This window comes from Lolium rigidum, chromosome 7 (genome assembly GCF_022539505.1).
Source record: "Lolium rigidum isolate FL_2022 chromosome 7, APGP_CSIRO_Lrig_0.1, whole genome shotgun sequence".
Lineage (NCBI taxonomy): Eukaryota > Viridiplantae > Streptophyta > Magnoliopsida > Poales > Poaceae > Lolium > Lolium rigidum.
The window spans coordinates 294,461,661-294,524,069 of record NC_061514.1 but is presented as its reverse complement, the minus strand read 5'-3'; the positions used below and the strand labels follow the sequence as shown (position 1 = coordinate 294,524,069).

At 43.7% G+C, this 62,409-nt stretch overlaps 2 protein-coding genes and 3 long non-coding RNA genes across 6 annotated transcripts; 3 read left to right on the top strand and 2 right to left on the bottom strand.

Annotated features, from left to right (window-relative positions):
* Window positions 1-1,830: 1,830 nt before the first annotated feature.
* Window positions 1,831-11,024, bottom strand: LOC124669673. Its single transcript, XM_047206242.1, has 24 exons — window positions 11,013-11,024; window positions 10,447-10,624; window positions 9,840-10,011; window positions 8,955-9,076; window positions 8,756-8,847; window positions 7,778-7,820; window positions 7,485-7,542; window positions 6,452-6,600; window positions 6,258-6,328; window positions 6,009-6,179; window positions 5,840-5,908; window positions 5,347-5,448; window positions 5,176-5,265; window positions 4,919-4,997; window positions 4,742-4,841; window positions 4,574-4,649; window positions 4,251-4,430; window positions 3,679-3,801; window positions 3,521-3,604; window positions 3,219-3,403; window positions 2,978-3,116; window positions 2,818-2,877; window positions 2,627-2,731; window positions 1,831-2,264 (listed from the first exon to the last, which is right to left on the bottom strand). Exons 3-24 carry the CDS (start codon window positions 9,977-9,979, stop codon window positions 2,151-2,153), a joined length of 2,352 nt encoding a protein of 783 aa, XP_047062198.1. The 5' UTR covers window positions 9,980-10,011; window positions 10,447-10,624; window positions 11,013-11,024; the 3' UTR covers window positions 1,831-2,150.
* A 7,876-nt stretch (window positions 11,025-18,900) lies between these two features.
* Window positions 18,901-20,086, top strand: LOC124674907. The gene is made up of 3 exons (XR_006993098.1): window positions 18,901-19,303; window positions 19,838-19,884; window positions 19,998-20,086. It is a non-coding gene; the product is annotated as an uncharacterized LOC124674907 (long non-coding RNA).
* A 6-nt stretch (window positions 20,087-20,092) lies between these two features.
* Window positions 20,093-22,908, top strand: LOC124674905. Of its 2 annotated transcripts, XR_006993096.1 has the most exons (5): window positions 20,093-20,160; window positions 20,638-20,724; window positions 21,650-21,752; window positions 22,216-22,325; window positions 22,436-22,908. It is a non-coding gene; the product is annotated as an uncharacterized LOC124674905 (long non-coding RNA). The 2 variants fall into 2 exon arrangements; XR_006993095.1 differs by lacking the exon at window positions 20,093-20,160 and having other exon boundaries at window positions 20,385-20,724.
* Window positions 22,909-23,394: 486 nt separating this feature from the next.
* LOC124674906 lies at window positions 23,395-25,834 on the top strand. The gene is made up of 3 exons (XR_006993097.1): window positions 23,395-23,442; window positions 23,557-23,718; window positions 24,196-25,834. It is a non-coding gene; the product is annotated as an uncharacterized LOC124674906 (long non-coding RNA).
* Window positions 25,835-50,413: 24,579 nt separating this feature from the next.
* Window positions 50,414-51,973, bottom strand: LOC124673012 (REF/SRPP-like protein At3g05500; the record flags this gene model as incomplete). Its single annotated transcript, XM_047209151.1, has 2 exons — window positions 50,414-50,962; window positions 51,674-51,973. Coding segments are annotated over 2 exons (849 nt in total), but the record flags the coding sequence as incomplete, so codon positions are not given.
* Between the last annotated feature and the right edge of the window lie 10,436 nt (window positions 51,974-62,409).

Below are 62,409 nucleotides of genomic sequence, written 5' to 3'. Positions count from 1 at the left end.
GTTATCGTAACTGCACGAGGGTCCTAGTGTGTAGCTACGCATAACAGATGGCACATGGTTTAAGATTAATTTTGATGCCACGGGGGAAAGGTTCACCACTTAGGCCAGCAAAGGAGGTTTAACAAACATGATCCATTAACCTAGCTTTTTTTTTCGAGAAACACAGTACAAACATAGACGCTCACATACACGCGTATATGCACACTCTATCCTATGAGCACCTCGGAAGACTGAGTCAGCGGATTGGATATTTAAATTGACAAAGTCACCACAGGCGCCTCGCTGTCGACGCGAGCGTGTCCTCCCACTGAATGAATATTCCGCCTTTATGAGACACACATATGTCAAACCTAGGGTTTGAACTCTTTATTTTGCAAAACGTCATGCTCACAAATATGTATATACACTCATCCTATAAACACACGTATATACACCTTACCCTTATAAGCACCTCTAAGAGACTGATAGACTGGTCCGGCGAGATTGTCTCGCTATCGATGGAAGCGTCACCTCCTACTTAAAAAATAGGCTTTATAAGACACGAAAGCATCAAAATTGAGTATGGTCCCACTTAACTGTAGATATCATCGTCCTCATAACCATCCAACCAGGTTAACTTTATTTACGCGTAGTTCAATGGTAGGATCGTTCTCCACTGTTTCGAAATTCTAAATCATAAAAGAGATGGGAGAACTAGAGCAACATGGCGAGAGGAACCCTCAAGAACGAGTTGTTTGGGTTCTCTGATAGTAGGGCTGTTAGATAATGGTGGATTTTCTACCATGCGAAACACAGTGGATCCTAGAGTTTGTGGTAGAAACTCTTTTTTTCGAAAGTATACCAATAGCATACCTTATCTAGTTATCTTTATACTACCACGTTTAAGGGATAAGACGCACGCGTATTTCAAGACGAACTTTGATCATAAAATTTGAGCACCAAAATCTTAATTATATTATATGTAATTAGTATCGTTGAATTTGTATTGAAAAACACTTTTTAATGATACTAAATTCATACAAACAATCTTTATCTATTTGAAGTAATTCTTTGTCAAACAAAAAATGGAGGTAGTAGAAGAGACCAAGAGACTGATAGCCAAATCACTAGCAATCGGACACAGTAAACACCACACTCACTCCTCCTAACAGCACTAGCCTACTCTCTCGTAGTATCTGTGCTCTCTCCAACTCTCGCCCGATTCCCAAAGCTTAAGCTCCTCAAAGATCTTGCTTACTAGCTGATCAATAAAGCACTGTTGGTTCAAGTTGGCGAAAACACGCGCATTTCGCTGTTTCCACAGCAACCAAGCCACAAGTGAGACCGTACCTCGTTTTATCAGTTTTCAACACTCTTCTCCTCGCTTCTGACCACCAAAGTCAAGGGATGCTGTCAGTCTGAGACAATGGTAACTGTAAACCTGCCGCTCTGAGACATTTAAACCACATTTCTCCCGCATACGAGCATTGCATCAGAATGTGTACATTGTCATCATCCTGAAGACATGTGAAGGGTCAGAAGCATCTTGCGTGCCTGTGCCTCCGATCGTAAGCCCAGAGCCTGTAACGCAAAGCCAACCAGCAAAAGAGTTCATGGTACAAACGCATTTCCCGTAACAGCAGCATGAGAACGTCGCTGACCTGTTCAGGGTGGGCTGCCAATTTGCTTTTGGTCAAGTCGCCATGCAGTAGAAATAAAGTACTAGTAGTTTTGCAGCAGATTCAGATTCAATACTCCTAACAGTGGCAGAAATTAAAAAGTGGGAACTCCCTATCTCCCAACCTATATAACGCGCAAACCAAATGAGAACAAAAAGATGCACACGGGCCCTGGACACGAATATAAAACATCCATGTGTTGATTAAATGAGTTTGCACCGACTCTGACTGCAATCACAAAATTAACCGAACTGTTCTGATGCTGAGGTTAAGGCTACATACAGGTTTGACACTCAAGGTATGGATGGGGGAGAAGGATGGGACCAATCGGCCCTACATTATTTTGTTGGAACTTCCATTTGGCATCAATAAAGATTGAAACTAATAAACTCGACAATTGCCTATCAACCAAAGACGACAAGAGCTATTTGTTGTCTATCTTGGTCGCTTCATGCTAATACTTCTGTTGTATGTACACAGGCTACTCATAACCTACATGAAGTAGCTTAGAGGTGTCTTCTTCCTAGATCCGCCTTCGCCATAGAGATCGTTCCACTGAATAAGCTCATTCATATTTGTTGAATCGGATGATATACTTGCACATACCTACACACGAGGCAAGTTATGTTAGCATCACAAGTTTATGAACTCAGAGATAAAGAAAACATCAAATGATAATGTTTGCCTGAATATATATTCATGTGCCCTAAAAGAAGAAAGTGTGTTTATCTAATGCTAACCCATAACAAATCAATACTGGTATTTCGTTACTCTCATATCTTGAAACTAAGCCCTCAGAAACTGTAGTCAGCAGTTGCTATATACACTTGAAGATGGACCAGTTTCAGAGGCAATATGGCATGAAATCTATTCATTTAATAAAGTCTGGTTTGCATACAGTTTATTTTTCTCCCTTCTTTTCCTTGTTTGGACAGGGTAAGAAATAGATTAAACAGCAGCAATATTACCTGCTCATGCGCATGCTTAAAATCACTCAAATTTAGGGAACGGACATCACTGCTAGAATACTTAGGAGGCAAGGGTTTATTTTCTGCTTCTGCTAAGGATCTCTCCTGCAAGTAGACACAAAATGATAAATCAGTGACTTGACACAGAGCACATACAGAATTAGTACAAGAAATAAAGCATTGAAACTAACCTTCTTCTCTTTTTCAAGGATTTCCCTTATGGGACGATGTGCAGCAGTAACACACAGATTCTAGGGGAAAAATAAAGTTGTCAACAAAAAGAATATGAAAAGGCATCTGTTAAAAGGACATAAAATAGGAAACAAACACCTCAATATAAACATAAAATACCTTCAGATCACTGCCTGAATACCCCTCAGTCAAGTTGGCCAGTGCCTCCAGATCTACATCATCTGCCAACTCTTCTTTGGATAGTATTACGCTAAGAATCTTTTTCCTATTGGTTGCATCTGGTAAATTCACCATCAATCTGAACAATAGTTTCCGACGAGTTATTGACTTGTCGGCATGCCAGTGCCACCATTTGCATTTATTTGTGGAAATATAGACCTTCCAGATGTATAACCCTTACCTCCTTGGGAGCCTCCTAATAACAGCCTCATCAAGATCAAATGGCCTATTTGTCGCAGCAAGTACTAATACACGTTCTTTAGCTTTTGTTCTCAGACCATCCCAGTTCACCATAAATTCATTTTTCATCTTACGCATAGCTTCATGTTCCCCAGGGTTCTCACGTCTACCCAGCATGCCATCAACCTACAAACAGGGACAGGGGGGCATAGCATGAGCTCTCCAAGGTAAGCCAAACTATTGTTATGCTAGCTTGTTGAATCATAATCATATCATCAGCAACGATGGAGAATTTTAACTGACCTCATCCACAAAAATGACACTAGGTGCAATTTTGCTTGCAAGTGAGAACACAGCTTTCACATATTTTTCTCCCTCGCCAAACCACTGTTACAGTTACACGTAAGAAAATATTGTACTACAAAGAGAGCAATCTGGATGAGTATCTGTTATGGGAAAACCTTAGAGGCAATGCTTGACATTGATATGTTGATGAAGTTAGCACCAGCCTCTGTTGCAACAGCTTTAGCAAGCATGGTCTTCCCCGTACCAGGTGGACCAAAAAGTAATATTCCTTTGCATGGCTGGTGCAAAATAAACAATCAGAACAACATTTGAACACAAAGGAAAAAATGACTGAGAAAATAATATGATCCAGCAGTAATATTCCTTTACATTCAGTTTGAAGGTATTCTTGTTGATTTTTCAATTAAATTTGTATTAACTAGAAACTACAAGGAATAACTGCTGCACGCACACGAAGCCAATTATATACAAAAAAACTCACAAACGTATAATACATAAAAGTCAAAATAAAATAATAATGTTAGAAAGCTCAAAATAATTGTGATAATGGACAAAGAACATGTATGGGCAACAGGCACAAGAGAGGGAGAGATCTTACTTCAAAAGGAAAATGGCAAAATAACGAGACATTGTTACAGGTGGAAACAGATGACTCAGAGAAGGAAGATGTAGAGAGTATTTCAACAAATAGTAAGCAAACTTATGAAGCTCTGAGAATGTCTCTTACCTTCATAAGTTGTCCCTTGGAGAACAACTCTGGCCTTTGTAATGGAAGCATCACTAATTCCTTCAAAGTGTCCTTGACATTCTCTAGCGCTCCAATGTCGTCAAAGGTAACACCTATCTCATTTGGAGGGATAACATCACTAAGAAGCCTTTTTTCAAATTCATTCTCCGTGGCAACATCCTAAGAATGACAAAGGATGTATGTAAGTCATATGCACCATTAACATGATAAGGGCCAGAGCCCAAATAATATTTCATTACCAATACTTTACTCCTGGCTTAGTATCAATCTTAAAGGTCAAGCCCAAGCTCAGCCTGACTCACCTTGAGTGATTTCTTTGTGTTCTTTTTCTTATGGTCATTTTGCATGCTTTCCAACAAATCAACCCCATGCTGAAGGCTGAAATATAACAATTGCAGTAAAATAAACATCACAAAACCAAAGAACTTTTTAGCACAACGGTGTGAAGTGTACAAGGTTTTAGAAGAAACCTTTCACTAGAAAGAGCAACAATCGCATCCTTTCCAGGAGTTGGAACAGTACAATTCATAACTTCATGACTCAAAGTGTAACCAACTATTTTATCAACACCTGGAAACAAACATAGTAGACATATGATGCTACATGGAGTTATACAGGAAAGAAACAACATGTAGGATTGTACTCACATTCGTTTGTAAGAGTTCGATCTTTAACACATAGTGTTGTCTCTACATCAGCACATTCCAGACCATGGCGAGTTAGAAACTGCATCCGATTGCAAGAAGATATTAGTGAAATACGAGCCATTAATTAATATATAGTACTCCCTCCGATCCATAATAAGTGTTGGGGGTTTTGTTCAAATTAGCTCAAATTTGAACTAAACCCCCAACACTTATTATGGACCGGAGGGAGTACATTATAGATAACTAAAATCACTTACAGATTGAACTTTTGAAATGTTAGCCTTTGCCTTCAGAATTTCGACATCACGATCTAATAGTTGTTTCCACCGTGATAATTCCAAGTCATCCTGTAGCATGTATTCAGAGTTAAACACATGGAGAGGACACTGCAATATAGATATCATTCTTGATTAAACAAAACGACAAACCTGCGGTGGCTGTATTGTCACTTTACTAGGGAAAACCTTAGTGACATGCTTCGCAGTCTTCACTGCTTCTTTGTTTTTATCATTCACTCGGCCAAAGCCATCCTGCATTGACATACATCAGACTGCAATAACAAAATGTGCAGTGTAATCAAAGCAGTGCATTTAAGACAGAAGCCATAGTTTAATTGATAAAAAGGTCCAGTAAGAAAAATAATACAGGATGCAGTGTAATAAGAAATACAGATATATATCAGAAATATATTTTTCAGTATCATAAGCTGACAATGTGGTGTAGTACTACAGTAAAATATGAATATAAGTGGGCAGAATCAGCCATCTTCTGTGTCTACATCTCATTATCAAGTTTGTTTCTTCCCCTGGTAATTCCTACAAAATCTCCTAATTTACTGTGTAGCAACCAGATGGCCAAGATCTGAATATAAAGGATTATAGTAGTGCAACAAGGTACTTTCAGCAAAATCAGAAAGGGCACCTGGAGCGCAAGGTCAAGTATGGCTGCTTGGCTGTACTGGAACTTAAGGAAAGGAGACCCATTGTTCAGCTGTATATATATAAACAACTTGTTTGTTAGCTAAATGGAAATGAATGTATACTTCATAGTTATGGATTGGGGTATAGATTATTATATTTCTAGTAAGTACCTTGTCTTTCCGAGTGTCTGCCTGGGTCTGAGACCCAATAATAAAAACACCCTCTGGAAAACTTTCAAGCTTACTCTTTAGACCATGATACGAGTAACTGTTCCCACACACTTTTTCAACGTCCTTCAGAAATAGGATAAGAGGACCATGCTCGCGTTCTTCACAAACAAACTGTATCAAAATCCCAGTAAGTAATAGGGACAAAGTAAAAAATACTGAGAAAGTAAGGGGTGGGAAGACCGTACGTACCTCAAATATTACATCAAATGGATGTTTAGCTCTCTCTTCCCATCCTGGACCATCAAGGCACAAATAATCGACTGGAAATACAGATAAACATAAATAAGTGGTCAAGAAAACTAACAATATATGGCAAATATCACAGTTTATGATCTAGCTATAAATTATTAAGTAGATAGAAGCAGCAGGTGGAAGAAACTCGCCTGAACAGAAGAAACCGTGATCAACCTCACAACTGCCCCCAAGATCAATGCCGCCAGCAATCGGTTGGTCGAATCTGACTCCAACTTTTGAGGATGCATTTTCCTCAAAAGAAAGTCGCACTTCACCCTGTGAACCATAATCGGGAGCTCTGCAGATTGCATGATTTATCGCAAATCATTAGTAGATGAACATGAAATATGCAAATGGCAACGTCGAGAGATGTCGTTTGAAAACAAAGGGAAGGAATGCTAACATAAAATACGTAATAGGTAATAATTCAGAAAAGCCATATACTACTGCGACCACTAGTCCAACACACATCATCACAGGTTAGACCAATAAGAAGAAACTCAAACCAGCGTGGTTCTTTTGTTCCATATAAAAGAGTTCGGGATGGTTTTTCATGATTATTTCATCAGCAAGCCCGTTTGGAATCCTGCATCCAAACAGGGCTAAATCACTTGTCTTTAGCAACTTATGTTCATTGTATGTTTCAAAATAGTTTTTGAAGATATGCACGATACAAATAATTTTTCGTCTGTAGACTCTCCTACTAAGAACTGCTTATACCATGAAAGGTACTCGTTTTTTTTTTTGAGAAAAGGCAAAGGACTTTGCGTTTCATTTCATTGAAAAGATAGTTTGGTTTACATCCTCCTAGGAGGCAGATTACAGGTTTGGAGGTTTAAAACATCAGTGCACATCCCAAGTGGGTGGCAGAATTACCCTTAACCCTGGCACCTGCCCGAGCCCAAAGTCTGATTTCTTCCTTGATGTTATGTGTCAGGACTTGTATGGAGGCTGGGCTCCCTCAAAGACGCAAGCGTTTCTGTGCTTCCAGGTCATCCAAGGGATGAGTAGGGTGGCAGAAGCTAGGCCTTTGCGAAGCGGCGTGGGCCTTTGCGAAAGGTACTCAGAGTAATCGATATAATAATAAATTAAAAACATCTAGAACATTCACATGTATCTCACCCTATCAATGGAATGAATGGGTGCAAATTAAAAAATCCAATATTAAGGCATGGGTCACACCTTGGTCCTTCAAGGATCTTTGTTGATTGCGAAGAACCAATGTATCTCACTCTATCACCTGACAAAACATCAGAAACATTTTACTGCTATATAAGGTGGTTCCATTACCATAATGAAATGTTATGAAAACAAATACTGGAGTCCTTTTGCATGTTATAATATACCAAGGAAAAATATAATGCCACCATACACAATTTGACAGTTACAACATCTAGACTTAAACTAAAGACAAAAGCCCAAAAAATAGTGATGGTAAGAATTCAGTGTCCATACAGAAGCTGTGACCATCTTACCTTTTTTGTACACCACTGATTCCTTTGACTTCGATGACTGTCCCTGAAAAGATGAAACATATTCAAGTTCCAAATCATTGAATTTAAGAAATAACAAAGAAAAGTGAGGCAAGATGACCACCCCATCCCCGGCCCGGCCCACTTAGTGTTATCTGGCTGTTGTTTATTCATAGATATACAGTTACATTTAGAAAGTAGTTAATAAAATTTCTGCTTCATGCCTTCATCCCTTTTGCACGCAATTCATATGTAGCCGCTGAAGCAAGAATACACTTACAGCGGTGGAGTAATTTACACCAGAACCAGATAGATCTAAATTACATATCAATGTTCATTAAACATGAGGTGCGCTAAAATCAAAATGAAAGATGAAACTGTGTCATGGGCCATGCCAGGGGCAAAAGGCCTGAGGGACATCATACCAACAACCTGGGACGTGCACTAACCCCCCCCCCCCCTCTCTGTAAAATCAAGATTGTAACCTCTTAGGAGGCGTGTAACAAATTCTATCTTTTCAATGAAATGAAAATTTGTAACATGAGGTGTCAGCGTATAATTAACTAATGTTACACCTTTTGTGTGCTCCACTCTTCCCTTTTGGGCTGAACTCCTACCTCTTTTCAATATATCAAGACAGAATTCTTTTTATTTTTCTCAAGAAAAATAAACAGTAGCAATACTGTGAATTTATTACAATCCTGCGGTATAGCTTATTTAAAAAATACTAACTCAAAGAAAAAAACATTTCAAGCTGTCAGATAATAACAGCGGCATTACATAGATAGTACTAGCATGATTGCAGAGAATGTTGAAGTAGAATAGCGCAGGCATATCTCTCATCTCACAAAAGGAAGACAAATGTGTCATCTCACAATCAGAACAGTATCTCTCTCAGATAGAATTGGTTGTGCTTTCTTTAAGAAAAGCTGAGGTGGCTCTGTTCAATATAAGCATTGTAGCTATGGTTAAGAGGCTTACACCCAACAGCAACGATGAATCTACGACGAGCAGATTAGCATTGAAGTATTTGGTCAGAGCCTTCACCAATGTTTCTTGGTATATCTCAGACCCTACAAAAAGGAAACTGTTTTAGTGAACACTCCAAGCATTTAGCGTTGAACAAAAATACAATATAACTAACAGCAATACCCGTAATTTCGTTGAGTAAAAATGATACCTGCTGGACCAGATAATAATACTCGTTGAGAAATGAAAGATATCTTTTTTGTCCACTGCATGGCATTCTTACAACACAAATTTACATGTGCTGGTGTCAGGAGAGAACTTTTGGTATTCTCACTGCAAGGATGAGAAGTTATTAAAGATAGTTCTTAACCCGAGGACCAATCAATCAACATGCAACAGGCCAATTAACTGGGAAAAAAGCAGGTTGTACTAGAGTTATCAGTACTCACGAGCTAAATGCACGTGTGTTGCTACAGACAAAATACATTGGACTATTAGATATCCAATAATCCGCTACTGATAAAATGATTTTACACTACTCAAAGACCCAGTGATCGTTCATGCGCTTGATATTATATGTTAGTGCTCCTTGCTTCTTAACTAATACTAACTATGGTAAATTTTATGCTAATTTAGGTGGCAAGCAGGACCACCAACTCAGCCATTTGCAGCAGATTTAATGGGTCATATCAGGAGGAGTAGAAGAGATCCACGCACCGCCACCACCAATTGAAACATTTACAGGAGTAAAGATTAGTATATTCGATGATCTTGCACTATAACTGATCATTCTGTCTACCATTATGTCACATCTTATACTACCTGAAAGACCATATGACTTTAAAAATGAGATTTACAGATTTTTTTTGCAATTATTTTCCAAACTTTTTCAACAAGATATGAAGCCAAGGAATAGTATGTATCTTACTGGGACTCTGGGACTCTGGTGCCACTGGGAGTCATGCAGTCAGCAAGGAAAACAAATTTGCATCTCTAAATTAAGCTTCAAACTATTGCATACATCTCCAAATAAATAATGGCAAACGATATAACAAAAGAGCTGCTCTTTTCAAGAAGAGAGTTGTAGTCTATATACCTCAGGTAATATGGGAAACTATCAAATGACTCTGATATATCACTTGCGCTAACAATTGCATTCTTCAGATCTTCTTTTAATAGTTCATGTTGAGCAAATGGTACATTTTCTTCAGAAGAAAACTGGCCCTGCTCCTCCATTGTTTTACATAAACTGCTGACTATCTCTGTATCTAATGAACAAAAAAGAGCCATTCTTTTAGACTCGTTTTTCTCTTGATGCATAAGAAGAAATAAAAGGTACCCAGATTTGAGGAAAACAATAGAAAATCCTCTTATGTTTGCTATTCCGTCCATATCACAAATAGATAACATTTTGGACATTGACGTAGTCTTGAAGATTTACTTTCACCACTAACTTCTACTATAATATATACTGTATAAACCACAGAAAAAATATTACATTATGAGTATATTTTTCGGCACAAATAACATATGATTTACACTTTCCAAATCTAACTATTTGAAACAATATTTATAGTAAAATTTTTCTATTTGTAATATGGAGGGAGTAGCATCTCCTGTTATCTTGAATGCTATAAATGCTATGAACTTAACATATCACAAGTTCGAATTATGGCCTTAGGGAAGAAATGAAGTTGTCTCACCATGAGGAACTAATGGAGGGCGGCCATTTCCAAAACTAAATGGCACTGATAACTTGGTCCTTTTACATGATAACTGATCCAGTGTGCCTCCGATAACTGGATACTGCCCTTGCGGAAACACACACGAAGATGACAAGGCCGATGTGCTTGATTTTTCTTCTGGAAGCTGCTGAAATATCTGCCAACATGTTAAGGAGCTTCCACATCTGAAATGCATACTTATCCAGACAAGGTGTTTAGTTGCATTGCTAACCCCACATTTGCAAAATTTTCACATGGAGTCCCAAGTTAGCTCTCCACTCTTCCATGTGGGCAATGTTAGCATGTCCTATTTTTTCCAGTGTAGTTCACTATATAGTCCTAAATAAATATATAACTAAATACAATGCATTGAGCAATAATTATACTTTGTAGAAAACACACATTCATCTTATACTCTCCAGGCAAAGACCTAACATAGCCAGCCTTAATTAATAAAGCAAAGTAGCAAAACATCCAGACATGCCGCTAGTCACCAATAGGAGCAATACAAAGGTATTAAGAGTTAGTGACAAAAAAAAGGATACGTAAGCATGCCTCCCGAGCGAACTAAAAATAACTTCATCGCCTCCAGTCAAGGTAACCTTAGAAGGCCTGTCTAAGGCCTTCCCATTTACATGGACAGCTTTGGATACAAAGACTTCAAGGGCAGCTCCCCTCTGGTAAACAGGTGAAAATTGATAGTCAAAACCTCAAAACAATTAGTTCACGAAGAACAGAGTATCAGTATAGTAAACAAAAAAAAAAAGAATGCAGCCTTACCCTAACATGCTTCAGTTTGCAAACAAGTGCTCCAGGATATGAGTCGGTCAGTTTCAAATCATGTTTGCCACCGTGGCCAACAGTAAAATGGGTAGAATAAATAGGGATCGACGGATGCTGAACAGCACAAAGAAAATATAATCATGAGCAAAGACAATGATTGAAAATTAGCAGACTACATTACTAATACTACAGAACTAAGTGGAGAATCAGAAAAATGGTAAGGTAGACTCCCTGGTTACGAAAAAAGATGCCAACAATTCAAAAGAAAATTAACTGTGAAATGTTATTATTTAAAGTAAGTGATATACAAAAGCAAGAAAAAACTCATCCAATCTGGTTGTCACTCAGAATGATAGATAAATAGATTAGAGCGCACTCAAATGGTCCAAATCAACTAACATGAAATTTCAGAGTAGCGTCTGTTTCTACTTGAAACCCCAAAAAAGAAGTGTTCAAGATTTTAGAAAATCAGATGATTACACACAACAGTAATCATTGCAACGATTAGCATCATACCATGATGTCTGCCTAGTTACGCTAAAATTTGAGCAGGCAAACAATAGCAAACCTGTAGTTACAAATGCAGACTGGATATACTGAAGATAAACAAATATCAGCATGACGGATTTTAAAATTGCGAAATGCCATTACTACTGCAAGATCGCAGAACCCACATTCACGAACCGTGATGCTTACTGAACTCTGACACAAAGGCACTATACATGTCGTCAACCGGATAATGTACCGAGGCAGCGCGGTAGCTAAACGAGAATAACTGCTCTATGTACTCTGTTTTCTTATTGAGGATTCATGATGTAACAATTCTTTGCTCCACTTGTAAGAAACACTAGTTTCAGCTCGGCGAGCACATGATGGTTCAGACTTGCCATGTAGAAAGTAAGTCTGGACATGATACGAAATGGAACTCACAACGGAGCTCCGCGGTCAATTGTGCAGTTCAATAGGAGGCTACAACAGTTGAATTATCCCGTTGGTTATAATTGCTATACTGCGGTCACCAAATAGAACTGTAGAAATGCTCTGATATCATCACAACGGAGTTGCCCTAAACAAACAAACAACATTACCTGAACAGATTGGGAAATCAGCCTCCCCCAGGCCAAAGTCCGTCCACTGGCTTTGTGCTTCGTCTTCCACTGCGCCATCTCCTCCGCGGTCGCCTCCTCTGGCGAGAGGAGGCGCCTGGGCGTCCTCTTCTTCCTCGCTGTGCCAGCAAAACAGGGCAGTCAGAAAGGGCAACCAATCCAAACCCTAGCCTCCGGTGTCAGAAGTCAGAGCGGCACGCACCTCCGGTGGAATTGGACACCGTGGACGACGCCGGGACGGGCCGCCGGGCCGGGTCCGAGGCGCCATCTACTACAAGGCCCGGTGCCTTGGCCGTCTCGTCGGGGGGCGGTTGCGCCTCCGGCGCCTTCTCGCCCTGGGCCTGCCACTATCACCACCGGAGGAATTAGTCAGATCAATCGGTTGCCCGCGCGGGCGGAAGCGGGATAGGGAGAGACGGGGGACGGGCGGGCGTCGAGACCTTGGCGCGCTTGCTGGGGCGGGTCCGGGGCCGGGAATCGGGCTTCCCCTGCCCCGCAGGGGCAGGGGCAGGCGCGGGGGCGGGCGCGGGGACGGGCGACTTGGCGGCCGCGAGCGGGTCCTCCGCGGCGGGGGGCGGCGGCGTGGAGGCCTCCTCGGAGGAGGAGGAGGCGGGCGGCGGGCGCTTCCTGGCGGAGCTCCGCCGCGTGTCGACCATCGCGGGCGCCCGCGGCGGTCAGGGCGAGGAGGGGCGAATCGTAATTTGGCGACGGTGCGGGGCGTGTGACGAGACGAGACGAGACCACGGGGTGCTTTGGTTTCCGTTTACGGATCGCGAGGTTGGTGGTGGTGGGGAGGGGGGCAGCTTATTTATACGGCGCGGGCGTGTGGGGCCCGCTGGGGGAGCTGGCGGCCGCGTCAACGGGAGATTATTTACCGACGTTTTCACGCAAGGAAGGAAACGGCCGGCTGATCGCCTGGAGCCGAGCCGCAGCCTTTTCACCGCTTCAGCTTCTTTTTTTTTTCTCCCTTGATTGATTCTGGACGCTGCCGACTCGGAGACGAGACGTGTGCGGTGTGCGCCGTCGAGCGGCGGGACGCTGAGGCTGAGCTGTGCTGTGCTGTCGCGGGGTGGGTGCGTGCGGTGGCTGTGGTGTGGGGTAGGTGCGGTGTAGAAACGGGGGCGTTTAGCTTGCGTCGGAATGGGTTTGGGATTAGGAAGTGTTTTGGTGCTTTGCGATCGCGGCGTCTCCTCGTGTGATCTCTGCCTCTGCGGGGAGGAACGGATGGTTTTGGTTGATTCGGGACCAGGGTGCTAGGGAGAAATGCTCTTAGGGCATCTTCAGCGCGTTCGGTTTGGACCGTTTCGCTGCGCCCAACGCAGCTGCCACCTATTTGCCTATTTGGTCTATTTTTTGGAAAATGGATTATTTAACTACACATATTTATAAATAATATAAAATAATATCTAACAAATATAGAATAATATCAAATAAAATGTAGCATGGTGAAGGAACGAAATGTGCCATAGTTTGAACAAATATAAAAATTACAAATTGAGATTGTCAACTCAATTTTTGCGCTCTAGGATCTCCTTCTGCCTCTTCTCGAACCAAGCTCTCTTCGCCTCACTCATGGTGGTCAAGTCGGCGCTCATGATCAGGTTGTCCTCGGCTTGCCGTTTCAGCTCAACTTCCTTCTCCTTCCACTCCACCTCTTAGGCTCTTGCCGTTGCTATGAGCTCAATTTCTTTCTCTTTGAGTTCAATTTTCCTAGCCCTCGTCTTGGCCTTCACCTCTTCAATCTTAAGCTTTCTCTTTTGGACATCGAAGAAGTTCTTCATGTCCTCTTCCTTCTCCCGGCGCCTCCTCTCATCCCTCTTGTCTGTGGACACCTCTTTCTCAGCATACATCTCCTTCAAGGTGCCGAACAATTGCATGGCCGAAGCATCACGCTTCATGTCGGCCATGGTTGGCTTGTGGCCTCGTGGACGACTTGCACGAGAAGCGGAGCTACCGCAAGGCTGGCCACCATCAAGGTCAATGACCGTAGGATCTTTGGCGGTCTTGTTGTTAGTGAAGGTCGCCATGTACCCCTCTTGAAACTTGGGGGTGCCCTCGAGTTCCTTCCAGCAATGAGAGAAGGCAAAGGTCTTTCCTTCAATCGCCGTTTTGAAGAAATCCAAAGCTTGCCACACCAAGAGCAAAGCAAGACAACAATGACAAACATGTGTGCAAATAACGAAAGAACAAGTTGAGGTTAAGAACTATACCAAATCCTTTATGCCGATGCCGTTAACGGGAATCCGCTTCACGTGATCATACGCCGCCCGGAATTTGTTGCATTCCGTTTGAATTGTTCCCCACCTCTTTTGGAGGGACAACTCGTTGTGGTCGCTCTCAAATGGCTCCTGTCCGTACCGGTGATGTTCATGGAAGTATTGATAGATCCGGCGCCAGAATGCGGTCCCCTTCTGCTCAACACCTATCAATGCATCTTGCCCAATGGTCAACCATCCATCGACGAGCATTTTGTCCTCCTGCGGCGTTGGTGGTGATGGGGAGGAGGGTAGCTTATTTATACGGGGCGGGTGTGTGGGGCCCGCTGGGAGAGCTGGCGGCCGCGTCAACGGGAAATTATTTACCGACGTTTTCACGCAAGGAAGGAAATGGCCGGCTGATCGGCAGGAGGAGCCCCGCAGCCTTTTCACCGCTTCAGCTTCCTTTCCGTTTCTTTTTTTTCTCCCTTGATTCTGGACGCTGCCGACTCGTGTGGTGGGGAGGTGGCTGTGGTGTGGGGTAGGTGCGGTGTAGAAATGGGGGCTTTTAGCTTGCGTCGGAATGGGTTTAGGATAAGGAAGTGTTTTGTTGTTTCTTTGGCGGCGTCTCCTCGTGTGATCTCTGCCTCTGCGGAGAGGAACGGATGGTTTTGGTTGATTCGGGACCAGGGTACTAGGGAGAAATGCTCTTATCCCGTGCACGGAAGGTCACATGCATGTTTGTGTCGTCGATTTCATGCTTTAAGATTTGTGCATCAGTGTTTCATCAAGTTTTATTGAGATTTATTGTGTTTCACTCTTGTCACACACAATGAAATGCAACGATACTTAATGAAATCATGCACGGGAGGTACTAGGCATCTCCTGCGGCCACACAAATGATCATGGTTGTCCGCTCGTGTGGACAAGAGGCACCAATACACAGCCGAGCCGTTCAACGCGAATAGACCGATATATTCGCGACAATCTATTTGTCGTAAAGACCACCAAACCAGGAAAGGCAGAAATACATACGTTGCAACTTAAGCGGCAGATGTGTTGGCGATGGCGGCAACATCAGCGTTCGGGTAAAAGTCGTGTTTGAGAACACGTCATCAAACGATATCGTGTTGCCAATAGTCGTGCGTAAGCGCTCCCAAAAAAACATGATTGTCCCTCACCCGTAAAGGTCTACTACGAGAATCATGGTTCTAATGCCTACTGTCCCGCCGGTCGTAGCACGTCGAAGGACGGGATGAGGAAAACGAAGAGGAGGTTGCTCATGTGTCTCGTACTAGCGGCTAGGGTTTGCGTCTGGGTTTATATAATGTTGAGAAGGTCGTACGGCGTAGCCTATGTCCGAGTTGACACAGCCACGATCCAGAAAATCTGAAACAAAACGGCTGCATTAACGGACGTCGTGTCGATGCGAGGCGGGCGGAGGAGGAGGAGGAGTGCGCGAGGGCTCTCTCTCTCTTCTCGCTCAATACAAGAACGTACTAGCACGGTCCCCTTGTAAACCACTCCACATCTTTCTCAACTAGCAATGTGGGACTAAAATTTAGTTTCACCTTTGCCAAATATGAATGGGCTAAAGAGAATTTCAAAATTTGTATAGGACTATGGGCTAAGGCCCAATGCCAAATTCCAACACATCAGTGGCGTTGGTGGTTCTTGATGTAGCAATGTGACATCACAAGTATGATTCCCTTCCATGGAATATGTGGTACTCCTTGTAGTGCAGGGAGCTAGAGATTATCATTGAAGCAATGCTTGTGTGTTTTATTGTAGTCTCGATAATGTGGTTCTTTTCGACCGCCATCAACATCCTTCCTCCGTGTCATGGTCTGTTCATGTGGCTTTATCTATGACATAGCTCAGTTTTGGTTATCTTTTTTTTGTGTTTCGTTGTTGTGCTAGATTTTGTAGCATGTTATGTTGTATCTTGATTCGTCCAATTATTTGACATATGGTCCAAGTCGGCTATTGTCATCTAATAATCAAGACATAGAGGGTGTCGAACTAGTGGTTTGATTCCTATGGGGTTGGAGATACAACCACCATAGGGATGGTGTGCAAGTAATCTATGGTATAGCACTCGGTATTTTCTTATGAACCGGTCCATGACTGCGGCTTTATCTTCAATCGAATGTTCATTTTCACTTCTTTCCTTTAAGAAGTGCACGTTCACTGATTTTTCTCACTTTCAATTCTTCAATATTGCCAGTTTACCACCAGGGCCGGCCCATAAGGTGGGCCAACGGGGCGACCGCCCTGGGCCCTCGCAAGGCAGGGGCCCTGGCCCAGGTAGTATTTCAGCACAAGGATACCTTGTATTAGAGTATTAGGTCCAAGAAAACAAGAGAACAAATTGGAAAAGGAGAACAAGCAGGTCCAAGACCACCACGTGAGGTTACCAAAATGTGGATCGGTATGCTTTAAAAATCTAATCGATCGGATCGTTCTCCGCTTTCTCCTCTATTACTCGCGTGGTCAACTCGTCTCCTTTCTGGCTCCCCCAAATCTCTCCAATCCCAGCAGATAAAGCTCTCTTGATCCTTTCCAATTCTGAAGTGGCCGCATCCTTTAATGGAGACCAATGGTGCTCTTTTGTTCCTCAATCACCTCTCTAGGAGGTTATTGCATCACAAGTACAAGAACTTGCACTCTATGTGCATTTTTATCAAGGTTTAAAATAGCGTGCTAAATGAAATAGCGGCGACTTCCTTCAAATGCTATGAACGCTATATCGTGCTACTTGCATGCTATATTTCAAATAGCGTTTTGAAAAATATATCAAATATAGTCTAAAAATAAAGGATTTCGCTAAAAAGGTTGGATATTTAGTCCAAAAATAACTGAATCATACATACATAACCACACACAACAAATAGATCTCCAATTTTTCAGAAGGCTAACATTAGTATTCCACAAGGCAACAACATAGTATAAATTCTTTATTAAGAATCATCAGCATTAGCGATATTAAGTTCTAATCTAGAATAGGAATCAACATATTGTAGTTCATTACCACCGAAAAGTGAAAGCGACTTAGCTTGAAAAAATAGCACGCTAACGCTATGAAATTTTAGCACGATATATAATGCTATTTTACAAATAGCGCCATAGCGAGCAAAATTACTAAAATTTAGCGTAGACCCTCTAAATATGCTATTGCGTGGTATTAGCGGAGAAATAGCGCGCTATTTTAAACCTTGATTTTTATACAAAATCTTGTAAAGTGTGTTCCACTCATACAACAACTTGTCCTAGACGTGCACAACTCATACAATTCAATGTGGTGGCGACACGTGGCAGTTTCCAGACAGGAGAGGAAGATTTTTATTGCAACGTTGAAAAAATATGATAATTGCGAACAGGTCCTCGCCCCAACTAACGGACGACTGAGTGTTGAAGGATGCAGGTCAAGGAACCTGCATCAACAATTTGGCATCGAGCCATATGCCCATATTCGGGTGCTTTTGTTCCCGTGTGAGTTTTGTAGTTTAAAAACCAACGATATAATGCTATATATTTAATGTGTTGCTTCTGAAATACAATGCATTCTAAACTTTTGTTTGGTTAGTAAGGGTCTTTTTTGTGTCTCGCCCCGGGATCCTGAATCTAAAGGTATGATTGCTGCACCCCCATGGGGCTCTCTGAGGCTATCCACGCCAAGCACGTCGCTTGCTTGGGTTGGGTCGCTCGCCTCGCTAGCTTTCCGTCGATTGGGCCACGCGTCATGCAGCGGTTGGACGTGGAGTCGTGCGAGGAGAGACAAAAAGAGTGCCCAGGCCACAAACCCTATCCCAATCCTCCCCAATCCCGCAGCCACGGCCTCCCCAGCTCCCGCAGCCGCCGCCTCCCCAGCTCCCGTAGCCGCCGCCTCCCTAGCTCCCGCTCTCCCCCACGGGTCTCCTCTCCGGCTGGCGTCATCGGCTGCGTCCTCCCAGCGCGGCCGTCTCTGGACGGGCAGGTGGTGGCCGGCGGGAGCAGCGTCGCCGCCACGCGCCATGCCGTCGCTGGGAGGAGCTGGTCACAGAGAAGAGATTTGGTTTGTCTCATATTTGTTTGCTCTTGTGTTGTATTTCGTCCCAGATTTGAGATTCTATAAGATTTCCTTTTGTTTTCTCTATGATTTGCTTGTTCTTCTGTTCTATTTCGTCCCAGATTTTGAGATCCTATGAGATTTCCTTTTGGTTTGTCCCAGATTTGTTCCTTCTGGTGTTCTATTTCGTTCCAGATTTGTTCTATATTTTTGGTTTTTGATTCTTCCTTTTGATTGCTCTTTAATTTACATCAAATTTGTATTCATCCCAGCCCCTTCATGTGCATCCTCGTGCCTTTTCCAGGGGTCACCTTGGTGGTGCTCAGCAGCAGGAGTAAGAGGACGAAAAAAAAAAAGATGGAGCAGCAAGACTACAAAAGTGGAGTAAGCAGAGATGTGGAGGAGCCAGAAACATTGTGGCTTGGTTCTTTCTTGTGAGGTGGAAGTAGGGACACTTTGTAAGTACATCGTGTGATTGGTGCTCTTCTGTCCTCCCTCTCACTCCCCACATCTCTCAGTTTTACAATTTGTGTAGTGAAGAAAATTAGAAGTTTCTAATTCATATTTACCTCGTGGTCTCTCTTTTTGTTTCTCTAAAATTTCATTACTACAAGATTGCATCAGTATTTTTTCAGCTAGCTAGCTCCATTCTTGACGTGATGCTCCAATATCACACTTCTTGACGTGATGCTCCAATATCAGGGGTAAGTGATTCTTCTCTTTTGCTTCTTCAAATACTCCTTATTTCTTTTAGTTTAGGACAGGGGAGGAATACATGTTGCTGCGACGGTAGTGGTCAAATGATCGAACTGATTTTCAAAAGGAATGCTTCATGTCATATTTAGATTTAGAAATCGATGATATGCATGGCCAAGTTTATTATGAGGAAAACATAGCATTTTCCTAATTCTAATTTATGTGCAATACCTCCTACGCAATCAGAAATCGTGTGCTTGATGTACTATATACTATATATATATGTCCATAATGGAGCTTTGTTAGCTTTTGAGTTGCATGGTTTAATTTTAATCGCACCCAAAAAAATTGAAAGCTTACAGGAGAGAATTTTAACATAGTTCTTACCTCTTTTCATAAGATTGTTTTTTTGTTTCTCCATGCCCCTTTTTCAGGCTTCGGTAGGCTATTTCGTTTAGGTAATTGAATGGTTTAGAAGAAACAATAATATCAAATGGAGTATTTTAATCTTGGTGGACTTTTCTTGTTGCAATTTCTTTCAGGTCTTGGGTCCGCTCAATGAATAGCAATGAAAATCTTCCTCCACTAGGTGATTTGAGCTTACATAGTATCATAATATTTCCAGTGTTAGTACTTTTTATTCTCTCCAGTGTTCCTTTTCTTTCTTGTGTGTTCATGTGTTGTTTGGTTGGTCTGCTGCAGCAAGTGAGAACCGGAGGGGAAGAGGAAGATGCATAGAGGGAGATTGAAAGGAGGAGAATATAGTCCGAGCGAGGAGGAAGAGGAGACCTCGCTGTGGCGCGGAGCATCACCGGCCAATGATTGTGATAAGAGAATCACACCCAGATAATAGCCTCCAACTACAGTAAGCTCATTCCATTCGGCTCCTAAGTTGTCTACTTAGTTTCTTATTTATTCCACAGGTAGCAAATTGGTAGAAAGTTTGGTTCAATGATTTATGTGAGCTGCAAAAATAACATCACTGTTCGTTTCTTATTCGTTGCTTATGCTAAGGGAGATAACCATATAAAGGCAAACTGGGTGTCTATTGGCTGAGTAAAATCCTCGCTTACTTAGGTGTTGCTGCGTTGCCACACATATTTACATCTCACCATACTTTGGCCACTGACTCCAAGAAGCTATTATTCTTGGTGGTGAAATAGTCTTTGATAAATGCAGTGAACAACCTATTTTGTCATTTCAAATACCATTTTGTGTACATTATGCAGTATCGTACTCTGACCTGAAATCGATGGCTTTAGCACTGAATAAGCTTATATTTGCAGTAATCTCTTCATGTGTACAGAAAATATCTTCTATGCTGATTCAAATCTTGTGTAAGACATTCATAGGCGCAGGCCACTGTCCCAGAAAACTAAGGGAGATGCACAACCATAAGAAGAGGAACTCAATCAGGAACAATTATACGGTCTCGTCCCTTCCCGTATTCACATGCATCGGAATAGCGAGTTTATTCTTTGTCTCGGTGGAATGGTTTGTAGTTACTAATTTCTTCCTGCAGTCTATGGAACATTTCAAAGATGGTTACTCGGTTTTTGTGGTTTTACTCACTCGATCTTCCCTGGATGCTAAATCAGGGCTTGCTTATTTTAATTCCTATTTCTTTTGAAAAATATCATAACATCGTTATTTGTAAGAATTTGTAGTCGGCAGTTCTCAATTGCTTGATATCCCAACATACTATTACACAAATACTGAAATTATATTGGTTTCTCAATATAAGCTCTTTGTTTTCTTTAGTTTTACCTTAATATGCTATAAAATACGAATCAAGAATGTAGCTTGTTTCTCGATTAACTGATTAGAGTAACTATTGTAAAAGGGCGGTCGATGCAATTGTCATCGCTCGCTTACACTATATCAGCCGAGTGACTGAGGCCAGATTTGAAAATATAATTATGTACTTAACTAGACAAGTTTAATATTTATATTCTCAGTGTTTTTGGCGAGTGCCTTATTTGGTTCTTCTCAGTTGAACTGATTAACATGAGCTTTGGTTAAGCGAATTTCTGTCATGGCATGCTGAGAGCTGGAGCGATCTGGAGCATAGCGTAATATCATAAGTATCCATGATTCCGCTCTTCCAAAATCGTTTTAGATTCTGTTTCATGGCTTCTTATTGATTTACGTATATTTGTGTGCTTATTTGTGAGAAGGAGCTGCAGGTGACACGTGCATCGTTTTAGATTATGTTTGCCGGTGATCAACGATAGTCACTAATTAATAACTACATTTTTGGCATATTCACCTTTGTAAATAGTTATGCCTGTATTTTATTAATGAATCATATATTTTCGTTTCAAGTTGTTTACTTCGCTGAACATGCACTGCAGATGAAAGATGAAAGGACGATGGATTACTGGTTGGCTGGGATATATTTCTTCTGGATGCACAGGTCACCTTCACTCAAGCCAGAGTATTGGTGACGTTTTCATGGTATTTCTACTTAAAGATTGTTCCGATTGGTTTTAGTTCATGGTATTAGTCTACAAATTTCCCTCACTATCTTATGCAACTTTAGCATTAGAGGAGAGTGCTAAGGGTTGTGAAAAAACCATGCACCCTTCAGATTGCTCACTCGGGCTCAACAACATAAATTATGAGAATATTGTTGATTATAGTTCACAATTTATTCGACTAGGAAGTTGCTAAATGTTCAGTGCTTTAGTGATACCGATGAGAAACGCCGGTGTATTGGTTACATTTTCCTGATAATTGTTCTATCAAGAAGTTTGTAATAGTTTGATCCAGCACATCATCTTTTGTGAAAAAAATATATCATTTATCATCTGCTTTTGCTTATCGGATGTGATATTGCACAAGATAAATATTGGAGATGGTGGATCAAAGTAGTACATAGTACTTTTTTTAACTCTGGAATATGGAATTCTTCTGCCAGATGTATGTTAATATTGTGCACAGGATGTTGTGAACCACTGGTGATTTCCAATATACAACAATTCTAAACCCCAGCTGAATATCTTATTCACTTGATTTATTAGTTTCCAGGTCAGTAAAGGTTCAGTTTCTTTCGCTTCTCTTCTTTCTTAGATTTCATGAATCCGTACTACTTATTGGACTGTTAGTGACTTGACTTGACTAATTTGTTTTCATCTTAGGATGACCGCCCATAGGTCACCTTTGGTATCATAAGGTGTGCACCTTCCCAGATGAATCATAAGGTATGCTCTTTCTTATCACTTATCAGCACCATTTTATGATGTAGTTTCGCTAGGATTGTTGCTTCCTGTTTCCGCCCATAGGTCACATTTGGTATCATAAGGTGTGCACCTTCCCAGATGAATCATAAGGTATGCTCTTTCTTATCACTTATCAGCACCATTTTATGATGTAGTTTCGCTAGGATTGTTGCTTCCTTTTCTGATCTAGAGGGGAAATAAGCTTCAGTGTTGCGCAACATAAAGCTTAGAGCCTTAGTTTTGGACGCTGCAAATTGTAGTAAAGTACTACTTGGCAATCTATTTTGTATAGAAAGGCAATGATGTCATGAGTTCATGAGTATGCAAGGTACATACAAGTGATCATGAAGTGGGGTTTATCAAATGAATTTAACTATGGCTTCTTAAAAAACGGTAGACGACAGGGGAGGAATACATGTTGCTGCGACGGTAGTGGTCAAATGATCGAACTGATTTTCAAAAGGAATGCTTCATGTCATATTTAGATTTAGAAATCGATGATATGCATGGCCAAGTTTATTATGAGGAAAACATAGCATTTTCCTAATTCTAATTTATGTGCAATACCTCCTACGCAATCAGAAATCGTGTGCTTGATGTACTATATACTATATATATATGTCCATAATGGAGCTTTGTTAGCTTTTGAGTTGCATGGTTTAATTTTAACTGCACCCAAAAAAATTGAAAGCTTACAGGAGAGAATTTTAACATAGTTCTTACCTCTTTTCATAAGATTGTTTTTTTTGTTTCTCCATGCCCCTTTTTCAGGCTTCGGTAGGCTATTTCGTTTAGGTAATTGAATGGTTTAGAAGAAACAATAATATCAAATGGAGTATTTTAATCTTGGTGGACTTTTCTTGTTGCAATTTCTTTCAGGTCTTGGGTCCGCTCAATGAATAGCAATGAAAATCTTCCTCCACTAGGTGATTTGAGCTTACATAGTATCATAATATTTCCAGTGTTAGTACTTTTTTATTCTCTCCAGTGTTCCTTTTCTTTCTTGTGTGTTCATGTGTTGTTTGGTTGGTCTGCTGCAGCAAGTGAGAACCGGAGGGGAAGAGGAAGATGCATAGAGGGAGATTGAAAGGAGGAGAATATAGTCCGAGCGAGGAGGAAGAGGAGACCTGCTGTGGCGCGGAGCATCACCGGCCAATGATTGTGATAAGAGAATCACACCCAGATAATAGCCTCCAACTACAGTAAGCTCATTCCATTCGGCTCCTAAGTTGTCTACTTAGTTTCTTATTTATTCCACAGGTAGCAAATTGGTAGAAAGTTTGGTTCAATGATTTATGTGAGCTGCAAAAATAACATCACTGTTCGTTTCTTATTCGTTGCTTATGCTAAGGGAGATAACCATATAAAGGCAAACTGGGTGTCTATTGGCTGAGTAAAATCCTGCTTACTTAGGTGTTGCTGCGTTGCCACACATATTTACATCTCACCATACTTTGGCCACTGACTCCAAGAAGCTATTATTCTTGGTGGTGAAATAGTCTTTGATAAATGCAGTGAACAACCTATTTTGTCATTTCAAATACCATTTTGTGTACATTATGCGAGTATCGTACTCGACCTGAAATCGATGGCTTTAGCACTCGAATAAGCTTATATTTGCAGTAATCTCTTCATGTGTACAGAAAATATCTTCTATGCTGATTCAAATCTTGTGTAAGACATTCATAGGCGCAGGCCACTGTCCCAGAAAACTAAGGGAGATGCACAACCATAAGAAGAGGAACTCAATCAGGAACAATTATACGGTCTCGTCCCTTCCCGTATTCACATGCATCAGAATAGCAGTTTATTCTTTGTCTCAGTGGAATGGTTTGTAGTTACTAATTTCTTCCTGCAGTCTATGGAACATTTCAAAGATGGTTACTGGTTTTTGTGGTTTTACTCACTGATCTTCCCTGGATGCTAAATCAGGGCTTGCTTATTTTAATTCCTATTTCTTTTGAAAAATATCATAACATCGTTATTTGTAAGAATTTGTAGTCGGCAGTTCTCAATTGCTTGATATCCCAACATACTATTACACAAATACTGAAATTATATTGGTTTCTCAATATAAGCTCTTTGTTTTCTTTAGTTTTACCTTAATATGCTATAAAATACGAATCAAGAATGTAGCTTGTTTCTCGATTAACTGATTAGAGTAACTATTGTAAAAAGGGCGGTCAGTGCAATTGTCATCGCTCGCTTACACTATATCAGCCGAGTGACCAGGCCAGATTTGAAAATATAATTATGTACTTAACTAGACAAGTTTAATATTTATATTCTCAGGTTTTTGGCAGTGCCTTATTTGGTTCTTCTCAGTTGAACTGATTAACATGAGCTTTGGTTAAGCGAATTTCTGTCATGGCATGCTGAGAGCTGGAGCGATCTGGAGCATAGCGTAATATCATAAGTATCCATGATTCCGCTCTTCCAAAATCGTTTTAGATTCTGTTTCATGGCTTCTTATTGATTTACGTATATTTGTGTGCTTATTTGTGAGAAGGAGCTGCAGGTGACACGTGCATCGTTTTAGATTCTGTTTGCCGGTGATCAACGATAGTCACTAATTAATAACTACATTTTTGGCATATTCACCTTTGTAAATAGTTATGCCTGTATTTTATTAATGAATCATATATTTTCGTTTCAAGTTGTTTACTTCGGCTGAACATGCACTGCAGATGAAAGATGAAAGGACGATGGATTACTGGTTGGCTGGGATATATTTCTTCTGGATGCACAGGTCACCTTCACTCAAGCCAGAGTATTGGTGACGTTTTCATGGTATTTCTACTTAAAGATTGTTCCGATTGGTTTTAGTTCATGGTATTAGTCTACAAATTTCCCTCACTATCTTATGCAACTTTAGCATTAGAGGAGAGTGCTAAGGGTTGTGAAAAAACCATGCACCCTTCAGATTGCTCACCTGGGCTCAACAACATAAATTATGAGAATATTGTTGATTATAGTTCACAATTTATTCGACTAGGAAGTTGCTAAATGTTCAGTGCTTTAGTGATACCGATGAGAAACGCCGGTGTATTGGTTACATTTTCCTGATAATTGTTCTATCAAGAAGTTTGTAATAGTTTGATCCAGCACATCATCTTTTGTGAAAAAAATATATCATTTATCATCTGCTTTTGCTTATCGGATGTGATATTGCACAAGATAAATATTGGAGATGGTGGATCAAAGTAGTACATAGTACTTTTTTTAACTCTGGAATATGGAATTCTTCTGCCAGATGTATGTTAATATTGTGCACAGGATGTTGTGAACCACTGGTGATTTCCAATATACAACAATTCTAAACCCCGACTGAATATCTTATTCACTTGATTTATTAGTTTCCAGGTCGATAAAGGTTCAGTTTCTTTCGCTTCTCTTCTTTCTTAGATTTCATGAATCCGTACTACTTATTGGACTCGTTAGTGACTTGACTTGACTAATTTGTTTTCATCTTAGGATGACCGCCCATAGGTCACCTTTGGTATCATAAGGTGTGCACCTTCCCGGATGAATCATAAGGTATGCTCTTTCTTATCACTTATCGGCACCATTTTATGATGTAGTTTCGCTAGGATTGTTGCTTCTCGTTTCCGCCCATAGGTCACATTTGGTATCATAAGGTGTGCACCTTCCCAGATGAATCATAAGGTATGCTCTTTCTTATCACTTATCAGCACCATTTTATGATGTAGTTTCGCTAGGATTGTTGCTTCCTTTTCTGATCTAGAGGGGAAATAAGCTTCGGTGTTGCGCAACATAAAGCTTAGAGCCTTAGTTTTGGACGCCGCAAATTGTAGTAAAGTACTACTTGGCAATCTATTTTGTATAGAAAGGCAATGATGTCATGAGTTCATGAGTATGCAAGGTACATACAAGTGATCATGAAGTGGGGTTTATCAAATGAATTTAACTATGGCTTCTTAAAAAACGGTAGACGAATTTTCTGGTGTCTATCTGATCATGCGTTTACAAGCTGGCTCTGTCAGGTATAACATGCTATATGTTTGGTACCCATCATCAACCATGTATACAAATTTATTGGGGAGTACCTTAATTGAGGGTGGCCCTACTATGACGCATGTGCTTCAATGCTTTTTTTTGTTTGCTACTATAATACTATTTTTCCGAAACCATGTAAATATTAGAGTCGATCTACTTTAATTTTCTTGCGTTTAGTTTTTGCAGTGTGCTATCAAGCGAAATGCTTGATTAGCAATTACCACCAAACAAAAAAAAAAGTTCTTGCACTGTGCTTGCTTTTTAACCATTCTTTCAAATCTATATATCAAAAGGCAAGTTCACTACTTGTGTACATACGTGATATCGATGAGCCAATGAGGCAATGTCGATAAGTTAAAGGAACTCTTAATGAGCGACACTCAGCAAAAATCTGAATATAGCATAAGTGAGAAAATCTGCATCTTGAAGAGTAAAATTGGAAGCTCACTCCTGTCTTTTTATTCACTTTTTGATTAGAATTTTCTCCAATTTAACGATTCTTCTCTCTACGGATCCAAAATTCTTCAGATTTTGGGGATTGTAAATTCTCGACATACCAAGAACAATAGCAGGGAGTGATATTGCTAAACAAAAGCCGTGCCTTGTAGTTCCTGAATATAGTGGTTTACAAGAGGATCTATGTGGTACATGCGGCCGTTCTTGCGAATACAGATTGAAGAAGTTTATACTTTAGAGCTTTTATTGGAGGTATGCAGTGATGACATACTAGAAACTCTTGTGTTTCTCTCATCGATATTGGCACCCGTGATGCATGCATGATTAATACATATGTCCTATGTTGCACATTTGTTCCTTAGATTTTTTTAGATTAAACCATCCGAATGATGTGCTGTATATAATTTCTGACTGCAGTATTTGTATGCACAGGAACATTGTTTGTATGTCAGAAGTACATGCGGCCTTTGATTCACCATTTTCCCTAAGCTAAATCAAACTGAGGGAGATCTGAGGGGAAGAAAAAAGATGCACCTGATTTTGATGCCAACCTGGTACAACAGCACGCCGGCGAGGTGGAAGGCCCTCAACCATTGTCGCCAGCGACCCAGTCTTGCTACGGTCAAGGCGCTATGTGATGCAGGGAGGGCGGTTGAGCACTCAGCGACATCAATTTGTGAAGAGATGTGAAGAGTCTGCTGACCATCGACTAAGGGAAGGGGATAAGAGGAGAAAGTAAGACATGAGCCACACAGAGCCAAAATGGCTACAGAGGCAGTGAGATAAGTTCTACGTGTGTGGTGTGTGACCATGTGTCACCTGTGTGTGCGTCGGTGGTCAGAGCTGGGCCCAATAGTGTATTTCATAAAATAGTTATAAGGTCCTGATTGTGTCATGTTGATTTGTGCACATGGTTTTTTTTTCCATTCTATCACCAACCAGTAAAATATACAGAGCAATTTTCTTTTACTGAGACATATTACCGTTTTTCTAACATGATTTTCTTCCGTTATTCAAAATGTAGGCCAGTGTGAAAGCCGGGAGTCAGAGCAACTCTAACATGGACCATGTAAACAAGCAAACTGAAAAAAGCATAGAAAATGAAATTTTCTGGTTTGAATTCGTTGGCGCATATCAGAGGCGGTAAACTGAAACTGAACATTTGAAATTTTGCACTCGTGGCAAAATCAGACTTAATTTACACACAAATGCAACGAAAAGCTACGCTAACACATATAAGCTACGGAGGAGGGCAGCCACAACCTAGACCAAAATCAAGCTTCATGTAAAAGCGCACCTAGGTCTAGGGGATTTAACAACTGATGGCGGTGTCTGCGGGAGAAGTGTTTCACAACCAACCTGTTTATAAGATAATATAAATAAGCAAAGGATCCAACAGAGATAGTAAGCAGCAAAGAAAATAGAATTATTCAGATGGAGAAACATAATAATAGGTACCGGGACAACCAAATTGATACCAAGAACACAGAGAACAAATAGAAATTTAAGCATTCTACTTGATAAAATGGCTAAGCATAAACACAAATGGTAAAGAACATGTTTTCAGGCACTCACCACAGTAGAACCTAGGACCTAGGTCAGTAGACACCGGATCATCAGAAAGATCAGCAGTCGTGTGCAAAGAGTTGTTCTCACCGAGTACAGTCTCTTCAGCCAAAGCTTCACAAATGGAATTTAATCCTCTATCAGCAAAGCTGGATGAAGCGAACGCTAAACCATGCTTACAATGGGGAAGCAGAGGATTGTCAGCCAATCCTTTTGTGTTGCAAATTAGGCACCGTAGCAATTTGCACCATCTATGCAACTCTTAAACACTACATACCGTCACCTGATTGTTTTCTGTGTGCCGTGGCTTCTAAAGACCATGGTATGAACAAGCTTGTGTTGATATTGTTTTTGTTGTTCCTTATTTCTATTGTTTTTTTAAGAAAAGAGTGTTAGTTATTGTAATATATGTCCCTATTTTTTTTTATTGTATATAAGTGTTTACTGCTTTCTTCGTGATTTGGTGTGTTTTATCATAATTTTATCAAATTGACTTTATTTTGCAATAAACTGAAAAAAGTATTATAATCTACCAACCTGATTTCTTATTGTTGCTACTGATGCGAATTTCACGGGATCGTGCGCCAAGGCGCACATCTAAATCTAGTATGTATGGACCGGCCCTGTTTACCACAATCGTACTTTCTTTCTTGAACATTTGTTTTACACTCGTGCTCTAAGCTAGTGTGGATCCAAAGCTTTTAAGAAAGGGCCAGGCTACCCGCGGTCGGCAGGCCGACTCGTTCCAATCGAAGCCTATAAGGCACTCAAACGGTTGCATAAGGCCCAGCTTCAGGTATTTTGCTTTCGATAGAAGGCCCAGGTATTATAGGAAGCTATGTTAGGCCCTTGGTCTTTTTGTTTGGGCGGGCGGACCGAACAGTGAACGCCGGCCCAGGCCCGAAGTCGACCTCCGCCAGTGTGTACCATACTACCATGCGCTAGCATATTCAGCGCTCGAAAAAAAAACGTGATAGCATCGTCTGGTTGCTTACTTGCTTTTCCGTGCCGTCGCCGCTGCCCACGCCATAGGATGAACTGAAAGCCGTGGCTCTGCCGTAGACGCCAGGGAGACCGGACGAGAGATCGATCCGTCCGCCGGCGCACGCTTCAGGCACCGGCCGGCGCGCCGTGAAACATACGCGCGGTCGCGTGGAGGCTATGCTCTGCGAAACAGGCATCGTCCCGCGAGTTTCAGAGCGGCCTCACGGGAGGAGGGCCGGTGACGGCGATAACTTCGACGGCGCCGCGTCGACGAGCGGATCGTGGGGTTGTGTACTGTGGGTGTCCTCGTGAATCGTGATGCGTGTGCCGTGGACAGAACAGGTCGATCGCGTGGCAGCTTATTCCGTGAAGAATGCAGTGACGCCTCAGTAACTTCGATCAGACACGGACAATATGTACAGTTTGCGTGACAATGCGAGTGAGGCACGGAGAAGACGAGGGGATTGGAACTATGGTGAATGCATGGCCCAACGGACGCACGTTTAAGACACACTGTGCGTTGTTGTAGCCTGGTTGATTTTGACGTTCTATGAAGGTAGACTAAGTGGATGTTAACCCGTTTAAAACGTACTCCAGACTAAAAAAGTAGACTCTGTTTGGTAGCTCGTGAAGATTTTTTTGTTGTTGTTCTGTGGAAGTGTGGATATTTAAGCTCATGTTGTTTGTTTGCATGGTTTGAAGCCCATGCATGGAGCAACCCAAAATCAGGTAGCTGATGTTTGGTTGTCACCATAATAGTGAGTATATGGTAGCCTCTTCTCATTATGGTGAGGTTACAAACACTAAATAATAGCACACACGACAAGCATAGAAGCAATACGAAATTACACAACCAAGTTTAGACAATCGACACTAACATAGTTCAGAAACAAATACACTAACATAGTTCAGAAACAAGGCACTTTAGACACATTAGTACGCAACTACCAGTCGTCCTCTTCCACGATGCTCCTGGTAGCATCTCTATGGTTCGGACACCTAGTCAACACCTCACAACAATGATCGTGGAATGTATGTTTTCAAACCATGGCACGAATGCCTTAGGGGTTTGCCACGTGCCTATGGTAGGCTCGAAGACCACCCTCATTAGGTGCTCCGCATTATCCTCGTCATGGTAGTGGCTAACATTGGAAGGTCTTTCACGAGGCCTTTTGTTTGATCTCTCGCCCGGAATCTCCGAGGAAGCGTTGCTATCCATTGCATACACAAAAAACAGTTGTAAACCAAGGCCCCATGCAATCAATCACACTCAAAATGCAGCAAATTATTCTGTCTAACCAAGTAGTATGCATAATCATAAGTGTTTGTGCAATGCACAAGGCTGGATATGATAATTCCTACACAAAATTTGTGAAACATTTCAATCATTGTCTTGAAATACAATTTGGTTCTATCCAACCAAGTACTATGCACAATTGGCAATAATATTAGGATGTGAATCACTAGCCTAATATAGAACATTAGTTAGTTGGTGCCTCATACATAGGGTTACACACAAGGCAAAGGAATTTTGCCCACACCAAGTCTATTGCACAAGCAATGTGCCTGCACATATGACAAGGTGTAAGAAGAACCCCTTTGACTCGGATTGTGCCACATTTGAATCAATGACGTCATACCAACCAACCTCAAAAAAGAACCAACCAGAAAAGTCCTCATATAAGCAATCTCATGCCAAGAATGATTCTACCAAATCAAGTACTATGCACAATGCGGATTGTTTGTGCAATGCACAACATTTGATAGATCATTGTGGCACCAATATGGTGACACATTTCAATCATCGACAATTGCATCTTACACAAGTTACAGTTGGGAGCTTCATATGAAGTAGCATCCAGAAGCTATGAGATGTCCTGCAAGATCAAGGAGCATGCAATACTAATGTCTTTTTGTACGCCCCTAGGTATGGTTGGATCATCCTTAGCTCACATTGTGCGAATGAATTTAATCAACGGCCATTTCAAGAAAACAGAACCTAATGAATATATTTAGGCACTCATACTTGCACTGGGCACACAAAACTTAGATATGGAGTTGGCAAACCTAGTACATTGCACATATTTTTGTGTGTACAATGCAGATGGTTCGGTAGCTCCATCCCTTGATCACATTGTCCATGATTTAATCATCGACCAAATAAAATGGCATATGATTAAACAAAGTGGGGCTCACAAGAACATACCACGCATGAACCACTGACATTGTATGTAAACCAATGTAGGCCTCATAAAACTTAGTACATAAGAGTCACTAAGATAATCCAACATTTAGCATGTAGAAAATACTACCACTCTAAAAGTGCTCCACACTTGCTAAATGGTCATCATCTCAGTTGTACTAACATAGCGTTGTCCTATAGTCATAGGCATACATATGAACATAGCCAGCTTGTGAGGAAGCAATGGATGAACAAAAAGACAATAGTCATCGAAAACAGGGCATGCAAAAACCTTGCCTCCAATGAACAGTAAATCCAGTTGTAGTGAATATGTCATGCATGCGAGCAACAACTATTATATCAAACTACTTCACTGCCGGATTCCCCAAAACCAAAATCTCATAGTCCAAAATCTTGACGTATCGCAAGAAATTGTCAAATCTAACCCTACCCTGTCGGTTGCACTAATAGATTTAGTCTGCATGTCATCGCAATCATTAGCACTATGTGTGTTCCTTCAGATCCACGAAAAGGGAGCATCAGAGAAGATAGTAGTTCTGCTTACCGCTATTGAAGTGCTTACCTCTATTGAAGACGATTGGTTGTGGACAAGGACAAGGTGTAGGTCGAGACGAAGTCCCGCTCTTCCTTGGCCATGGTGGATGTCTCCTTTCTCACACTACTAGAAAAAAGGCTTTCAGTGGCGCACCACATATAGCCATCAGTGGCGCACTAGTGGTGCGCCACTGTTATCACGCCACTGCTAACACATAGTAGTGGCGCACTAGGGGTGCGCCACTACTAGCCTAGATACCTGTGGCGCACTGCCTGGTGCGCCATTGACATGCCCTCCAGTGCGCCACTACTACTCCAAAGTGGTGCGCCACTGTTGGTCAGAGGCAGTGCGCCACCACTGTGTAGAAGAGGTGCGCCACTGCTACAGTTTTGCGTGCGCCACTGGTCCAGCTAGTAGGTGCGCCACTGCTGCGTGAGTACGTGCGCCACTGCCCTCTCCGGGACGTGCGCCACCGCTACTTATCCTTGTGCGCCATCGCTAGTCTCGGAGAGGATCACGGGGCGGTGCGCCATCGGATCGATAGCGTGCGCCACCGCTACTTAGTGGTAGTGCGCCACGGATGGTCCACTAGTGCGCCACTCGCTAGGATTTCGAATTTTTTTTTTTGTATCTTGGCAGGTATTTATACAGGTTGTATATGACAAGTACAATAGCACAATACAGGATATATAACAAGCATATAAACAACAAGCACAGACTTATCCATACATAGTTCTTCACATTAGCCCCACATGATTCACAAGCATTCACATTAGAGGTTACAATGCAAGTTACGGTGTTACAAGTCACAAATGAGCTAGTAGTGGCACAAGGTCGATCATCTAAACTAGCATCACATAGAAGAGAGCTAGAGTCACTACTAGCACCGTCCCGATGAAAGTGGTCTTCATCCGGTTCCTCCTCCGCTCCGTCCTCTCTCCCGCCAGATAGCGTGCGTATCTGTCTTCGGCCTCCGCTCTAGTGGTGTACCCTTTGTAGCTGTTACCGCTAAAACGGTGAACCTGTCTCCGACACTCCTCCCGGTCGTTGTAGACTCCGGGAACCTTGCCCTTGTACACGACATACCACGTCATATCTGCGTACATATGCACAAGCCAAAGAAACATTAGTGCACGCTCATAGATGTTTGCAACGAATAAGAGCAAACTCAAAAACGATCCAAGTAGTATGAACTAAAAGGCATGCCTCATACATTGTTGGTCGGAACAAATATTAACATTTAGGGACGGAGTAAGTGAAACCAAGTAGGATGCACAATAGATTGATACTTGTGTCATCGCACCGGGTTCACTTACCCCTCCCCCAAGTGTATAGGTGACCAACATTCTAATCATCGGCATTTTGAGATACCAAAGCAAATGGAAGAATGACAAGGGCCTCATACTTTGTCAGTCCAAACAAATATTAACATTTAGAGAAGGCGTCGGTGAAACCAAGTAGGATGCACAAGAGATTGATACTTGTGTCATCGCACCAGGTTCACCGACCCCTCCCCAAGTGTATAGGTGACCAACATTCTAATCATCGGCATTTTGAGATACCAAAGCAAATGGAAGAATGACAAGGGCCTCATACTTTGTCGGTCAAAACAAATATTAACATTCCGTGATGGCGTAAGCGAGGCCGGAGTAGGATGCACAAGACATGGATATTTGTGCCATCACACCGGGCTCACTTACGTCACCACGGAGTGTACAAGTGACCAACCATTCTAATCATCGGCCAATGCAATTAAGAAGTGCCAACTCAAATAAGAAACAAGTAGCTAGTATGAACTAAATGGAATGCCTCATACATTGTTGGTCGAAACAAATATTAACATTCCGGGACGGAGTTAGCGAGGCAGGTAGGATGCACAAGAGATTGATATTTGTGCAATCACACGAGGCTCACTAACACCGCCCACGAGTGTACGGTGACCAAGCATTTTAATCATCGGCATTTTGAAAATCTCAAAGCAAATGGAATGACAAAATGGAATAAGTGCCTCATACATTGTTGGTCGAAACAAATATGAACATCCCGGGATGGCGTTAGTGAGGCCAGGTAGGATGCACAAGAGATTGATATTTGTGCCATCACACCGGGCTCACTAGCGACACCCCGGAGTGTACGGTTGACCGAACATTCTAATCATCGGCATTTTGAGATACCAAAGCAAATGGAATGACAAGGGCAAACAAATATGAACATCCCGGGATGGTGTCGGCGAGGCAAGGTAGGATGCACAAGAGATTGATATTTGGACATAACATCATCATACCTAACATCGTAGCTTCATACAATTTAATATAGAATTCAAACAACACGAAGCAACGAAGATAGAGTTGACAACACTCTAAGTTCTAACTATCGGTGTCCGAGCCGGATTCGCCGGTGTGGGGGTAGTGCACACGGCAGGCGGTGTCGTCGAACACCTTGACGATCATCTCGCCGTCCCCCTCGTACAGGGAAGGTGAGCTGGCAGCCGGGCTCGAGGTGGAGGTCACGGGCGAACTTGTCCCACCCCGTGTGCGGGTACATCTTGCCCTGCCCGTCGAACAGGACCTCCACGGACCAGCGGCGAAGTTGCGGCCTAGCCTCCCGTAGGCCGCAAGTGCGCCGGCTCGACGCCGTCGACGAACTCGGCGAACTTGTCCGGTAGCCTCTTGATGCCGAGTGGGTCGTCGTCGATGCGGAGGAGGAACTCGAAGCAGCGTTCCTCATGCGAAGACGAGGAGGATGCAGGTGACGGTGACCGTGGGGCCCTTGCTGCTCCACCGCGGCGGCCCCTTGCGGCCTCGACCGCCTCGCCGGCCACCGGGACCGGCCATCCTACATGTTTACATTTTTGAACCATATTACGATCCATTCCACTAACAAAATTGGGCATGACCTATGCTAATCTATGGACATATGAGTGCCCCATTTTCGCCGAAACGGAAATGAATCAACATTTCGGCGATAATGGGCATCTCTGTCGATCCACTGCACAAGAATATGTCACCATATACACATGCAAAACAATCCACCAGCTGAGCACCATGGCACATGTACAATTGTTCCTCATATACACCAGCTGAGCACCATGGCACATGCACATGGCACCAGCTAGTAGCAGACAGCAGCCTAGCAGCATGCATCAACAGCTAGCGAGCAGCAACTAGCTAGCGAGCATGCATCAACAACAAGCGGCAGCTAGCATCTAGCAGCAAGCTCACCGTGCGTCGCGTGGAGTCGCCGAGAGGTGAGCTGTTGCTCCGGGTCGAGGAAGATCGGGTCGAGTGCTCAAGTTCCAGGAAGTAGCGAGCAACATACACACCTAGCAGCATTAAAATCAGCATTAAAAAGGAATCAAATAAATGGAAACTTTACATAGGAAAATGACACTACGGACTATGGCCGAATCGGATAGCATCAAGCAATGTTCAAGTATGCTAATTTTCCCTTTTTTCACACAATGTTCAGTATGCCAATGTTCAGCAAGCAACTCTCTCTCACTCTCTACATACCAAACAGAGAAGCTTTCTTTGTTCACACTTGTTACAATGCCAATTTTGAAGGTTTGCCAATGGGCTCTATAACAAAATGAATGATTTTACAATGCATTTGTTCTAAAAATAGAGGATATGTAACCTAACAGCAGACAACCTATCTAGCAAGCAGAACCTATCTAGCGACGAAGAACAACACCAAGCAGCGAGCAACCTATCTAGCAACGACAACAACACCAAGTAACAAGCGGCAACCTATCTAACATTAACAATATTTGAATGGACTTTTATTGCTTAAAGTGTACTTTACATGTAACAATGCTCTTAATAGCATGCAATTGTGAGTTACTAAGCATACAATATGATCCAGTATCCTAGGACGTGTTTTAATCTTCAGTTAAGAATTTAATCAATTGGATAGGGAGGGACCAGAGGCAAAAATTCTTAGATGGGCAAGCAATATGGTTGCAATGTATTGGGCCCAACTTGCATACATCGTCCCAAAGTCCCTCTTTATCTCATGTGCATGTTCTCTATAACTAGTCTGGATGATGCAATACTATTTATTGTGTTAGGTGACTGGAACATTAAATTGGTTTACAGAATGTTTTGGTTTCTGTATACTTGAACTTATATAGCCTAACTTGTACTTACTAAAACCATCAAAATGAACACTGTTAGCATCAGCAGTTAGAACTAAATTCCACTAAGCCTACAGTCAAAATGAACACTGTTAGCATCAAAATGAACACCTATTTGCTGATGCTAACACCTGTACATGTTGTTTTGCTATTCGTTTTTACATTTCATTCAACACCTACGAGTCCTAATCCTAAGTCCATCATTCCACTAAGCCTAACTTTTCTAGGGTTAGGGTTGGGTCATGGCAGGAGGGGCGGCCAGGGAGAAGGGGTGAAGGAGGGAAGGGGCGGCCGGGGGAAGGGGTGTACCTCCCCGAAAAAGAAGACGGCGGGCGGAGGGAGACGCAGGGAAGAGGGAGGAGGTACCTGTCGCCGCCGGGAGGGGAGCTCTCCGTCGCCCGATGACTGCGGTCGGGAGGGGTGGGATCTGGTCGGGCCGGGGTGGCGAGGAGAGGAGGGCGTCGCCAGGGGAGGTGGCGTCGCTCGTGTCGCTCGTGTCGCCGGGGAGGTGGCGTCGGAGAGGAGGCCGCCGTCGGAGAGGAGAGGATCGGGATGGGGATGGGGAATGGGGGGAATGGGGATGGGGAGAAGAAGAGATGGTCGGGATGGCTAAGTCCCCGACCCCCCTAAGCAATGGCGCACTGCTAGGGGTGCGCCACAGTGATGCTTAGCAATGGCGCACCACTACGGGTGCGCCACTACGACTTTAGGATAGGGTCAAAAAGAATTTGGCTCGTACTATTGACAAGATCCGCACCGTACCGCAGAGTGGCTAGCTATCTGTCCCCTGTTTGGTTAACCCTGGCCGGCCGAGTTCGAACCCTGGCGGCCCCAATTTTTTTCCTTTTTTTTAAATTGATTTAATACTATAATAAATAGCATAATACACCAACATAAAAGGCATAAATAATTATAATTATGTAGAATATCCAAAAATATAAATTATATGTCTATTTTGATCGGTACAATGTGTAGATTAACAATATGACATCCATTATTCATACAAGAAAATGATACATAATTGATCTCAAAAAAAAGAAAATGATACATAATTATCTTTTCACAATCTTCTTGCCCTTCTTTCTCGCGGTTGAATAATTTAGCCCTGGAACTCCTAGACTTCTTCTCTTGAATGGACGGCCTTTAGGTAGGGTGGTCCTGCTTCTTCTTGTTGTGTATGGTTCTTCATCATCGTCGTCGTCATCTTCCATCTTCGGATCGCCGTATCGGTCAAAGTCTAGCTCGTTGGCGGCTCCATCCATTCCGATGATGCTCCTTTTTCCTCTCCTCACGACAACACGGCCGGGCTTTTGCGGGTCGGTAATGAAGAAGCATTGGTCCACTTGGGAAGCTAGTACCCATGGCTCATATTTCGCGGTGACCTTTGCGCCCGCTGTCTTGGATTTGGCTTCGGGTATAACCATGGTGGTGAAATGCCGGTCTTCTTTTATGATGTTCTTGGCCCACCTGACACGGAACATCGACACATTCTCTCCGGCGTAGCTCAGCTCCCGGATCTCCTCGATCTTTCCGTAGTATCTCCGCTTGACGTCACCGGTGTAGGACTCCATCGTTACCCCGGAGTTCGATAATCGCTCTTCATGTCCTTTTCCTCGGTGTAGAATGTGTAGCCGTTGATATCGTACGCACCGAAATGTCATCGAGGTTGTGTTCGGCGCCCTGTGACAAGGCGAATATGAGTTTTTCTTCCGTGAGAAGAATCCTCGTCTATAGGGTACGTCAGCATCTTGTCCTTGAACCACCGCGTGAAGGTTGAGTTGTGCTCTTTGATTATATCTCCGTCCAGTCCTCTCGTTGGCCCCGATCACCGTACGTCTTTGCGATGAAGGTTTTGTGCTCTACCACCCAAGGATCGACCACGTCTATGTGTTGTAGCGCGACTAGGTTTGCTCTTTCAAAGTCGGCGATTCGACCCTTGAAGTCGACATGCATTTCGCGGCTACCGTCGCGGTGACCCCATCCAGCGAGCTTCCCGAGATGCTCGTTTACTGGGCAGGCCAACGGGGTTCTCGATTTCTAGATAACTCGTGCGGAAGGAGATGCACTCTTCGGTCGAGAAAACCCTTGGCTATGCTTCCGTCCGGACGTGCCCTGTTGCGAACGTACCCTTTGATGACACCATTCATCCTTTCGAACGGCATCATCGCTGTGCAGGAACGTCGGCCCCGCTTGGATGATATCCTCCACGATATGTACCAGCAGATGCACCATAACGTCGAAGAAAGCGGGCGGGAAGTACATCTCAAGCTCGCACGATATCACCACGATCTCTTCCCGTAGCCTTCTAAGTTGCCTCACGCCAACGGACTTCCGAGAGATGACGTCGAAAAAGTTGCATAGGCCAAAAAGCGTTTCACGGACGTGCGCGTCCATGATCCCACGGATTGCAACCGGAAGTATCTGCGTCATCGGCATGTGACGGTCGTGAGACTTCATCCCGCTGAACCTCTGCTTCGCTTTGTCTAGGTACCGCTTATCTTCCCCGCGTAACCGTAGGGAAGTTTTACTCCTAGGAGACGGTCGAAAAGCTGCTCGATCTCCTTCGACTTAGAGTGAAGCACGCGGGGGCAGTGATATTCAATCTTTTTGGCATTTTTTCCCTTGCGACGACTTTGCGTGTCCTCCGCCTCATCATCGTCATCGTCATCATCATCATTAGGCGTCCCGCGTGAAGCTCCTCCCCGATCCCAATTGATTGCAAGTCGTACCTTGCTTTCGGCCCATCTTTGGTCTTCTCCGGCATGTTCGGGAGGGTACCAAGCGGACTCTCGCACACGTTCTTCGTGATGTGCATGACATCAAGGCTGTGAGGCACACGGAGGATCTTCCGAGTACGGCAAGTCCCGGAAAACGGACCTCGTCTTCCATACCTTAAGCAGCGGCTCCGGCGCCTTTCGCTTCTTTCCGGCGGTGGGCACTCTTTCCAATTTTTCAATAGCTCGTCTATTTGCTCGCCGCTTCTCGTACGTGGCCGTCTTCGGGGTTCGTCTTCACCATCGAACAGATCCTTGCGTTTCCTCCATGGGTCGTCCTCGCGAAGCCACCTTCGATGTCCCATGAACACCGTTTTCGAGGACCCAGGATCTCTATCTAGTCGGCGGTACGTTGTGTCGTTCATGCACCTTACGCATGCATTGAATCCGTGGACCACACTGCCCCGCGACATATCCGTAGCCGAGAAAGTCGTGCACCGTCGTGAGCATTGCGGCTCTCATAGGGAAATATTCTTCCGCGGCGGCGTCCCACGTATTGGCGGGTGATGTCTACGGGAGCTTCTATTCTTGTAGACGAGTGTTGGGCCTCCAAGAGCGGAGGTTTGTAGAACGGCAGAGCAAGTTTCCCTTAAGTGGATTACCCAAGGTTTATCGATCTCGGGGAGGAAGAGGTCAAAGATATCCCTCTCATGCAACCCCGCAACCACAAAGCAAGAAGTCTCTTGTGTCCCCAACACACCTAATAGGTGCACTAGTTCGGCGAAGAGATAGTGAAATACAGGTGGTATGAATAAGTATGAGCAGTAGCAACGGTGCCGGAAAAGTGCTTGGCGTGTAGTTGATGGTGGTGGTATTGCAGCAGTAGTAACGCAATGAAAACAGTAAACAAGCAGTAGTAATGTAGCAGTAGTAACGCAGCAGTAGTAACTCAGCAGTATTTAGGAACAAGGCCTAGGGATTACACTTTCACTAGTGGACGCTCTCAACATTGATCACATAACAGAATAGATAAATGCATACTCTACACTTTTGTTGGATGATGAACACATTGCGTAGGATTACACGAACCCTCAATGCCGGAGTTAACAAGCTCCACAATAATGCTCATGTTTAAGTAACCTTTAGTGTAAGATAGATCAACGCTACTAAACCAAGTACTAGCATAGCATGCACACTCGTCACCTTCATGCATATGTAGGAGGAATAGATCACATCAATATTATCATAGCAATAGTTAACTCCATAATCTACAAGAGATCATGATCATAGCATAAACCAAGTACTAACACGGTGCACGCACTGTCACCTTTGCACACATGCGGGAGGAATAAACTACTTTAATAACAAATCACTAGAGTAGCACATGGATAAATTGTGATACAACATGCTGCAATCTTAAAGAGATATAAATAAGCACCTCACTATGCCATTCAATGAGTAAGTATTCGTGAAATCTAGCCTAAGAGACCCACACGGTGCACACACTGTCACCTTTACACACGTGGGACGAGGAGTCTCCCGGAGATCACATAAGTAAAACTCACTTGACTAGCATAATGACATCTAGATTACAAGCATCATCATATGAATCTCAATCATGTAGGGCAGCTCATGAGATTATTGTATTGAAACACATAGGAGAGAGATGAACCACATAGCTACCGGTACAGCCCCGAGCCTCGATGGAGAACTACTCCCTCCTCATGGGAGCAGCAGCGGTGATGAAGATGGCGGTGGAGATGGCAGCGGTGTCGATGGAGAAGCCTTCCGGGGCACTTCCCCGCTCCGGCAGGGGTGCGGAACAGAGATCCTGTCCCCCAGATCTTGGCTTCGCGATGGCGGCGGCTCTGGAAGGTTTCTGTGGGTTTCGTCAATCGTGGTAGGGTTTTCTGATCCAGGGGCTTCTTATAGGCGAAGAGGCGGCGCGGGAAGGTCGAAGGGGGCCCACACCCTAGGGGCGCGCCCCCCTTGGCCGCGCCGGGTATGGTCCGGTGGCCCTGCCCCTCTTCTCCGGCGGTTCTCGTGTGTTCGGATGCTTCCGGGTAAAATAGGAACCTGGGCGTTGATTTCGTCCGATTCGAGAATATTTCGTTACTAGGATTTCTGAAACCAAAAACAGCGATAAAACGAGAACTGCACTTCGGCATCTTGTTAATAGGTTAGTTCCAGAAAATGCACGAATATGACATAAAGTGTGCATAAAACATGTAGATAACATCAATAATGTGGCATGGAACACAAGAAATTATCGATACGTTGGAGACGTATCAGCATCCCCAAGCTTAGTTCCGCTCGTCCCGAGCGGGTAAAACGATAACAAAGATAATTTACGGAGTGACATGCCATCATAAACTTGATCATACTATTTGTACAGCATATGTAGCGAATGCAGCGATCGAAACAATGTGTATGACATGGGTAAACAACTGAATCATAAAGCAAAGACTTTTCATGAATAGCACTTCAAGACAAGCATCAATAAGTCTTGCATAAGAGTTAACTCATAAAGCAACAATTCAAAGTAAAGGTATTGAAGCAACACAAAAGAAGATTAAGTTTCAGCGGTTGCTTTCAACTTGTAACATGTATATCTCATGGATAATTGTCAATGCAAAGCAATATAACAAATGCAATATGCAAATATGTAAGAATCAATGCACAGTTCACACAAGTGTTTGCTTCTTGAGATGGAGAGAAATAGGTGAACTGACTCAACAATAAAAGTAAAAGAATGGTCTTTCAAAGAGGAAAGCATCGATTGCTATATTTGTGCTAGAGCTTTGATTTTGAAAACATAAAGAGAGCATAAAAGTAAAGTTTTGAGAGGTGTATGTTGTTGTCAACGAATGGTAGCGGGTACTCTAACCCCCTTGCCAGACAAACCTTCAAAGAGCGGCTCCCATTTTATTTTATTTTTGGATGGCACTCCTTCCAACCTTTCTTTCACAAACCATGGCTAACCGAACCTCGGGTGCCTGCCAACAATCTCATACCATGAAGGAGTGCCCTTTTATTTTAGTTTTATTATGATGACACTCCTCCCAACCTTTGCTTACACAAGCCATGGCTAACCGAATCCTTCGGGTGCCGTCCAACAATCACATACCATGGAGGAGTGTCTATTTTTAGTTTGTTAATTTGGGACTGGGAATCCCATTGCCAGCTCTTTTTGCAAAATTATTGGATAAGCGGATGAAGCCACTAGTCCATTGGTGAAAGTTGCCCAACAAGATTGAAAGATAAACACCACATACTTCCTCATGAGCTATAAAACATTGACACAAATAAGAGGTAATAAATTTTGAATTGTTTAAAGGTAGCACTCAAGCAATTTACTTTGGAATGGCGGAGAAATACCATGTAGTAGGTAGGTATGGTGGACACAAATGGCATAGTGTTGGCTCAAGTATTTGGATGCATGAGAAGTATTCCCTCTCGATACAAGGTTTAGGCTAGCAAGGTTGTTTGAGGCAAACACAAGGATGAACTAGTACATCAAAACTCACATAAAAGACATATTACAAGTATTATAAGACTATACATCGTCTTCCTTGTTGTTCAAACTCAATACTAGAAATTATCTAGACCTTAGAGAAACCAAATATGCAAACCAAATTTTAGCATGCTCTATGTATTTCTTCATTAATGGGTGCAAAGCATATGATGCAAAAGCTTAAACATGAGCACAACAATTGCCAAGTATCACATTACCCAAAACATTTATAGCAATTACTACATGTATCATTTTCCAATTCCAACCATATAACAAATTAACGAAGAGGAAACTTCGCCATGAATATTATGAGCTAAGAACACATGTGTTCATACGAACCAGCGGAGCGTGTCTCTCTCCCACACAAGCATGATGTAATCCAATTTATTCAAACACAAACAAAAATAGAAACAAACAAACAGACGCTCCAAGTAAAGGCACATAAGATGTGATGGAATAAAAATATAGTTTCAGGGGAGGAACCTGATAATGTTGTCGATGAAGAAGGGGATGCCTTGGGCATCCCCAAGCTTAGACGCTTGAGTCTTCTTGATATATGCAGGGGTGAACCACCGGGTGCATCCCCAAGCTTAGAGCTTTCACTCTCCTTGATCATAGTATATCATCCTCCTCTCTTGACCCTTGAAAACTTCCTCCACACCAAACTCGAAACAACTCATTAGAGGGTTAGTGGACAATAAAAATTAACATGTTCAGAGGTGACACAATCATTCTTAACACTTCTGGACATTGCATAAAGCTACTGGACATCAATGGATCAAAGAAATTCATCCAACATAGCAAAAGAGGCAATGCGAAATAAAAGGCAGAATCTGTCAAAACAGAACAGTCCGTAAAGATGGATTTTATTAGGCCACCAGACTTGCTCAAATGAAAATGCTCAAATTGAATGAAAGTTGCGTACATATCTGAGGATCATGCACGTAAATTGGCATAATTTTCTGAGCTTCCTGCAGGGCAGTGGGCTCAGATTCGTGACATCAAAGAAATCTGGAACTGCGCAGTAATCCAAATCTAGTACTTACTTTTCTATCAACGGCTTAACTTGGCACAACAAAACACAAAACTAAGATAAGGAGAGATTGCTACAGTAGTAAACAACTTCCAAGACACAAATATAAAACAAAGTACTGTAGCAAAATAACACATGGGTTATCTCCCAAGAAGTTCTTTCTTTTTAGCCATTAAGATGGGCTCAGCAGTTTTAATGATGCACTCGTAAGAGATAGTATGTGAAGCAAAAGGGAGCATCAAGAGGCAAATTCAAAACACATTTAAGCCTAACATGCTTCCTATGCATAGGAATCTTGTAAATAAACAAGTTCATGAAGAGCAAAGTAACAAGCATAGGAAGATAAAACAAGTGTAGCTTGAAAAATTTCAGCACATAGAGAGGTGTTTTAGTAACATGAAAATTTTTACAACCATATTTTCCTCTCTCATAATAACTTTCAGTAGCATCAGCAAACTCAACAATATAACTATCAAATGAAACATTCTTATCATGAGTCTCATGCATAAAATAATTACTCTCCACATAAGCATAATCAATTTTATTAGTTGTAGTGGGAGCAAATTCAACAAAGTAGCTATCATTATTATTCTCATCATCAAATATAGGAGGCATATTGTAATCATAATCAAATTCACTCTCCATAGTAGGTGGCACCAAAAGACCACTATCATTATAATCATCATAAATAGGAGGTAAAGAATCATCAAAGTAAATTTTCTCCTCAATGCTTGGGGGACTAAAAAGATCATGAAAACCAGCTTCCCCAAGCTTAGAACTTTCTATATTATTGTCAACAATGGTGTTCAAAGCGTTCATACTAATATTACTACCAGCATGCAAAGAAGATTTCATAGGTTTTTTAATTTTCGCATCAAACAATCCATGTTTTAAATCAGGAAATAGAATAAGAAGCTCACTCTTGTACATTATGCCAAACTAGTGTAAACAAGAAACAACAAGATGCAATTGCAGGATCTAAAGGAAATAGCTTTGAGCACACACACGACGGCGCCAGAAAAATACTTTACCTGGGACCGTAGTATGAGAGCCTTTTACCTTTCCTCCCGCAGCGACGCGCCAGAAAAGTGCTTGATGTCTACGAGAGCTTCTATTCTTGTAGACAGTGTTGGGCCTCCAAGAGCAGAGGTTTGTAGAACAGCAGCAAGTTTCCCTTAAGTGGATTACCCAAGGTTTATCGATCTCAGGGAGGAAGAGGTCAAAGATATCCCTCTCATGCAACCCTGCAACCACAAAGCAAGAAGTCTCTTGTGTCCCCAACACACCTAATAGGTGCACTAGTTCGGCGAAGAGATAGTGAAATACGGGTGGTATGAATAAGTATGAGCGAGTAGCAACGGTGCCGGAAAAGTGCTTGGCGTGTAGTTGATGGTGGTGGTATTGCAGACAGTAGTAACGCTAGTAAAACAAGTAAACAAGCGGTAGTAATGTAGCGAGTAGTAACGCAGCGGTAGTAACTCAGCGAGTATTTAGGAACAAGGCCTAGGGATTACACTTTCACTAGTGGACGCTCTCAACATTGATCACATAACAGAATAGATAAATGCATACTCTACACTTTTGTTGGATGATGAACACATTGCGTAGGATTACACGAACCCTCAATGCCGGAGTTAACAAGCTCCACAATAATGCTCATGTTTAAGTAACCTTTAGTGTAAGATAGATCAACGCTACTAAACCAAGTACTAGCATAGCATGCACACTGTCACCTTCATGCATATGTAGGAGGAATAGATCACATCAATATTATCATAGCAATAGTTAACTCCATAATCTACAAGAGATCATGATCATAGCATAAACCAAGTACTAACACGGTGCACGCATCTGTCACCTTTGCACACATGCAGGAGGAATAAACTACTTTAATAACAAATCACTAGAGTAGCACATGGATAAATTGTGATACAACATGCTGCAATCTTAAAGAGATATAAATAAGCACCTCACTATGCCATTCAATGAGTAAGTATTCTGTGAAATCTAGCCTAAGAGACCCACACGGTGCACACACTGTCACCTTTACACACGTGGGACGAGGAGTCTCCGGAGATCACATAAGTAAAACTCACTTGACTAGCATAATGACATCTAGATTACAAGCATCATCATATGAATCTCAATCATGTAGGGCAGCTCATGAGATTATTGTATTGAAACACATAGGAGAGAGATGAACCACATAGCTACCGGTACAGCCCCGAGCCTCGATGGAGAACTACTCCCTCCTCATGGGAGCAAGCAGCGGTGATGAAGATGGCGGTGGAGATGGCAGCGGTGTCGATGGAGAAGCCTTCCGGGGGCACTTCCCCGCTCCGGCAGGGTGCCGGAACAGAGATCCTGTCCCCCAGATCTTGGCTTCGCGATGGCGGCGGCTCTGGAAGGTTTTCGTGGGTTTCGTCAATCGTGGTAGGGTTTTCTGATCCAGGGGCTTCTTATAGGCGAAGAGGCGGCGCGAGGAAGGTCGAAGGGGGCCCACACCCTAGGGGGCGCGCCCCCCTTGGCCGCGCCGGGGTATGGTCCGGTGGCCCCGCCCCTCTTCTCCGGCGGTTCTCGTGTGTTCCGGATGCTTCGGGTAAAATAGGAACCCGGGCGTTGATTTCGTCCGATTCCGAGAATATTTCGTTACTAGGATTTCGAAACCAAAAACAGCAGAAAACGAGAACTGGCACTTCGGCATCTTGTTAATAGGTTAGTTCCAGAAAATGCACGAATATGACATAAAGTGTGCATAAAACATGTAGATAACATCAATAATGTGGCATGGAACACAAGAAATTATCGATACGTTGGAGACGTATCAGCAGGCGTGTCCCATAGCGTGGCTAGCTCCTCTTTCAGAAGCCCCATATACAGATTGATGTCGTTCCCTGGTTGTTTCGGCCCTTCAATTAGCATACTCATTTGAATGTACTTCCTCTTCATGCACAACCAGGGGGAGGTTGTACATCCACACAAACACGGGCCAGGTGCTATGCGTGTCTGCTCCGGCGCCAAACGGATTGACTCCATCGGTGCTCGCGCCCAGCCTTATGTTCCTAGGATCGTCCCCAAATTCCGGGTACTCGAGGTCCAACGCATTCCACCGGCTAGCATCCGAAGGGTGTCTCAACATCCTGTCCTTTTTCTTTTTCTTCGGATCATCTCGCGTCATCTTCTCCCTTCCTCATCTCCGCGTGCCGCGCATTAGCTTTGCTTGCTTAGGATCCGCGAAATACCGCTCGCAGACGAGGAGTGATTGGAAAGTACCACACCACCTTCCGAGGAGCTTTCTTCCCCTTCTTGTACCGACCGACGCCGCACTCCGGACATATGGTACACTCTGCGTGCTCGTTCCGATAAATGATGCAATCGTTCAAGCACACATGGTATTTCACATGCGGTAAATCCAGAGGACACACGATTTTCTTGGCCTCCTCGATACTAGTCGGACACGTGTTACCTTTGGGAAGACGTTCTCGCCGGAATGACATGTTGTCGTTGAAGGATGTGTCGGTCATTTTGTGCTTTACCTTCATCTCCGCGAGCCATGAGCGTTACTTTCGAGCGGGTATCCTCCGGCCTGCATCCTTCATACAATGGAGTAACGAGCGTCTACCTCCAGCTTGATCCATCTTGGCTTTCTCTCGGGCGGCAGCTCTTGCGTTACTCGTCCGCTTGAGAAGCGGCTCTTGAAGATAAGGGTCCCGCACTCAGTCCATCGACGATGGTTCATCGTCTTCATCTTCATGATCGTCATGATGACCTCCATCTTGATCTTCCTCATCATCGAGTCCAGGATCTCCTACATTGTGGTCATCATCATCTCCGGGATCTTCTACATCCCGATCATGCCCGAGATCTTCTACATCCCGATCACCTCGGCCTTCCTTACTTCTTGTTGAATTCCCATGGACAAATTCATAATCATCTTCGTCGCCTTCCCACCGATAGCCATCCATGAAACCACGCATGAGAAGGTGGTCCCGCACCATATCGGCTTTAGGGTCCATAAGGCTCGTTAGCTTGCATCTTCGACACGGACATCTTATCTCCTTTTGGTTATTTCTAATCATCTCGTCTGTCGCGGCTTTCAAAAACCTAGCCACAACGCCTTCGCTCATCATGCGGACCATGGTCGCTCACGGATATAGAGAAAATGGATATCTTAGCATACCAAAAGAAAATTTTGGCATGACCTTCCCTAAAAATAGGACATGTATATGCGTAGTATGCCCAACATTCGCCGAAACGGAAATGAATCAACGTTTCGGCAAAATATTGGCAACTCCATCGCATTTCAAATCCCTGCAAACAAAAACACATGCAACACATGTGTGGAGGCTTCGCATATACAACACACATGTGGATCCGGAGGCTTCGCATACAACACACATGCACGTGACGCACGTACACATGATATCATCGAGCTTCGCACATAACATATGTGCATGACGTGTGTGCAAGACGATCGGAACCGTTCACACACAAAGCATAAAACCAACAAAGTTACCGATACTGGCGAGACCTAGAGTGTTGGATGAGGTAAAAAGTTGAGATTGAGTAGGGTATTGAGCTAAGAAAGCTTCACCATTAGTTACCTATGAAGAAAATTAAGTTTACCAACTTAATTTTGGTGAATGAAGAGGTGAAAATGAGGTGGGAAGGAGGGGCAACACGACCGGATCCAGATTTGGTGGGAGGTGGTGGTGGAAGAGTGTTTGGGGAAAGTGGGTGGCACGTGTGAGTGGAGGGTGAAAAGCAGGAAATGGTCCCGGGTTAGCAGTGGCGCACCACCTAGCCGTGCGCCACCGCTAGGGTGACATAGCAATGGCGCATCTGCTAAGTGGTGCGCCACTGCTCACCTGTTACCCGTAAACCCACGCCCTCGCCCAACTTAGCGAGTGGCGCACCATGCTCGGCGGTGCGCCATACCTAGTAGTGGCGCACCAAGCGAGTGCGTCATTGCTAAAGCCCTCATCTCTAAAGGGCCCCGGCCACCTCCTAGCAAGTGGCGCACCACAAAGACATGCGCTATAAGTAAGCCATGTAGCAGTGGCGCACCATGGAGACGTGCGCCACTATTAGTTTTGGGTGGGAGCCGGCCTCCCGCCGGAATTAGTAATGGCGCACCACAAACAAGGTGCGCCACTACTACATTTGTAACAGTGGCCCACCATTTTGTGGTGCGCCACTGCTAAGTAGTAGTGGCGCACGGCCATCATGGTGCGCCACTGAAGTCAACCTTACGGCTAGGCCTTTTCCTAGTAGTGTCACAACGCCTCCTCCCGTTCTTTCTCGATGTAGCGAAGCCATGTATTCATCAGTGGTAGTGCAACCACCGACGTGATGTGATAGGAGGGCGATGAGAGTGAGAGGAAGAAGAGAGGGCGGTGCTGCGATATATTGTGTGTTCCCGAAGGGACGCTGCGTCGCCCATCAACATATTTTACCAACGCTAGAGGGCCTGCATCGTACATATCTTTATGCAACACACACCTCTCAGAGTAACCAGGTTTTGTTAACTAAAGATAATTTAGCTAAACGAAATTGGAATGGATGTACGAAATGTGTTTTCTGGGGTGAGCAGAAAACCATTGAGCATCTTTTTATTGAGTATCCTTTATCTAAACTTCTTTAACACACAGTTAATTTCACTTTTAACCTTCCACCTCCAGCCAATATAACAAATATATTTAGAAATTGGTTAAATGGAGTAGATAGACAATCTAAAGCTTTCATCCGCATTTGGTTTTCTGCTTTATGTTAGTCTATTTGGAGGTTAAAAAATGATATTATCATTAACAAAAAATAATCTTTTCATTTCTTGCAGGTTATTCTTATGATATCATATTGGGTCCAGTAATGGACCTCCTTTCAGAGGAGGGACCTCCTTTCAGAGGAGGGACTACGGGATGCTATGGCTACTGGATACACATGACTTCAGAGGTCGCTCAGGATATCTTCTGCCAGACGTACTAGGTAGCGTCATACTAGAAGACTGCAGTGATGAGTAGTGATGCTATCTTCTATTTGCTTCGCTGGTCTTGTATCGACTGTAGATAATGATTGAGTTATAAGACTTGAATTTTTGAGACTTTTTAATAAAAAATTGTGTTCAGGGTTTTATCCCCATTTGAAAAGAAAAAAAACACCTCTCAGAGAAGATGGACTGGAATTCTCTACTGGTGGTGTGCCTTTTCTCCCGATGAAAGCACACAGGTACAAAAGAGAGCACTGGAATCGGCGTTTCAGTTTTCACGGCAGCATATATAGCTGGTTGTTTCATCAGAATAGGCTGACGGCGACAGCTTCTGAAGTCGAAGCCATACGTTCACTCCATCGACCCAGGAGGAAAACGACGAAGCAAAAGAGGGAGAAGTCTCCCCACGGTTCAACAAAACCGTGGCCGGCCGCCAGCACTTTCGGGTGAAGAAGAGCGAACCTGATTGCATTGGATTAAGACAGAGACGGCGACATCGAGAGCAACTTTGTACAAAAAGCATGCATACAATGCTCAGCACATAAAGCAGAGCTAGTAGTAGTAGTAGAACATCACCATCATCATCCATGATCACATTATCTACGAGACTAAACCAGCGATACCACTACACACCTTCTTGTTCCCCAGGATTCTTTCAGTACGTAGCTTATTCAGTTCAGGCCACGAGCGATACAGTACAGACCTCGTTTATCAGGGCAGTGTAGGGGCACGGCGTTGCTACTAGATCCATAGGCTACTCGGCAGTCTCGGTTACTTCCACAGGCCTGGCCTCCGGCGACCCTTCCCCGACGGTCTCGTTCACTTCCACAGGCTTGGCCTCCGGCGGCGACCCCTCCCCGAACACCTTGGCGATGCGCTCGACGGGGACGGCCGGGAGGTACCGGGCTCCGGGTAGCCCGTGCTGCGCCGCGTAGACGATCACCCTGTTGTACTTCTCGCACCAGTAGGCGGCGGTGGGCACGGCGATCTGCGCCAGCTGCGGGAAGAGCGGCAGCCCGTTGAGCGCGCGCCAGGTGGAGACGGCGAGGTGCTCCGCCGCCGGCTCGTAGCGCACGTACAGGTCCCTGGCCGCCGGCTCGATCCTCCCGTACGCGTCCTTGGCCACCGGCTCCACCTTGCCGTACACGGCGCGGGCCGCGCCGGTCACGCCCGACCGGCGCGCCTCGTCGACGATCTCCCTGGCCAGCTCCGGCGCCGCCTGGGCCGCCTCGTACGCTTTCGCTGACGCGGACTTGAGCGCCGACGGGAGGTGCCGGTCCAGCTCCTCCACCGTGCCGTCCACCTGTGCCATTGTCAGCGTACACAAGCCGTTCAGTAACAACAGGAAACTGAAAGACATGATGCTTGGAATTCGCCAAAATTGAAAAGACGTGATGCTTGGAATTTGCCAAGATTGAAAAGACAGGATGCTTGGGATTTAGTACTACTATAAGAACTACTGTTGCTGGATCGCCATGGCAAATACGAGTAGAATCGAAGACTCGAAGTTCTCCAAGAGCATGGTGTGATTCAGCACCTGACCATGCTTGGAGTTTGCCAATTAATAAAGACAAACCATGGTTGGAATTTAGTTGTCACTTTGATCGATACGGCAAAGGAAATCAAATTTCTCCAAAAGAACGTCGGCACGCGCTTCACAACCACTACCTCGGAGTCTCCGCCCAGTGGTAGCATATGCCGGAATCAGAGGAATCTCGAAAGCGAAACACGGGCAGATTCCGCGCACCAGCACACGGGGAATTCTCCACCACACAGCTCGGCCACCCAACTACTAGTCCCTACCACAGAGCTTACGCACTGCTAAACGAATCAGCGGCGCACCCTTCCCGTGCTAGCACCGTGCGCGCCATGGCACCCCAGCTCAACTGGCGAGACACAACCCCGCCGCGCGCGCGAAACGAAGGGACCGTACCAACAACCGATCGACCCTACCGCGGTCGGAGAAGGAAGGAGCGGGGGTCTTCGAGCGAGTCGTGGCGGCGGCCGTACGTACCTTGCGGTCGACGAAGGCGAGGAGGTGGAGGGGGATGCCGCGGAAGCGGGCGTAGACGGGGCCGGCGACGCCCCTGACGGCGGAGTCGACGGCGTCGACGCCGGGGCGGAGCGGGCCGGCGTGGTCCCTGGCGAGCGCGTAGAGGCCCGCGACGCACAGCGCCGCCTGCGCCGCCGCCGCGCGCACGAACTCCAGCCGCCTCAGCCTCGGCCTCTCCTGCAAGCAAACCCAAATTCCGGACCGAATCAGCACCAAATCGAGCCGAGAAGCATGGGGGTGGGGGAGCGGTCGTTCCGCCGCTCACCTGCGTGGTGGGCTCCGCCATGGCTCCCGAACCACTCGCGAATCGGACGGGGGCTTCTAGAACCTGGTCGGCGGTTGGAGAAGGATTTTTTCCCCTCTGCTGCTCCGCTGAAACGAGAACGAAATGACTCGAATGACGGGGAGGTCAGGGCGGGCCCCTATATAGGCGGGGATGGGCGTCGCTGGGCCGTGCGATGACGGGGCGTTCGATCGGGACCGTTCGTTGTTGGCTGGGTGCCAGAAGAGTCTGGGTTACGGAGCGGGCCCGGCACGTACGTACGTTGGTCCTGGTTGGCGTGAGGGGCACGTGGATGTGGTGACGGGACACGTCGCTACCGGCGGTATCTACTTTTCCTCGTCCCGTGTGCCGGGTGCGCCGTGTCCAGGGAAGATGATGGTCCGGGTTTGGAGTTTTGTACGTACTGCTTTGGAGGATGGACGGCTGTGGTAGCCGGAGTCCGGCGCCGTGGAGCGTGGGCTACACAGGTGATGTCATCCGATCGATTCATAGGTATAATTTAAAAAAAAATTATTATTCTATTATAGTAACAAGCTTCTTCTACCACTTTCGATGCCTACAAGCACTTGAACAAGATGAAGGTTCTCGCCTTTCTCACTGGAGCCGACCAAAGCTTATTGTAGTTGGTTCCAAACGCCAGCCATGAGAGTACATCGTCGATAATAAGAAGCGTAGATCAGAAAGAACATAAACCAAAACAAGTGAGATCCACAAGAGACACCTCCACGCGCTCTTCGACAACACACTGGACGCATCACCAAAACGAAGGCTAGATGAGGAGGATTTTATTCCATCTACAATGAACTGCAGCCACAAGCCCACGACTACCTGGTAGGACACAAACTCTAACCAAATTGTGAAAAAACATAAAAAAACGGAGCGCTTCGTTCCACATTTCGTACCTCTATATCTATCTCTGAGGTGTTTAGGTTTTGCAAAACTCCATAGACATAGAAAAGAAAAATGTTATCCCCACTACGACCAAAACAGAATCACCAACCGACAAGGACAAGTATCCACCGCGTCTCCATGGCCCCAAGGCCACAGGAGGCGAGGCAGATCGGTGGCACTGCTGACAGGAGGCAGAAAACCCCGTCACATGGTTTCTGAGAGCCAGGAATTAAGGGGTTTAGACTTTGTATCTGATGTATAGTGGTTGTCTGACGAGGCGGTTCCTCGGCAATGCCCATCGTGAGGGGTTTGGGTTTTAGAGAAAGGCGACGATGGAAGTTCCGGGAGCGAGGCGGTACACGACGTACCCAGGTTCACGTCCCCACGGTGGAGGATCGCTACGTCCTGCTAGCAATCCAGTATATGAAAATATGCGTACAGGGGGCTGCCATAGGCGGAGTTGTTGGATCTAGTCTATTTCTAATCTACTGGTTGCGATGTCTAGGCGTGTCGCCTCTATGATTATGTTTCTGATTATGCATGTCCCTAAGGGGTGCCCCTGCCTGGCTTTATATATCAGTCAAGCTAGGGTTTAGAAGAGTCCTAGTAGGATTCATATTGGAGTCTTCTTTCCTTGTAGCCCAAGTTGTTAACGCTTGCAGGTCCAGCTTGTCGAGTCCTTGTGCTGGTACATCTTGATAATCCGCACCGGGTATGGCAATGTCGAGTACCCGAAGGGTTATGCCCACATCATCGTCCGATCTCCAACTTCCGTCTGCGCTTGCACGCTAAGAGTCTCTCCACCAGTAGGCCCTATAGCAGCCTTTATAGGGCTATTTAGGCCGCTACATGTTTTTGAGCCACACTGCGGCTCTCGTAGATTGTCAGCAGTAATCTGAGCCCAATAAAATGGCAGCCACTCATGTGCAAGCCCCTATGGGCAGGGTGTCGAACGGGGTGCACCGACACTCCTCGCCACATAGGATTTCAAGGGTATGGCCAACATAGAAGTGAGAGAAACAGTGGGTCATCATTTTTAATGACCGTGTGGATTAGTTCGGTCACCATCTTCATATGACGCGCTAGTTCCAAAGGTGAGCGCGGAGTGATGTGACGGGAAGACACCCCTCGCTAGACGTGGCTACCCACACGATGATGACAGAGCTTCCGCGTCGTCTTCAATGCGCATATTGACCTCCTCTATTAAAGTTGGCCTCCTCGGTGCACCCGTCTCACCATTCGTCCCATCACCTATTAACCCATCGCCAAAAAATCCTAGCCACCGCCTCCAACTTCCCAACGATGGTGCACAACCACGAAGCTGGTGGTAGCGGCATGTCAATGAGGAGGGCGAGTTCGAGCACCGACAGTGAAACCTCAATCTGGCAGAGGCGACAGTGCTGCATAGAGCTTGCCTCCCTGTACCACCGGATTATAGGTTGCCCCACAGCTACCACATGTCAAACAGCGGCTATGCCATTCCACAGTTGCTGGAGGGGGGAGAGCTCCACTCCTGCATCGCGCAACGTCGGGTCAGCTATCCCCAGCGACATTATCATCTAGGAGCCGCATGCATTGTGACTCTTCTTCGGCGTCGGCACTCCTTCACCTAACGAAGGAGAAGGCAGCGAAGGAGGAGCCTCCTTCTCCTTCATAGCTGCGCGGGCGCCTATACCTCCGAAAGCCCGAAGGAGAAGCTCGTTCTTCCCCACCGGTGCCCAAGAAAGAGAAGGCCTAGTGGGAGTTTGAGCTACAGCTCCAGGCAACGTACCGCGCGCTAGATGACCCAGAAGACACGCTGGGACAGGCGGCATCATGAGTCGCTCCTTCAACGTCGTCCTGATGGCCGTGAACAGTTCACGAGTAGTGGCCGGCAACGAACATCGGGAACATCATCGACCTCGAGGAGGAGGCGCCCGTGCCAGCGCCAGCTCCGGCGACCCCTGCCGAGGATGCCATCTTTGATGAGGGGTGATACGTCCCAAACGTATCTATAATTTCTTATGTTCCATGCTACTTTTATGATGATACTCACATGTTTTATACACATTATATGTCATTATTATGCATTTTCCGGCACTAACCTATTGGCGAGATGCCGAAGAGCCGATTGTTGTTTTCTGCTCGTTTTTGGTTTCAGAAATCCTAGTAAGGAAATATTCTCGGAATTGGACGAAATCAACGCCCAGGGTCCTATTTTTCCATGAAGCTTCCAGAAGTCCGAAGAGGAAACGAAGTGGGGCCACGAGGTGGCCACACAACAGGGCGGCACGGCCCAAGCCCTGCCGCGTCGGCCCTACGTGTGGGCCCCTCGTGACGCCTCCGACCCGCCCTTCCGCCTACTTAAAGTCTTCGTCGCGAAACCCCCGCATGCGAGAGCCACGATACGGAAAACCTTACGGAGATGCCGCCGCCGCCAATCCCATCTCGGGGGATTCGAGAGATCGCCTCCGGCACCCTGCCGGAGAGGGGAATCATCTCCCGGAGGTCACTTCATCGCCATGATCGCCTCCGGATCGATGTGTGAGTAGTCCACCCCTGGACTATGGGTCCATAGCAGTAGCTAGATGGTTTTCTTCTCCTCATTATGCTATCATGTTAGATCTTGTGAGCTGCCTATCATGATCAAGATCATCTATTTGTAATGCTACATGTTGTGTTTGTTGGGATCCGATGAATATTGAATACTATATCAAGTTGATTATCAATCTATCATATATGTTATTTATGTTCTTGCATGCTCTCCGTTGCTAGTAGAGGCTCTGGCCAAGTTGATACTTGTGACTCCAAGAGGGGGTATTTATGCTCGATAGTGGGTTCATACCTCCATTAAATCTGGGACGATGACGTGAAAGTTCTAAGGTTGTGGATGTCTTGTTGCCACTAGGGATAAAACATCGATGCTTTGTCTAAGGATATTTGTGTTGATTACATTACGCAACATACTTAATGCAATTGTCCGTTGTTTGCAACTTAATACCGGAGGGGGTTCGGATGATAATCCGAAGGTGGACTTTTTAGGCATAGATGCATGCCTGGATAGCGGTCTATGTACTTTGTCGTAATGCCCCGATTGAATCTCATAGTACTCATCATGATATATGTATGTGCATTGTTATGCCTTCTTTATTTGTCAATTGCCCAACTGTAATTTGTTCACCCAACATCTCGTTTATCTTATAGGAGAGACACCACTAGTGAACTGTTGACCCCGGTCCAATTCTTTACATCTGAAATACAATCTATCGCAATTGTTCTTTACTCGTTCTTCGCAAACAATCATCATCTTCCACACAATACATTTAATCCTTTGTTACAAGCAAGCCGGTGAGATTGACAACCTCACTCGTTACGTTGGGGCAAAGTACTTTGATTGTGTTGTGCGGGTTCCACGCTTGGCGCCGGAATCCTCGGTGTTGCGCCGCACTACACTCCGCCACCAACAACCTTCAACGTGCTTCTTGGCTCCTACCGGTTCGATAAACCTTGGTTTCTTTACGAGGGAAAACTTGCTACTGTACGCATCACACCTTCCTCTTGGGGTTCCCAACGGACGTGTCGACTGCACGCATCAAGGGGTGGAGCACCGACAACAACGACGGCGCCGATGGCGATGGCGATGGCGCGGACAACATGGACAACATCACCTTTTATCGAAATAGGCTTTCGCCCCACTTTATAAATAAAGCCGCAACGGCCGAACCGATACAAGGTGGAGAGGAGGACCTCTTACAAAGCAGATCAAAGAAAAACAAAAAAGAACACAGAGACCCCAAAGTTGCCATGAGGACATTGACATGAGACCGAGTCAAAACGGGGCTCCACAACGATGCCCTCAAGAGGGAAAACGACACATTGCGCCGCTGCCGTCGAGGGCTTTCACCCGGAACCGTACCGCGGGGCGGATACCCACAACGACGCTCCCAAGAGGGTTGCGATACCCGCAGGCACCGCCGTCGTTGGGGTTCCCAACGGACGTGTCGACTGCACGCATCAAGCTCTTTTTCTGGCGCCGTTGCCGGGGAACGAAGAAAAGTTACACCACAAAGATTTTCAACTCCCACGTCAACGACTCTTTTTCCGGCGCCGTTGCCGGGGAGATCAAGACACGCTGCAAGGGGAGTCTCCCACATCCAATGTCTTTACTTTGTTTTTTTCTTGCTTTACTTTATTTTATTTACTGCTTTGTTTGCTCTTATATCAAAAACACAAAAAAATTAGTTGCTAGTTTTACTTTATTTACTGTCTTGTTCTCTATATCAAAAACACAAAAAATTTAGTTACTTGCATTTACTTTATTTAGTTTGCTTTATTTACTACTGCTAAAATGAGTACTATTGAGAATACTAAGTTGTGTGACTTCACTAGCACAAATAATAATGATTTCTTATGCACACCTATTGCTCCACCTGCTATTACAGCAGAATTCTTTGAAATTAAACCTGCTTTACTAAATCTTGTTATGAGAGAGCAATTTTCTGGTGTTAGTTCTGATGATGCTGCTGCCCATCTTAATAATTTTGTTGAACTATGTGAACTGCAAAGTACAAGGATGTAGATGGTGACATTATAAAATTAAAATTGTTTCCTTTCTCCTTAAGAGGAAGAGCTAAAGATTGGTTGCTATCTCTGCCTAGAAATAGTATTGATTCATGGACTAAATGTAAGGATGCTTTTATTGGTAGATATTATCCTCCCGCTAAAATTATATCTTTGAGAAGTAGCATAATGAATTTCAAGCAATTAGATAATGAACATGTTGCTCAAGCATGGGAGAGAATGAAATCTTTGTAAAGAATTGCCCAACCCATGGACTAACTACTTGGATGATCATCCAAACCTTTTATGCAGGATTGAATTTTTCTTCGCGGAACCTATTGGATTCAGCTGCTGGAGGTACCTTTATGTCCATCACTTTGGGGGCGGCAACAAAGCTTCTTGATGATATGATGATAAATTACTCCGAATGGCACACGGAAAGAGCTCCACAAGGTAAGAAGGTAAATTCTGTTGAAGAAACCTCCTCCTTGAGTGATAAGATTGATGCTATTATGTCTATGCTTGTGAATGGTAGATCTAATGTTGATCCTAATAATGTTCCTTTAGCTTCATTGGTTGCCCAAGAAGAACATGTTGATGTGAACTTCATTAAAAATAATAATTTCAACAACAATGCTTATAGGAATAATTTTGGTAACAACTATAGGCCATATCCTTCTGCTAATGGTAATTCTTATGGGAATTCTTACAACAATAATAGGAGTGTACCCCTGATCTTGAAGCCATGCTTAAAGAATTTATTAGTACATAAACTGCTTTTAACAAATCTGTTGAGGAAAAGCTTGATAAAATTGATATTCTTGCTTCTAAGGTTGATAGACTTGCCTCTGATGTTGATCTTTTAAAATTGAAAGTTATGCCTAATAAGGATATTGAATAATAAAATTGTTACTACAGCAAATGCCATCCAAGTTCGAATTAATGAGAATATTAGATTGATGGCTGAATTGCATGCTAGGTGGGAAAGAGAAGAAAATGAAAAACTAGCTAAAGAGAATAATGTAGCGAAAGTTTGGACTATTACCACCACTAGTAATGATAATGCTTCAGATGTTGGTACACCTCCTACTATCAATGGTAAAATAATTGGTGTTAGCAATGTTTCTACTCCTAGTGCAAAGCGTGCAAAATTACCTGAAATTGCTAAACTCATTGAAACTGCTTGTGATAAAACTGCTGAAATTTTTCAAAATGTTGGGGACAATGATCCCATTGATGTAGGTCATAATGATTTAGACTTTGATGATTGTCACATCTCTGAAGTTATAAAGTTCTTACAAAAACTTGCTAAAAGTCCCAATGCTAGTGCTATAAATTTGGCCTTTACAAAACATATTACAAATGCTCTCATAAAAGCTAGAGAAGAGAAACTAAAACTTGAAACCTCTATTCCTAGGAAGTTGGAAGATGGTTGGGAGCCCATCATTAAGATGAGGGTCAATGATTTTGATTGTAATGCTTTATGTGATCTTGGTGCAAGTATTTCTGTTATGCCTAAGAAAATCTATGATATGCTTGACTTGCCACCATTGAAAAACTGTTATCTGCATGTTAATCTTGCTGATAATGCTATAAAGAAACCTTTGGGAGGATTGATAATGTTCGTATTATGGTTAACAATAACCTTGTCCCCGTGGATTTTGTTGTCTTGGATATTGAATGCAATGCATCTTGTCCCATTATATTGGGAAGACCTTTTCTTCGAACTGTTGGTGCTACCATTGATATGAAGGAAGGTAATATTAAATATCAATTTCCTCTCAAGAAAGGTATGGAACACTTCCCTAGAAAGAGAATGAAGTTACCTTATGATTCTATTATTAGAACAAACTATGATGTTGATGCTTCGTCTCTTGACAATACATGATACACACTTTCTGCGCCTAGCTGAAAGGCGTTAAAGAAAAGCGCTTATGGGAGACAACCCATTATTTTACTTCTGCACTTTATTTTATATTTGAGTCTTGGAAGTTGTTATTACTGTAGCAACCTCTCCTTATCTTTATTTTATTGCATTGTTGTGCCAAGTAAAGTCTTTGATAGTAAAGCCAATACTAGATTTGGATTACTGCAGCAGGAACAGCATTTCTTGCTCGTCACGAATTTGAGCAGTAGTCTCCGTATAAAATTTAAAAAAATCTGCCAATTTACGTGCGTGATCCTCGGATATGTACGCAACTTTCATTCAATTTGGGCATTTTCATCTGAGCAAGTCTGGTGCCTCTTAAAAATTCTTCTTTACGGACTGTTCTGTTTTGACAGATTCTGCCTTTTATTTTGCATTGCCTGTTTTGCTATGTTTGATGGATTTATTTGTTCCATTAACTTTCAGTAGCTTTGTGCAATGTCTAGAAGTGTTAAGAATGATTATGTCACCTCTGAATATATGAATTATGCACTGACCCTCTAATGAGTTTGTTTTGAGTTTGGTGTGGAGGAAGTTTTCAAGGGTCAAGAGAGGAGGATGATACAATATGATCAAGAAGAGTGAAAAGTCAAAGCTTGGGGATGCCCCCGTGGTTCATCCCTGCATATTTTAAGAAGACTCAAGCATCTAAGCTTAGGGATGCCCAAGGCATCCCTTCTTCATCGACAACTTATCAGGTTTCTCTAGTGAAACTATATTTTTATTCCGTCACATCTTATGTGCTTTACTTGGAGCGTCTGTTTGTTTTTTGTTTTTGTTTTTGTTTTTGTTTGAATAATCGGATCCTAGCATTCTTTGTTTGGGAGAGAGACACACTCCGCTGTTTCGTATGAACACATATGTTCTTAGCTTTATCTTTAATGTTCATTGCGAAAGTTGGACTATTTCATTCATTGTTATATGGTTGGAAACGGAAAATGCCGCGTAAATGGTTTAATGTCTTGAATAATGTGATACTTGGCAATTGTTGTGCTCATATAGATCATGTTTAAGCTCTTGCATCATGTACCTTGTACCCATTAATGAATAACTACATAGAGCTTGTTAAAATTTGGTTTGCATGATTGATCTCTAGAGTCTAGATATTTTCTCGGTTGAGGTGTTTGAACAACAAGGAGACAATATAAAGTCTTATATTAGCTACAATATGTTCATATGTGAGCTTTGCTGCACCTTTTATACTTGAGTTTGCTTCAAACAACCTTGCTAGCCTAGCCTTGTATTGAGAGGAATTCTTCTCGTGCATCCAAATCCTTGAGCCAATAATCATGCCATTTGTGTCCACCATACCTACCTACCACATGGTATTTCTCCGCCATTCCAAAGTACATTACTTGAGTGCTACCTTTAAAATTCTATTCTTTGTCTTTACAATATATAGCTCATGGGACAAATAGCCTTAAAAACTATTGTGGTGAAGAATATGTACTTATGTGTCTTATTTCTTAATAAGTTGCTTGTTGAGCGGTAACCATGTTTCTGGGGACGCCATCAACTCTTTTACCTTTGTTGAATATCATGTGAGTTGCTATGCATGGTCGTCTTGTCTGAAGTAAGAGCGATTTTCATGATCAAATGGTTTGAGTATGCATACTGTTAGAGAAAAACATTGGGCCGCTAACTAAAGCCATGATTCATGGTGGAAGTTTCAGTTTGGACAATTAATCCTCAATCTCTTATGAGAATATTAACTGTTGTTGAATGCTTATGCATTAAAGAGGAGTCCATTATCTGGTTGTCTATGTTGTCCCGGTATGGATGTCTAAGTTGAGAATAATCAAAAGCGAGAAATCCAATGCGAGCTTTCTCCTTAGACCTTTGTACAGGCGGCATAGAGGTACCCCTTTGTGACACTTGGTTGAAACATATGCTATGCAATGATAATCCGTGTTAATCCAAGCTAATTAGGACAAGGATCGAGCACTATTGGTATACTATGCATGAGTCTTGCAACTTATAAGATATCTTATACATAACACATATGCTTTATTACTACCGTTGACAAAATTGTTTCTTGTTTTCAAAATAAAAAGCTCTAGCACGAATATAGTAATCAATGCTTCCCTCTGCGAAGGGCCTATCTTCTACTTTATCGTTGAGTCAATTTGCCTATTCCTTCTATCTTAGAAGCAAACACTTGTGTCAACTGTGTGCATTGATTCTTACATGTTTACTTATTGCACTTGTTATATTACTTTGTGTTGACAATTATCCATGAGATATATATGTTGAAGTTGAAAGCAACCGCTGAAACTTATACCTCCTTTGTGTTGCTTCAATGCTTTTACTTCGAATTTATTGCTTTATGAGTAACTCTTATGCAAGTCTTATTGATGATTGGCTTGAAAGTATTATTCATGAAAAGTCTTTGCTATATGATTCATTTGTTTACTCATTATCTTCATCATTGCTTCGAATCGCTGCATTCATCTCATATGCTTACAATAGTATGATCAAGATTATGATAGCATGTCACTTCGAAATTATCTTTGTTATCATTTACCTACTCGAGGGCGAGTAGGAACTAAGCTTGGGGATGCTTGATACGTCCCAAACGTATCTATAATTTCTTATGTTCCATGCTACTTTTATGATGATACTCACATGTTTTATACACATTATATGTCATTATTATGCATTTTCCGGCACTAACCTATTGACGAGATGCCGAAGAGCCAGCTTGTTGTTTTCTCGCTGTTTTTGGTTTCGTAAATCCTAGTAAGGAAATATTCTCGGAATTGGACGAAATCAACGCCCAGGGTCCTATTTTTCCACGAAGCTTCCAGAAGTCCGAAGAGGAAACGAAGTGGGGCCACGAGGTGGCCACACAACAGGGCGGCACGGCCCAAGCCCTGCCCGCGTCAGCCTACTGTGTGGGCCCCTCGTGACGCCTCCTGACCTGCCCTTCCGCCTACTTAAAGTCTTCGTCGCGAAACCCCCAGTACCGAGAGCCACGATACGGAAAACCTTACAGAGACGCCGCCGCCGCCAATCCCATCTCGGGGGATTCAGGAGATCGCCTCCGGCACCCTGCCG

Coding starts and splice junctions, on each gene's coding strand:
- LOC124669673 (XM_047206242.1), bottom strand. CDS start 9,979: ATGGAGGAGCAGGGCCAGTTTTCTTCTGAAGAAAATGTACCATTTGCT. Junction 6,180..6,257: donor CATTTGATGTAATATTTGAG/GTACGTACGGTC, acceptor ATTTTGATACAG/TTTGTTTGTGAAGAACGCGA. Junction 4,842..4,918: donor TCGAACTCTTACAAACGAAT/GTGAGTACAATC, acceptor GTTTGTTTCCAG/GTGTTGATAAAATAGTTGGT.